The following is a 72,089-nucleotide window of genomic DNA, read 5'->3' on the forward strand; positions in this document are numbered from 1 at the left end:
ATAGGTTTAATTTTATAAATGAAAGGTAGTTCTGAAAAGAACTTTTTTTTATTCTTTTTGTTGTTTTATTTTTTGTAATGTTTTTTGAGCATTTTGTACTTTTTTTGGCTTTTCAAAACAGTTTTATATTTTTTTTGTATTTTTTATGGGAAGAAACAAAGAGAAAGGGAATTGAAAATGGCTCAACTGGAGCAAAAAACTAAAAACGAAAAAAATTACTTCTTTTGTTTGGGGCAAATGTGATTCTGACCAGGAAGGACAATCAGCTTTACGCTCTTTTCACCAAAGACAATGAGCTTGCCACATTCAGTACAAGTGATTCTAAAAGTACCAAATTGTTGCTGAATGCAAGGCATCGTCTCCGTTGTTTCTGGGTCTCTCTGTAGATGAAACAGGTCTTCCTCAGTCAAAAGACAAAGTCAGAGTGAGGAAGAAAGGTGGGGTTTTTTATCATTTGGAAAAAAAACTGTGCTGAACCAATCAGAAGTGTTATTTTCAGGTCACAAGACCCAGGCTTTACTCATTTGGCAAACAAAACTGTTCTGTACCAATAGAAAGTGTTATTTTCAGGTCACAAGACCCAGGCTGGTCACAAGACCCAGGCTTTACTCATTTGGAAACCAAAACTGTTCTGCACCAATAGAAAGTGTTATTTTCAGGTCACATGACCCGACGCGCTTACGCTACGCGCACCGGGGCGCGCCCGTAGTTGCACTCCGGGGCGCGCCCGCGGGTGCGTAGCGTAAGCGCGTCAGGATGTTTCGCGATCATATGCGATCGCGTGCTTTCGGTTGCGATTACGCTGTGCGTCATATGACGCATCACGCGGTTACGCGAAACGTGACGATGTTTTTTTCGTTCGCGAGAATAGCGCTGATGGGACGCTCCCCGGTACGCGCCCGGGGCGCGCCGTAACATTGCGCTTACCCGTGCATTCACCGGTACGCGCCCCGGGATCGCCCCCGGGTTACAAATAAAAATAAAAATATTTTTTTTTTTACATGTTTATACAATATAAAATTCGTTTTAAAATGTTTCACTTTCTATACCTATTAAGATTTGCTATTAAAAAAACATTGAAATTCACTGAAGAAACCATAGGTTTCACACTATGGTTTTTTCAGTGAATATATATATATATATATATATTACCTACTGGCGGTCGCCAGTAGGTATATATAGTTAGGATTTTTTCTCTATGAGATTTTTGAAAATTCTATGTCTAATAACTTTGGCGTTTGTGGACAGAATTGGCTGAAATTTTCAGGAAAATGGAACATTTTGTTTCTGAGCAGATACTGAAAATTTGGGGGGGGTTTGTCAAGGGGGGGCTGAGAAAAAAGGGGGTCCCAAAACGTGTTTTTCCCATGTTAATTTCCATAGGGCGGTTGGCCTCACTTTTAGCCCGAACGGCTGAATGGATTTGCACGAAACTTGGCAAAATTGTAGGGACTGGTAGCCCGATGTGCCTTTGCTAGGTCTCAATATATGTGATCCAGTGGATTTTGAGAAATTAACGTTCAAAAAAAGATATATATCTGTAAGCGCGCTCCGGGCAGCGCTCCGGTTCGCGTACCTGAAGCGTAACGGAACTTTGCGTAGCGAAGCTGATTGGCTCTCCGGTGTCTGTCAACATTCTAAACAGTCCGGAGCGGCCGCCATATTGTCTCTCGGTAGGATCGAGAGACAAGAGGAGGCAAAAACAAAGGGGGAAATGACCATAAGGGGGCATAGTAGATCCTCCCTGACCCCCTAGGTTTGATGTGGAGGCTTTAAAAGGGCACCGCGGGGCAAAAAGAAAAAAACAATTTTTTTGTTTTTTTTGCGTGGGGAGCGCCCGGTACGCGCACCGGGAAGCGCTCTGGGGAGCGTACTATAAGGAAAAAAGAATGATAGACTTTTCAAATATTGTATGTTAATTGATTGTTTGTTTTGTTGATTTTTTTTATTTCTTTATTTTTTAAGCAATTATTTATTATTGTGATTGTGTTTCAAAATTTAATAAAATGTCTAACATTTCACTGTCTGAAATGTCGTTATTTTCATTGAACATAGCTTGTAATGTTTGAGTGTGTAAAATGTCCTCATTTACTGATTGCACACATTGCAGTAGTTCTTGGTCCCAAGTTTGATCCATAAATTCAATGTCATTTGGATCAATGATTTCTTGGTTGGTCTCTGCAAGGACAATTTCAAATGAAATTTTCTGTTCGCCTTCAATTTTGCCTGAAATTTGCATAAAAAAATATATATTAGTAGAGATAGGGCACTGTTGGGATTTAACATAAGTAAATTCATAATTATACAAGACAAGCCTAACTCCATCCATAACTATAACAGAGAAGTCTATCTAAATGTATAACTACTACAGAGGGATAGTATATAACTATCAGAAAAAGTTTACCATATTAACTTAAAGTGCACAATATACTTCAGTTTTTAAAATAACAACTTACCTTTAAAAAGAAGTTGAAGTTATTAGTGAAAATCCTATTGAAATGTACACCAGGAAGTAGTAGTCAAAATGGCTATGTTTCCTTCTCTTCCTTTATATATATTCAGGTACATAACCAATCAAATGTCAGGTAAAAAAAAAATAGAAAATGAAAGTAACATTTTAATTGGTTGTCAATTCCAACACTTCAGATGTGTTTTGTGAAGTAATTTACCTCAGGGTATTTAGAGAGGTCTACAGGCTAAATGGCTAAATGGAATTCCAACCAAATTCGTGAAAATGGTAGGGATTGGTATGTAGTATGAGCAAATCTATATTTGGTGAAAGTGTCTCCAGAGTTTCTTCTGTAAATTACTTTCCCACCTTTTTTAATGGAGCGCTTCCCGGGGAGCGCCCCGGTACGCGAACCGGCAGCGTTACGGGAGTCCACCATTTTGTGTTTTGGTCGAATTAAAATACAAGATGGAGGGCAAATAATGTTCAGAATGGGTAGAAGGGGGCACGGTAGAAGTATCTTGACCCCCTAGGTTTTCTGAGGGTGGCTGAGGAGGCCCATATGTGCGGAAAAAAAACATTTTTTTTAAAATTTCGCGCGGTTAGCTTCCGGTTCGCGTACTGGGTAGCGCTCCGGGGAGCGTACTTTGTTGAAAATTTGTGAAAAAGGTTAGAGTAAAATAATAATTGTGAGTGATCAGATGTAGGGTAGCTCTGAGAAGAGCTTTTGGGTTTATGGTACATTTAGGTACTTATAAGTATGTACCAATGCACAGTCTTAAATTCAAAATGAAAACTCTGTTGCCCTCATCTGAGAAGTGAACTCCATCTCCTCTGTAGATATCTTGCATGTAGTAACACAAGTTATTGTTGTACATGGAGCCCATTCCATGGTCTCTCATGTAAGCTGAAACAGATTTGTTTACATGCTTCCTCGACTTCTCAATTTGTGGACAAAATTGGTTCGACCACCTCCATTTCTGTCTTTGGCATATATTTGAATATACCAAGGCAGTTTGAGGAAAAAGTGCCATCAATTGCTCAAAGGTGTCCTTTAAAAGCATTTCCAGACCTACACCAGTCAAAGTGCCCAAGTCATTACCTCCACAGTGCAAAATTAACAGGTCAGGTTTAGGCAAATGCTTAAAGGTTTTCACCAATGGTATCAATTGGTGACATTTTAATCCTCTGTGGCCAAACCACTTAATTTCCACATCTTGTAAATTGAGGTTAGGTAAATTTCTGTTCTCAGCATACCTTTGAGCCCAGTAGATGTAACTATGTCCAACAATCCAGACAGAAAACATGGTGAGAGAAGGTTCTGCTGCAGTCAGATGAAGTGTGGCAATGAAATGGGAGTTGGAAAAATAAGAGTTTAAAATGAAAAAAACTGTGGAGTTTCTGTGTTAATGAAGTAGTAGCAGTGATTGGTGGATTTTGATTGCTGAAAACAGAAAGTTAGGGTGCATGGATGAGTTCTTCGAAAGATGTAATTTGAATGGTCAAAAAAAAATCATTTAATGAAAGATTGCACTGGATACGCAGGTGCACTGAGAGTTCAGAGTTCAATTGAAACATTGTTGTGTGAACTTGCAAACATGAGAGGTCTTTCAGGAGGTGGTTTCTATGCAAAAAAGGCAGAAAGGCCAGAGGGGGGAAGGGTGTTGATTTGAAAAAAGTGAGGGAAGAGTTTTGATTGGGTGACATGAGAGATATGTGTGATGAGTTACAGCATTTCTGTGCTTTTCATAGCTGCAGACTCTGGAGTGCATACCTTTTGCTCTGCTAAAGACAATTTGGTGTGTTTCTGAGACTGTTTTGAAACTCATAAAGTATTTGCTAAGGTGAGAAAAGATTCATTTAATTTAGGTAGAGAATAGTATGGTTTAGGGAGAAAATTATGAAGAAAGTTGTGTATTTAAAATGTTGCTTTGTGTCAAGTGTTTTACAAATAGATTTTGTTTCTTTGTGTTACATAGCCATGTTAAAAGTGATGCAAAAAAAGTGCAAGGGTCTTACAAAAATGCTTTCATGTGTCTTAGGGTATTTTAACTCACTTCCCCATGAATGTATGAATAGAATTGCTTTACAAGTTGTGTTTAAAAACGTTTTTTGAAATCAATTAGGTTTCTTGATATGTACTGGTAGAGTTTCATAGGTTGCTTGGGGCATATTTTCAAGGCTTTTGACTTCCTTTGATGTAATTTTTCCCATTTTAATTTAAGACCTTTCCCATGTAGTACAAGGTCCTTGTAAATATGCCCCCATCTGTGCTTGGCAAATTTAGATTTTAATTCTTTGACTAACATAGCCATGTTAAAAGTGACCCAAAAATGTTGCAAGGGCCTTAAAAAAAACGCTTTCATGTGTCTTAGGTCATTTTAAGTCATTTCCCCTTGAATGTAGGTATCTAATTGATTTAGTTGATGTGTTTAAAAACGATTTTTGAAATCAATTAGGTTTCTTGATATGTACTGCTAGAGCTTCATAGGTTGCTTGGGGCATATTTATAAGGCCTTTGTGTCTCTCTGATGTTATTTTTCCCATTTTAATTTAAGACCTTTCCCTGTGGTGCAAGGTCCTTGTAAATACGCCCCCATGTGTGCTTGGCAAATTTAGATCTTGATTATTTGACTTACATAGCCATGTTAAAAGTGATCTAAAAATGGAGCAAGGGCTTAAAAAAAACGCTTTCATGTGTCTTAGGGTATTTTAAGTAACTTCCCCATGAATGTATGAATATAATTGCTTTACAAGTTGTGTTTAAAAACGTTTTTTGAAATCAATTAGGTTTCTTGATATGTAATGCTAGAGGTTCATAGGTTGCTTGGGGCATATTTATAAGGCCTTTGAGTCTCTCTGATGTTATTTTTCCCATTTTAATTTAAGACCTTTCCCTGTGGTGCAAGGTCCTTGTAAATACGCCCCCATCTGTGCTTGGCAAATTTAGATCTTGATTATTTGACTTACATAGCCATGTTAAAAGTGATCTAAAAATGGAGCAAGGGCTTAAAAAAAAACGCTTTCATGTGTCTTAGGGCATTTTAAGTCACTTCATGATGAATGTAGGTATATAATTTATTTAGATGATGTGTTTAAAAATGATTTTTGAAATCAATTAGGTTTCTTGATATGTAATGCTAGAGCTTCATAGGTTGCTTGGGGCATATTTATAAGGCCTTTGAGTCTCTCTGATGTTATTTTTCCCATTTTAATTTAAGACCTTTCCCTGTGGTGCAAGGTCCTTGTAAATACGCCCCCATGTGTGCTTGGCAAATTTAGATTTAGATTTTTTGACTTACATAGCCATGTTCCATACAGTTGTAACCTTCTGCGTAGTCTTTGATATGCTATACTCCATCTGCACTATGAGATACCTAAGCAAAGGAAACACAGGTGATGTGATTGTGAAATGAGGAAAAGAAACTCCACATTTTTCAATTACATCACATGTGTTTCCTAAGTTTAGGAATGACATTGTGCAGATGAGGTTTAGGTCTGTCCACGGACACAGAAAAGGTCTGGCCTTTGTTCAAGAGTGAAGTGGACATGACTTACTTCATTGGTAGGGCTTCACATGTATTATCTCCTCTGTACTCTTCAAAAAGCGTAAATTTCATCTGCAACCCTGAGTAGGCCTCACTTCAAACAAACCTCTGGATAGGGCACACCTTATCGTCATGCTGAATCAATCATTTAAAATGTTAGGGACAGATTTATGATAGGTGTGTGTCTCTTTTGCGCCGCTGTGCGTCACTTTTGTGACGCAGCGGCGGTGCAAAAGATTTGCTATGTGGGACATATTTACAACTTGATGCATCTAGGCAGATGTGTCATGCTGTAAAGTCCTGTGCCACATGAAACCGATGCAGCAGTGATGCAAAAGATGCACCATGTTGCAAGACAGGCCTCATTTCATCTCCAACAAGATAAGAAGCTGAATCTTCTCTAAAAGTCAAAATTGTTGTATTCACTGCTCAACTTATGTGTACTCTTTGGTATGCTAGACTCCATCTGCACTATGAGATACCTAAGCAAAGGAAACACAGGTGATGTGATTGTGAAATGAGGAAAAGAAACTCCACATTTTTCAATTACATCACCTGTGTTTCCTAAGTTTACGAATGACATTGTGCAGATGAAGTTTAGGTCTGTCCATGGACACAGAAGAGGTCTGATCTTTGTTCAAGAATGAAGTGGACATGACTTACTTCATTGGTAGGCCTTTACATACATTATCTCCTCTGTACTCTTCAACAAGTGTAAATCTCATCTGCAACCCTGAGTAGGCCTCACCTCAAACAAACCTCTGGATAGGCCTCACCTTATCGTCATCCTGAATCAATCATTTAAAATGTTAGGGACAGATTTATGATAGGTGTGTGTCTCTTTTGCGCCGCTGTGCGTCACTTTTGTGACGCAGCGGCGGTGCAAAAGCTTTGCTATGTGGTGACATATTTACAACTTGATGCATCTAGGCAGATGTGTCATGCTGTAAAGTCCCGTGCCACATGAACCCGATGCAGCAGTGATGCAAAAGATGCACCATGTTGCAAGACAGGCCTCATTTCATCTCCAACAAGATAAGAAGCTGAACCTTCTCTAAAAGTCAAAATTGTTGTATTTACTGCTCAACTTATGTGTACTCTTTTGTATGCTAGACTCCATCTGCACTATGAGATACCTAAGCAAAGGAAACACAGGTGATGTGATTGTGAAATGAGGAAAAGAAACTCCACATTTTTCAATTACATCACCTGTGTTTCCTAAGTTTACGAATGACATTGTGCAGATGAGGTTTAGGTGTGTCCACGGACACAGAAGAGGTCTGGCCTTTGTTCAAGAGTGAAGTGCACATGACTTACTTCATTGGTAGGCTTTCACATGTATTATCTCCTCTGTACTCTTCAAAAAGCGTAAATTTCATCTGCAACCCTGAGTAGGCCTCACCTCAAACAAATCTCTGGATAGGGCACACCTTATCGTCATCCTGAATCAATCATTTAAAATGTTAGGGACAGATTTATGATAGGTGTATGCCTCTTTTGCGTCACTGTGCATCACTTTTGTGACGCAGCGGCGGTGCAAAAGATTTGCTATGTGGCGACATATTTACAACTTGATGCATCTAGGCAGATGTGTCATGCTGTAAAGTCCCGTGCCACATGAAACCGATGCAGGAGTGATGCAAAAGATGCACCATGTTGCAAGACAGGCCTCATTTCATCTCCAACAAGATAAGAAGCTGAATCTTCTGTAAATGTCAAATTTGTTGAATACACTGCTCAACTTATGAATACTCTTTGATATGCTAGAGTCCATCTGCACTATGAGATACCTAAGCAAAGGAAACACAGGTGATGTGATTGTGAAATGAGGAAAAGAAACTCCACATTTTTCAATTACATCACCTGTGTTTCTTAAGTTTACGAATGACATTGTGCAGATGAGGTTTAGGTCTGTCCACGGACACAGAAGAGGTCTGGCCTTTGTTCAAGAGTGAAGTGGACATGACTTACTTCATTGGTAGGTCTTCACATGTATTATCTCCTCTATACTCTTCAACAAGCGTAAATTTAATCTGCAACCCTGAGTAGGCCTCACCTTAAAGAAACCTCTGGATAGGCCACACCTTAATGTCATCCTGAATCAATCATTTAACATGTTAGGGACAGATTTATGATAGGTGTATGTCTCTTTTGCGCCACTGTGCGTCACTTTTGTGACGCAGCGGCGGTGCAAAAGATTTGCTATGTGGCGACATATTTACAACTTGATGCATCTAGGCAGATGTGTCATGCTGTAAAGTCCTGTGCCACATGAAACCTGCGTCAGTTTTCATATAGGTGTTTTGTTATAAGGTATGCATTAATTTGCATGAAAGCCCTGTAAAACTAACACAGTGAAATTTAGAAGATTTCACTGAGTCAGCTTTATAGCATTGCTGAATCAAATCCTTACGCCTGTTTGAAACAGGCATGAGAAGTGATGCACCATGCAATGTGAGGGTTCCTCCTGTGCATTGCAGTAGACATGTCGCGCTTATGTCGTGATTACTGCAATGTGCTGCTTTTGCGGCACAGATGCGTGACGCATCTGTGCTGTTTTTGCTCAATGGTGCTCCACATTGTAAATGCGGCACACTATGGGTGGCAGAGCAGCGGTGCACATTAACTGGTGCATCCGTGGGGATGCGCCACTTAGCATAAATCTGCCCCTGTACATTTAAGTATGAGCAGGGGACACAGAGTCGGTGAGGCTTATCCAATGTTAAGAAGAGATGAGTCCTGTTCAATGAAAACCTGGACATAGGCCTCACCTCCTCAGCATCGCTGGACATGGCTAAATAATAGCTGCAAAATGTTACTCTTGTTAAACACTTTTACTATTATAATCTCTGAGATTTGTCTCTTACTCTGCAACATCTCATTGTTATCTTTCTTTAAAGATAACGACAACATCAACATTAGCGACAATCAGCAATCAGTTGATCTTGACCTCATCATTGAACTCGTAATTGAAACGTCAGTGGAAGTAGATCCCTTGGATGACTTAAATCCTGAGGATGAAGAAGAACATGATGAGGATGCAGATTTGTCAGAATTGTATGACATAGGGTGGGAAGCTGACCTGCTTGAGCCTATGGAACTATAAACATTTATTTTTAAAATTTACAATAAATGAAAAGTAAAAATGTAAACTGTTTAATTTTAAATTAAACACACCTTCAAAAACAGGTTATGTGTAGTGTCTTCAATAAAATATTAAAATATGCTCATAAAATTAGATCAGATTCACATATAAAACAGGACAGGTAAATGAAGAAGAATTCCATTTCTTTTCTGCTATTTCTGTATTCTAAATTTGCCAAAGCACTAAAAAATATTATATGTAAAAATGTTAAGTAGTGTGTTAAGTTTTTGATGACTGTTATTGATTTACTGTTTGGTAATAGTGGTTAATAACATTTTTTATTATATTTTACCACAGATTCAACTGCAGATAATTTCAAATTTTGAGAATGCCAACTAAGGAGAGAATGAGAAAGGCTACAAAACGTCAAAGACAGCAGGTCCATCATTTACAGCAGCAGTCCTCTACAAAAAAAAATCGTCAAGTCACCAAGAAAGCACCGGGTAAGACCACGAAAACATTCATAAGAAACATTTCTAGAAAAAAAAGTAGTACTACAGAAAATGTTTTTGTCCAGAAAAAGAGAAACAATTTAAACGGAAAGGAAAGGCCAATCAAAAATGTTACTGCTAGAGCAAGAGATAACTCTGTGCATGATAGTAGAAGGAAACAACAGTTTAGGGACATTCGTAAACGAATGTTCCGCAACAGGATAATTGGCAATTTGTTAAAAAATATTAAGAAAGGTCAACAGAAAGTGGTTTTTTATAAGAGAAAAAAAAAATTGAGAAAGTTATTGATCAGGCATTTGAAATAAAGCGAAGGTTATTTATTTTGATAATCAATAGAATTAGGAAGCTAAACAAGGCAATTTATGATTTCAAAAGAAATAGTAGATGGAAGAGAATAGTTAATCGTAGTAATTTTTGTGAAGTTTTTTCCGGAGAATGGATGCATAGTTCAAGTTGTGAGGCATTTTTCAATGAGGAGAGTTATTTCCAGGATAATGATTTGGTGCATGCAGTTGACACCAGCGGTCGAGCTTATGAGGTGAAAGATGGTTGTCCAGTTGAAAAAGAAAAACTTGTGACAACAGAGGCAGAAGAGATGTTAGGTAATGAGGTTTTAGGAAGACGTCCTAAGGGACCTGTGTACACCTGGAAGTGTAGTAGTATTTGCAGTGTGCGACAGGATTCCATCAATTTGCTTTGTGATTTTGTACGGACATTTAATAAGAAAAGTTTGAAGCAGAAAATGAAGTTGTTGCAAGAATTAGATCCTTGCAGAGTGAGAGAAGTGACAGGTTTGCATGGTCATTCACTGGCTTGTCTTTCCAGGAGAGTATGCCAGAGTGTTTTTCATCATTTCAGGATGCTAGCAGTGCATCATAATAAAGTGAGGAAATTAGTTAGAATGTTGTATTATGCTAAGAGTCCAGCAGTTATGCTTAAACAATTATGCGCTGCTCTTTTGCATGGTTCTGAAATAGATGTGAAGAATATGTGTGAAGAAATTGAGTTTTGTTACTTTGGAAGTAAAGAGGAGAATGTTGAAATTGACCCAGAAGAAAAGGGTAATGTGGAAGACAGTGTACAGGTTTCCAGTACAGATAATTTTCAGAAGGAAATTGCCACGTTTCAGGTTAAATCAAGTGAGAGGCCTAATTTCACTTGTGTGTGTTGTCGACGCACTTATTATAAGAATCAGACTAAGTTAGTGGATTTATATGCAAAAAGTGAAAGGGAAAATAATAGTGAATGGAAGGATTTCGCAACATACTTGATGGTAGAAAATTGTTTTGATTCGGGATCGGATCAACGTGTGTGTACTTATTGTTGTAACAAATTAAATCAAAACCAGATGCCTGCTAGAGCGGTTCATAATAATCTGGAATTGGTTGAGATTCCTTCTGAATTGAAGGATTTAAATACTTATGAATCTATTTTGATTCAAAGTATCCATCCCTTTCAGGCTATTGCAAGAATGGAGCCAAAGACAGGGAAATTGCCTCCATCAGATTTACAGAGAGGATTAAAGGGAAGAGTTGTTTATTTGCCTCTAGATTTGAAGAAAAACATTAACACAATTGGAGTAGAAAAAATGGAAGAGGAACCTCTGGTTATCTTAGTTAATGGGGTTCCGACAAAGAATAAAAAAATATGGCAAGATTTAGTGGATGTTAGGAAAGTCAAAAAGGCAACATTGTATTTGAAAAAAAATAATAAGTACTATAAGAATGTATATGTTGCAGAAGAGGAAGTAAGTGAGGAAGAGGATAGCGATTTGTGTGCTGGTCAAATTGAGAAAGTAGAACCCTCTAAAAGTGAAGAAATATTTGAACATTATAGTGTTCCTCCTTTGCATTCCAAGGAAGTCATGGGGAATGCTATTGAGTTGTTTCAAATGAAACAAGCCAAAGGGAGTCCCATTAGTGTTTGGGGGGAAAGTTTGGAAGCTCGGTGTTTCCCATAGCTATTTCCAACAGGTCAGGGAGGAAGATATGATGAGCGACCTCATCAAATTCCTGCTTCTGAATACCGGACTTTACGATTGTATGCAGGAGATGCTAGGTTTCGACAATGCATTCCCTATTTGTTTCATCTTCTGTTTGAAAGCGATCTGTCTGGACTGTCATATGCAGTGAACCACATCTTGAAAAGTGGTATACACATGCAAAACATCTCGGCAACTGACTTTATGGATAAAGTCAATGTCCAAGACAGTATTTTGGATTGTCACCTGATTAATCTCATGGCGTGTCAGCGTGGTACTAATGAGTACTGGTACCGTCGTCATGGTGATTTAAAATGTATGCTGAGGAACTTAGGAACTCCCACATGGTTCCTCACTCTGAGCTGTGCCGAGTATGGCTGGGAAGACTTTCTTGAATTTCTACGAGAGGCAAATGGAAACATTGAAAACATCGAATTCAAGACACCCGGAGAACTGTGCTCTTTGGATCCAGTCAATGTATGCAGGTACTTCAATCATAGATTTGAAGCTATGATGTCTTTCATCATGAATAAGAAGAATCCACCTCTTGGAGAGGTGTTGGATTTCTTCTGGAGAAAGGAGTACCAAGCAAGAGGTGCTCCTCATATACATATGCTGCTGTGGATCAAGGATGCACCTAAATTTGGAACGGATCCAGAAGACTCAGTGATGAGTTTTATACAACAGTATTCTACGTGTGCTGTTCCAAACGCAAAGGAGAAGAAAAGCCTAAGAGAACAAGTTCTACGTTTCCAAAGCCATCGTTGTGGAAAGTACTGTCGTCGTAAATTCCGAAACAAGGACAAGTTCTACACCAAATGTCGTTTCGGCTTTCCACGACCGGTGATTTCTAAAGGAAGAGTAAACAGTTTGATGTCTTCGCTGCGACATTATGTGATGAAGAAATCACCTAAAAACACATACAATTTGAAGAGGAACGAAGAGTCCAAGTACATCAACGACTACAACCCAGTGATTTTGTCCATGTGGAATGCTAACATGGATATACAGTTTGTGGCTGATAACTGTATGGCTGTGGCTCGGTATGTGACATCTTACATCACCAAAAAAGAAAAGACAGAATTGAAGGATATGTGGGAGGACATTTCCCATGAAAAGAGCCTCAGCAAGAAGTTGTACAGTTTCAGTCTGAAGATGTTGTCACATCGAGAAATCGGAGCTTACGAATGTTCTGACCGGTTGTCTTCAGCAAGTCTCTATGCCAAATCCAGGAGTATCGTTTGGGTGAGTCTTGGTCTTGCTGCAACGCGTAATCGAGTTCTGAAACCTGTGCGGGAAATTGAGTATTTGGCGGAAAAGGAGCCAAACAGTACAGATATTTTGAAGACCAACATGTTGGATACATATTATCCAAATCGAAGCAGTCACCTCGAGAATGTTTGTCTGTATGAGGTTCTACAAAATTACATATTCAAGAGGAACATCAAAGAAGATATTGATAAAGGAGTGTATGCTGTAATTGGAAGTGAGGGATGTCTGGTCAAGCAAAGAAAATGCCACTTGGTAAACCATCGAAAATTGAGTGGCGAATCTCTTGAAAAAAAGAAGTTTTTCTATTTAGCACTTTTGCAACTTTTCAAGCCTTGGCGTGCAGAAGAGTAACTGCTTGGAGATTTCCTCTGTTACGAAGACTCTTTCACTGCCGCCAAGGAGACCATAGAATGTCCTGCTTTTCCCAAATATGTAGAAATGTTGAATGCGGAAATCGAGCAGGAAGCAACGATTGCAGCCGAGATTGCCAGAGACAGTTCTCAGGACAGTCAGAGTTCTGTTTCATTGAGTCAGGATCCACTAGGAGGACCTGTTATCGAAAATGAAGCTGCCACTGCCATGAATGAAGTGGAAAGAGCCATGGCACATGCTCGGGAGGATGCGGTTAACTTAGACTTGGAAAGACAACTCAACGTTGAGCAGAGGAAAATATATGACAAAGTTACCAACCAAATTGATCATGGATTAAGTCATGAGAAGAAAGAGTGCTCATGCACGTCGTGGAAGCCTGTCCGACTGTACGTGAGTGGAGAAGCGGGAACTGGAAAAAGTTTCCTCATTAAAGCAATTTCATGTTATTTGAAGTAAAGGACTGAGTCATCGCTGTCTTGTGTTGTCACCGCTCCAACTGGACTGGCAGCACATAACATTAAAGGTATTACTTTGCATCGTTTACTGATGCTGCCAGTGGAGCATGACAACAAATTACAATACCACAAGTTATCTGGAGATGATTGTTGTGAAGTTTCAAGAGTCTTGAGGAAAATGAAACTTCTTATCATTGACGAAGTAAGCATGGTTTCCAATGTCATGCTTGCCTTTGTGCATTTGAGAATGCAAGAAGTTCTCAAAACAGAGTATGATGTGTTATTTGGTGGCAAACACATCATTGTTTTCGGAGATCTTCTGCAGCTGACACCAGTGAAAGGACAACCTGTGTTCAAAATGCTCACGCATGAAGATACCAGGAAGTGCCATGGGAGCATTGGCAACGTCAATATATGGTTAAACTTCAATTATGCTGAACTGCATGAAAATATGCGTCAGGCGAAGGATGAAGTTTACAAGAATATTCTACAAGATGTTAGAATTAGAAAAGTGACCGAGCATGGGAAACAAGCTTTACATGCACGATTACTGTCAAATTTATATCCAGAACAAGACGTTGTGCCTGAGAATATTTTTCAGAAAATTACTGAGAAGAAATCTGGAATATGTTTGATGCCAACTCTTGCAGAATGTGCCATCTTCAACAACAAAATGTTGTATTTAGAAAACCAAGAGATTGTGAAACTGGAAGCTATTGACAGAGTAGAGCATATGGGATCAACAATTATTTTGTCTGAGAATTTGAAAACAAAATTGGATTCATTAGAGAAGACTATATCTAAAACTGCAGGTTTTGAAAAGACTCTGAATGTGTGCTTAAATTGCCGTATAATTTTAAGAAGGAATTTACATGTTGAAAGAGGTCTGGTAAATGGATCAATGGGTAATTTTGTTGATTTTGTGAAATACAGAAATAGAGATGGAATTGAATTTTAAAAAATTTAATTTGATGGCATTGAGGAAGTACAGCTAATTGGTCGTTGTTCTGCTAGATTTTTGCTTGTAAAAGACTTATATGTTCGCCGTAAGCAGTTTCCTGTTTGCTTGGCATATGCGGTGACAATCCATAAATCACAAGGTTTAAGTGTAGACAGTGCATTGGTGAATATTGGCAGTTCTGTGTTCAAGGAGGGTATGGCATATGTGGCATTGTCACGAGTTAGAACTTTATCGGGATTGTACTTGATTGAGTGTGATGTCACAAACATTTGTGCGGATCTAGATTGTGTTAAGGAATACAGGGGCATATTACCAACAACTAGCGATAATTTTTGTCTCTAACTTGTTTAGAGACAAAAATTATCGCCGCACATCGGCGATTTTTATCGCAGATAAACCTTGCTATTAGCAAGGTTTATCGCAAATGCGATAAAAAACGGCCGCAATGCATGAATATCGCTGAAAAGTCAGCGATATTCATGCATTATCGAGCAAATGCTCTTAGCCATGTTATCCACCTCCCATTGGATAACATGGCTAAGAACTGCTCAGGGCAGGTGTTAGCTTTTGGAGATATTCGCGCTTAGCGCGAATATCTCCAAAAGTTGGTAATAGGAGATAGCGATGTTAGCGACTGTTTCCAGTCACTAGCATCTTGGCACGCCCACTTTGCATGTCATTAGTGATAAATATCACTGACATGCAAAGCGGGGCCCAAGATGGTCGCTATCTCCAATTAGCTGTCGCTAACTGGTGTTAGCGACAGCTTGGTAATAGGGAGATAATTTTATCTCTGCTTTCTTGGCTTTTAAAGCCAAAAAAGCGGAGATAAACCCCCTTGATAATATGCCCCACAATAGGTTAAGAAGAGAGTATGCGCCACATTTGCCTCAATATCCTTTGTTTGAGAAACGTGTGGTAGGCCGGAAACGAAGAAATGTGACCAATACTAGGGAGGTTGTACCAAAAAGACGAAAAGTTGATGAACCTGAAATTATAAGCAGAAAGAAAAAGGATTCTGTTGAAGATGTTGTTGGTTTTCAATTTGAAAACAGTTCTGGTGTCAACTGCTATGCTAATGTAGTGGTTAATGTTTTGTTTTCTCTAGAAAATGTAAAAGAAGAGAATGTGGTCAATTCGGATCACAGATTTTGCAGTTTGTTAAATTCTGTGTTAGAGAAATGTAACACTGATGGAACAAAAATAGAAAGTGTGTCTGAAATTCGAAATCTGTTAGATGTTCAGGTCAAACACAATTCTCTCAAAATATTCAGCAAGATTGTCAGGAGTTTTTAATGTATATGCTTGATGTATTGCATGCTGAAGGTGTAGATGTAGATCACCTGTTTGGGCTTTCTTATCAATGGCAGCATGACTGCGAGAACTGTAGGGTATCAAGTACTACTAGTGTAGACTCAGAAAGATTTATATATTTAACTTTGCCAGACAGTAAATCAGTGTCCTTTAATAAGCTAGTAAAAGCAGCTGATCACAACATGGAGTGTAGCCAATGTAAATCTGAATTGATGTCAACATTATTTATACGAACATATGGCCAGTATGTCATTTTAATGTTCAAACGATGTAGGGCTGATGGAACAAAATTGACAACTTTAATTAAAAATGTTGTAGCTTCGCAGTTGTCAATATCAGGAAGGACTTTTGTAACTGCAGCAATTATATATCATGACGGTCCTTCAATAACATCAGGACATTACACAGCTTATTTAAAGTCTAGAAACGGCTGGTCATTCTGCAACGATTCTGTTTTAACTTTCAAAAAAAATTTGCCGTATGACCTTAAAAATTCTTACCTGGTGTTTTGAAAACCAAAATTTTAGGGAAAGAATCTCGGGATGTGCTCTGAGGAATTTCAAGAGGTTCTAATGGCTCCTACACGATTTGGCCTTGAGGATAAGTGTAGTACCGAGACAATAGTTCCTGGAAAAAAAGAAGATTTTCTTACAGAAAGTGGTGGGCACGGATTAGTTGAAGGACAACAGAGTATTTCCCAAAGCGAACGGTCTTCTTACCATAACACTTGACGTCATGGAAAAATAACTGCACTTTGTATGAGTTCAGAAAAACTGTTTCTTTTTATAAGCTAATTCAAGCAGCCAATCAAAACATGGAGTAGAGGGAATGTAAGTCTGCAATGCTGTCTAGATTATTGGTCCAAACTTTTGATTATAATGTCATTTTGAAAATCCAACTATATAAACCTGATGAAAGTAAGTCTTCAACTTTAATTACAAATGTTGTGGCTACACAGTCGTTGATTTTAGGAAGAAGATTTGTAACTGCAGCTATTATATTGCATGATGGTTATTTGACAAGATCCGCTTATTACACAGGTTATTGAAAATGTAAAAAAATTTGCTGTTTCGGAAATTATTGCCATTTGACTACGATACAATGTTGCCTTTTTACAAAAAAATTTTCTTACTTTCTGTTTTCAGAAAAGAGAATTTAGGGTAGGTAACTGGCGTATAATGATTCTAGGGGTTGATATAAATTTATCTACTGTTTTATATTGCTTTGTGATTAAAAGTGATGTAGAGAATTAAATAATTGTAGTAGTCATAGAGGTAGTGTAAGTCTGCTTCATAGTAAGCAGTATCAGTGTCATAGGAAATGTAGAACATGAGTGAGCAAAAAGGGTAAGATATTACTAGTCTAGGATTGTGAAAGTGATCCTGAACGTTTTCTTTCTGAAAGTTGCGGAAATACAAAATGACGGGATTTGCTTACAAGAATTCCAAGAGTTATAAATGGCTCTTACACGATTTGGCCTTGAGGAAACGTGTGGTAGAGAGCGAGAAGTCATTTATTGTATGTAACATATTTTTCAAAACGATGGAGCTTTTCTTTCAGAAAGTGGCGGGCTGAAAAAACAGCACAACCGAGTGTAAGCTCTTCATAGGACATCCTTCTACGTCATGGAAAGTAAGTTACTTTTGAGGAGTTTTGATTTCTGATTGGTTATGTTATATGGGTTTTTTAAACACAATCATTTTGATTGTGTTTTTTTGTCCCCGCTGTTATATGATGAATACCTTCAAGTCACTGTTTTTAGTGAAATTTGATACATTCTGAAAACAGCAAAAATAAACCATTTAACATGTATAGTTAATTCTGTACTGTTTGTATTTATGATGTACATTTAGAACTGTGTAGGAGGCATGGAGAAGGTGAGGCTTCTGTAAGTGTCAAATTTGTTGCATTCAGTGCGTACTCTTTCATATGCTGGACTACATCTGCATAATGAGATACCTAACCAAAGGAAACACAAGTGATGTGATTGTGAAATGAGCAAAAGAAATTGCATATTTTTCAAATACATTACCTGTGTTTCGTAACATTACGAATCAAATTGTGCAGATGAAGTTTAGGCCTCTCCAGGGAAACAGAGGAAGTCTGAACTTTATTGGTTGCCCTGCACATGTATTATCTCCTCTGTACTCTTCAACAAGGCTAAATTTGATCTGCAACCCTGAGTAGGCCTCACCTGAAACAAACGTCTGGATAGGACACACCTTATTGCCATCCTGAAACAATCATTTAAAATGTTAGGAACAGTTTTATGATGATTGTGCACCTCTTTTGCGCTGCGATTGCGTCACTTTTGTGAGACAACAGCAGTGCAAAAGATGCACCATGTTCCAAGATAGGCCTCAGTTCATCTGCATCAAGATACTGTTAGTTTAAAATGTATATCTTTAGGACTGTGTAGGGGGCCTGGAGAAGCAGAAGCTTCTGTAAGTGTCAAAGTTGTTGAAAAACTGTTTGTCCTTCAATCTTTTCCCTTGTCTTTTCTAATTTTTAAATACATGTTTTAATATTTTTCAAATGTTTGTTCTCTCTTTCCCAGATTGAAAGTATAAAAATAACAAGTGACTAAGTTAACGACAATTATAAGGTAAATGTTTTGTACTCTTTTCGTTACATTTCTATCACATTTAACTACTATTAGTTCCACTGCTTCATTTCTTTAACCCTAACTTTCCTGCCTTTGCTACTTCCCTCATTCCTTTCTCTATTACTTACTTACTTACTCTACTCCTTCCACTCCTTTTCTCAGTCCCTCTCCTCATAGTTCCTCACTCTTGTTCACTCACTCCGTCTCTATTACTCTTAGTGTCTCTGACTGATCACTCTTTCACTACTTGTTCATTATGCTTTCTCTGTGTAGTTGAAGCACACTAAGGGGCATATTATGAACACAGCCAATAAAATTATTGCTGCTTTTATCGGCAGAAAACTGCTGCAAAAGCAGCTGTAGCGGCAGTTTTCTGCTGCAAAAGCGGCTTTAGCGACACATTTCTGCCAATAAAAGCTGCAAAACTTTTATTGCCTATGTTGATAATATGCCCCTATGTTATTTACATTTCTTTGCTGTTTCAATTATTCCTTTTCTGTTACTTCTTCTTTTCTGCTTTCTGTTTTTTCTCTCTGTTATTCCACATGTTTTAATCTTATTTTGAACATTCACTCACATTCTCTAAGAAACTCTTCTTTGTTATTCTTCTACTCTCCCTTTTTTCTTTCACTTCCTTATCTATTTTCTTTTTCACAATTATACCCTCTTCCATCTTTTCTTCGGTAAATAAATCTATTAAACAGTATCTCTGGTTTAGTCCCTATAGCTGTCTTTGTTTTAACATTACTCTCTGATTACTTCCCTTATACTTACTCTTCTTTTTTTTTAAAAAATGTTTTTGGTTCGCTCCCAGTTCGCGTACCGGCGAGCGAACCGGGAAGCGAACCAAAAGAAATAGAGCTTGCCAGAGTGCTAAACATTCTAGCAATTTTTTTATAAAGGGGAGGTAGTTCTGAAAAGAACTTTTTTTTAATGTTTTTGTTGTTTTATATATATTTTTTTTTTCTGAACATTTTTTTTATTTTTTTATTTTTTGAACAGTTTTATGTTTTTTTTGGGGGGGAAACAACAAAAAACAGGCATTGGAAAGGGCTCAACAGGAGCAAAAAAATAATTTCCTTTTTGGGGCGTTTAGAGCACTTGTGGTTTTCGAATGCTCTGTTTATTAAGTTAATGCTCATATTGGCACATGAGAGCAATGTACCACAATATAAACAGGTAATCTTCATATGGACAAAGTTGTCCTGAATGTTTGGCACGGTTTCCCGTGCCTCTGGCCGCGACAGAGATACCTGTGACGATGTCCTGGCCACAGGAGTTGGTGGATTGTCCTGAAGGTCACGCATCTCTGCCCGGCTGTAGTTTAGTGGATGCCACCTCACCATGTGACGGTGCATAGTATAGTTGCCGTAACTATACTTCTTTTCTGTGCCTCTCGATAAGTCCTCTTTACATATCAGGCACGTCACATATCGAGCATTAACTTTTTTCTGTCCTTCAGGAAATGAAAAAAACTGCCAAATGAAACTAGTTTTATGATGAGATACCCGGGGCTCCTCTTGTAAAAATGGTGTTTCCTGTATCTCCTGTTCCTCTTCTTCATCCTCTTCCTCCTCTGTGTTGGTAATGAACTGTGGAGGTGGTCCTCTCTTCCTATGAGGAGGTGGTGGTGGTGGTGGGGGTGCACCAGCTGAAGCTACTAATGACGCCATTGCTCAGTGATCACAAAGGGTCTTCCTCTCACAAAGATGAAAGTCAGAGTGAAGAAAGAAGGAGGGGTTTTCATCATTTTGGAAAAAAAATAGTTCTAAACCAATGAAAAGTGTTATTTTTAGGTCACATGACCTAGCCTTACATCATTAGGAAACCTAAAGTGAAATGAACCAATGAAAAGTTTTATTAACAAGTCACATGACCTGTTACGCTTAAGTTACGCGCTGCGGAACGCGCCCCGGATCGCTTCCGGGGAGCTGCGCTTCGCGCCTCGGTTCGCGCTCCGGAGCACTTCCGGGTGCGCTAACGCGGCGCGTCATAAGACGCATTACGCCGCAACGCGATATGTCGCGCTTTCGCGACGCGCCCCGGATCGCTTCCGGGGAGCTGCGCTTCGCGCCGCGGTTCGCGTACCGGAGCACTTCCGGGTGCGCTAACGCGGCGCGTCATAAGACGCATTACGCGACAACGCGATACATCGCGCTTCAGCGACGCGTCACGATGTTGATTTCTAACGCGGCAGTTGCGCAAACGGAACGTTTACTGGTTCGCGGACCGGGTCGCGGCACCACATTAAGCTAATGGAAAGCTTCCCGGTTCGCGAACCGGGAGCGAACCAAAACATAATAATAAAAAAAAAAATAATAAACATATAAAATAAATTTTTTGATTTAAAGAAGAATACATTTTACAGCTATAGATATTAGCTTTTAAAAAACCAATGAAATTCACTGAAAAAACCATAGGTTATAGACCATATATAGTTAGGAATTAGCATTTACAAAACCTTGAAAATTCACTGAAAAAACCATAGGTTATAGACCATATATAGTTAGGAATTAGCATTTAAAAAACCTTTTTTTACTGACACAAAACCATTGAAATTCCATATATAGTTAGTTGTACTAACTATATATCTCGCACCCGCAATCCACTGCTGATCATGTCACATATTACATCATTCATGACATGGTCAGTGACATCACTGATGACATCACTGATGACATCTCAAATGACATCACTGATGACATCACTGATAACAACATGCAGTGATTTTATGTTTCTGTAAAGTTTAAATATGTCTTACATATTGAAGAATGAGTGGATGTATAAGTGTCTGGATGAAGGATTTAGTAGGTGCATGACTGACTGTATGAGTGAGTGATTAAATATGTCTCACTGAGTGCATGGGTTAGTGACTAAACTGTCTTAATTTGTGCATCATTATGTCTGTTGTTCAGTAAACTGCCGCATGTGTTGATCAGTAGCTATATGAGTAACTATATGGGTTATTGATTGGTTGCCCAAGTATTTGTATGGGAGACTGAGTGTGTGTGTTGATGGTTGAGAGGTGTATGACTCTGTGCATAGATGTGTGAGCAGTTGCTTCACTAGATGTATGAGTTCAAAAGTGCATGTGGAAACAGCTCTATGGGTGGTTGACTGTGTGCATGAGTGTATTGGTGAGTGAATGTATATCGCATTGCTACTTGTCAAAGTAAGTACATATGTAAAACACAGTACATGTGAGAGTTGACATATATAAATAACTGTGCATAAGAGGCAGTGAATGTGTGAGTGGCTGTATGGATCATTATGAAATTGTATCAGGGATTGTATAAGAGAGTAAATATGTGTTAGTATCTGTTTGAATACGTAAGGTGTGTATAACTGCATAGTTGAGGAAATGGAGGTGTGATTGATTCTTTGCATGACTGACTAGGTGTGTGAGTAACTCCATGGATGAGTGACAGTCTGTGAGTGTCTATTTACACTGAGTGTATATAAGGTTATTTTAGAGTCTGAAGAAGTTCATCGTATTATCACATGAATGATGTCATCAGTGATGTGATCAGTCATGTCAAATGAGATGTCATCAGGGATGTCATCAGTGATGTCAATTGAGATGTCATCAGTGATGTCATCAGTGATGTCATTTGAGATGTCATCAGTGATGTCATCAGTGATGTCATCAGTGATGTCATTTGAGATGTCATCAGTGATGTCATTTGAGATGTCATCAGTGATGTCATCAGTGATGTCATTTGAGATGTCATCAGTGATGTCATCAGTGATGTCACTGACCATGTCATGAATGATGTAATATGTGACATGATCAGCAGTGGATTGCGGGTGCGAGATATATAGTTAGTACAACTAACTATATATGGAATTTCAATGGTTTTGTGTCAGTAAAAAAGAGGTTTTTTAAATGCTAATTCCTAACTATATATGGTCTATAACCTATGGTTTTTTCAGTGAATTTTCAAGGTTTTGTAAATGCTAATTCCTAACTATATATGGTCTATAACCTATGGTTTTTTCAGTGAATATATATATATATATATATATATATATCCAGTCAAAGCAAAGGTTTCCCCTTGGTTGTCCCCTTGGAAGAATGGTCTGCTCTCCAGTATAGGAGTTGATGTGTTAACCCCTTACAATTTTTTAGTACATTAACCATGTGTTTCAAGCTAAAATGAATGTTTGAAAGTGTAAATTTATAGGTTTTGTACTTTTTTTCAAAAAATTGCTTTTTCACTTGTTATCTAATTGAAGCAGACCGTGCTCTTGTTCTTTTACTTAGAGTGCTAGAGTCACGTTTGAATGTATGGTGAATGTGATATGACTGGATGTTTGAATGGGTGATGTTCTCAGTTGAATATAATATAATGTGTCCGTCCATTTTGGATTTTCTTCCTTGGTTTTTCTCTGATGTATAGTAAAATTTGTATTAAAATTGGTGATTTTTTGTATAAAATAAAATTGCAACTAAACAGCAATACCCTCTCTGGAATTAATCTTCTGTTTGTGGTTGATTAATATTCGTATGGAATAAATGTTTTCAGCACTGGCATCCCCTTTTGTTGCTTAACTTATGGTAAAACGGCATACAAATTATCAAAGTCCAATTGCCGACGCGTTTCGTGCGCGAAGCGCACTTCTTCATGGGCAGGCACTGAAAGGCACCAAGCAGTCCACGGCACCTGAAATACTTTGGACACTCATTAGAATGGGCGGGAACAACCGCACTGCCTTCTGGTCATTCGAGTGCCGTGATGTCAAATTCAAGTGAATTGCTGATGCGCCCTCAGATTAAACATAGTGTTGTCCCCAGTGGGTTGATGCACGTTTTTCATATGGGGAACTGCACCTTATGACTCCCACGCAGCTCCTACCTGCCCCAACAGCTGGCGTCGTTTGGCGCCCTCCGGGACTATGCAGGCACAGCGGGGCTTCTTCCGCGGCAGGACCGGACGCTCAACATCCAGTCAAAGCAAAGGTTTCCCCTTGGTTGTCCCCTTGGAAGAAGGCCACACAGCAGGTAAGTTCGTTCTTAGCTTTAATGTGAGAGCTGCAGTGCCACGTATGGTAAAACGGCATACAAATTATCAAAGTCCAATTGCCGACGCGTTTCGTGCGTGAAGCGCACTTCTTCATGGGCGGACACTGAAAGGCGCCAAGCAGTCCACGGCACCTGAAATACTTTGGACACTCATTAGAATGGGCGGGAACAACCGCGCTGCCTTCTGGTCATTCGAGTGCCGTGATGTCAAATTCAAGTGAATTGCTGATGCGCCCTCAGATTAAACATAGTGTTGTCCCCAGTGGGTTGATGCACGTTTTTCATATGGGGAACTGCACCTTATGACTCCCACGCAGCTCCTACCTGCCCCAACAGCTGGCGTCGTTTGGCGCCCTCCGGGACTATGCAGGCACAGCGGGGCTTCTTCCGCGGCAGGACCGGCCGCTCAACATCCAGTCAAAGCAAAGGTTTCCCCTTGGTTGTCCCCTTGGAAGAAGGCCACACAGCAGGTAAGTTCGTTCTTAGCTTTAATGTGAGAGCTGCAGTGCCACGTATGGTAAAACGGCATACAAATTATCAAAGTCCAATTGCTGACGCGTTTCGTGCGCGAAGCGCACTTCTTCATGGGCGGACACTGAAAGGCGCCAAGCAGTCCACGGCACCTGAAATACTTTGGACACTCATTAGAATGGGCGGGAACAACCACGCTGCCTTCTGGTCATTCGAGTGCCGTGATGTCAAATTCAAGTGAATTGCTGATGCGCCCTCAGATTAAACATAGTGTTGTCCCCAGTGGGTTAATGCACGTTTTTCATATGGGGAACTGCACCTTATGACTCCCACGCAGCTCCTACCTGCCCCAACAGCTGGCGTCGTTTGGCGCCCTCCGGGACTATGCAGGCACAGCGGGGCTTCTTCCGCGGCAGGACCGGCCGCTCAACATCCAGTCAAAGCAAAGGTTTCCCCTTGGTTGTCCCCTTGGAAGAAGGCCACACAGCAGGTAAGTTCGTTCTTAGCTTTAATGTGAGAGCTGCAGTGCCACGTATGGTAAAACAGCATACAAATTATCAAAGTCCAATTGCCGACGCGTTTCGTGCGCGAAGCGCACTTCTTCATGGGCGGACACTGAACGGCGCCAAGCAGTCCACGGCACCTGAAATACTTTGGACGCTCATTAGAATGGGCGGGAACAACCGCGCTGCCTTCTGGTCATTCGAGTGCCGTGATGTCAAATTCAAGTGAATTGCTGATGCGCCCTCAGATTAAACATAGTGTTGTCCCCAGTGGGTTGATGCACGTTTTTCATATGGGGAACTGCACCTTATGACTCCCACGCAGCTCCTACCTGCCCCAACAGCTGGCGTCGTTTGGCGCCCTCCGGGACTATGCAGGCACAGCGGGGCTTCTTCCGCGGCAGGACCGGCCGCTCAACATCCAGTCAAAGCAAAGGTTTCCCCTTGGTTGTCCCCTTGGAAGAAGGCCACACAGCAGGTAAGTTCGTTCCTAGCTTTAATGTGAGAGCTGCAGTGCCACGTATGGTAAAACGGCATACAAATTATCAAAGTCCAATTGCCGATGCGTTTCGTGCGCGAAGCGCACTTCTTCATGGGCGGACACTGAAAGGCGCCAAGCAGTCCACGGCACCTGAAATACTTTGGACACTCATTAGAATGGGCGGGAACAACCGCGCTGCCTTCTGGTCATTCGAGTGCCGTGATGTCAAATTCAAGTGAATTGCTGATGCGCCCTCAGATTAAACATAGTGTTGTCCCCAGGGGGTTGATGCACGTTTTTCATATGGGGAACTGCACCTTATGACTCCCACGCAGCTCCTACCTGCCCCAACAGCTGGCGTCGTTTGGCGCCCTCCGGGACTATGCAGGCACAGCGGGGCTTCTTCCGTGGCAGGACCGGCCGCTCAACATCCAGTCAAAGCAAAGGTTTCCCCTTTGTTGTCCCCTTGGAAGAAGGCCACACAGCAGGTAAGTTCGTTCTTAGCTTTAATGTGAGAGCTGCAGTGCCACGTATGGTAAAACGGCATACAAATTATCAAAGTCCAATTGCCGATGCGTTTCGTGCGCGAAGCGCACTTCTTCATGGGCGGACACTGAAAGGCGCCAAGCAGTCCACGGCACCTGAAATACTTTGGACACTCATTAGAATGGGCGGGAACAACCGTGCTGCCTTCTGGTCATTCGAGTGCCGTGATGTCAAATTCAAGTGAATTGCTGATGCGCCCTCAGATTAAACATAGTGTTGTCCCCAGTGGGTTGATGCACGTTTTTCATATGGGGAACTGCACCTTATGACTCCCATGCAGCTCCTACCTGCCCCAACAGCTGGCGTCGTTTGGCGCCCTCCGGGACTATGCAGGCACAGCGGGGCTTCTTCCGCGGCAGGACCGGCCGCTCAACATCCAGTCAAAGCAAAAGTTTCCCCTTGGTTGTCCCCTTGGAAGAAGGACACACAGCAGGTAAGTTCGTTCTTAGCTTTAATGTGAGAGCTGCAGTGCCACGTATGGTAAAACGGCATACAAATTATCAAAGTCCAATTGCCGACGCGTTTCGTGCGCGAAGCGCACTTCTTCATGGGCGGACACTGAAAGGCGCCAAGCAGTCCACGGCACCTGAAATACTTTGGACACTCATTAGAATGGGCGGGAACAACCGCGCTGCCTTCTGGTCATTCGAGTGCCGTGATGTCAAATTCAAGTGAATTGCTGATGCGCCCTCAGATTAAACATAGTGTTGTCCCCAGTGGGTTGATGCACGTTTTTCATATGGGGAACTGCACCTCATGACTCCCACGCAGCTCCTACCTGCCCCAACAGCTGGTGTCGTTTGGCGCCCTCCGGGACTATGCAGGCACAGCGGGGCTTCTTCCGCGGCAGGACCAGCCGCTCAACATCCAGTCAAAGCAAAGGTTTCCCCTTGGTTGTCCCCTTGGAAGAAGGCCACACAGCAGGTAAGTTCGTTCTTAGCTTTAATGTGAGAGCTGCAGTGCCACGTATGGTAAAACGGCATACAAATTATCAAAGTCCAATTGCCGACGCGTTTCGTGCGCGAAGCGCACTTCTTCATGGGCGGACACTGAAAGGCGCCAAGCAGTCCACGGCACCTGAAATACTTTGGACACTCATTAGAATGGGCGGGAACAACCGCGCTGCCTTCTGGTCATTCGAGTGCCGTGATGTCAAATTCAAGTGAATTGCTGATGCTCCCTCAGATTAAACATAGTGTTGTCCCCAGTGGGTTGATGCACGTTTTTCATATGGGGAACTGCACCTTATGACTCCCACGCAGCTCCTACCTGCCCCAACAGCTGGCGTCGTTTGGCGCCCTCCGGGACTATGCAGGCACAGCGGGGCTTCTTCCGCGGCAGGACCGGCCGCTCAACATCCAGTCAAAGCAAAGGTTTCCCCTTGGTTGTCCCCTTGGAAGAAGGCCACACAGCAGGTAAGTTCGTTCTTAGCTTTAATGTGAGAGCTGCAGTGCCACGTATGGTAAAACGGCATACAAATTATCAAAGTCCAATTGCCGACGCGTTTCGTGCGCGAAGCGCACTTCTTCATGGGCGGACACTGAAAGGCGCCAAGCAGTCCACGGCACCTGAAATACTTTGGACACTCATTAGAACGGGCGGGAACAACCGCGCTGCCTTCTGGTCATTCGAGTGCCGTGATATCAAATTCAAGTGAATTGCTGATGCGCCCTCAGATTAAACATAGTGTTGTCCCCAGTGGGTTGATGCACGTTTTTCATATGGGGAACTGCATCTTATGACTCCCACGCAGCTCCTACCTGCCCCAACAGCTGGCGTCGTTTGGCGCCCTCCGGGACTATGCAGGCACAGCGGGGCTTCTTCCGCGGCAGGACCGGCCGCTTAACATCCAGTCAAAGCAAAGGTTTCCCCTTGGTTGTCCCCTTGGAAGAAGGCCACACAGCAGGTAAGTTCGTTCTTAGCTTTAATGTGAGAGCTGCAGTGCCACGTATTGTAAAACGGCATACAAATTATCAAAGTCCAATTGCCGACGCGTTTCGTGCGCGAAGCGCACTTCTTCATGGGCGGACACTGAAAGGCGCCAAGTAGTCCGCGGCACCTGAAATACTTTGGACACTCATTAGAATGGGCGGGAACAACCGCGCTGCCTTCTGGTCATTCGAGTGCCGTGATGTCAAATTCAAGTGAATTGCTGATGCGCCCTCAGATTAAACATAGTGTTGTCCCCAGTGGGGGGATGCACGTTTTTCATATGGGGAACTGCACCTTATGACTCCCACGCAGCTCCTACCTGCTCCAACAGCTGGCGTCGTTTGGCGCCCTCCGGGACTATGCAGGCACAGCGGGGCTTCTTCGGCGGCAGGAACGGCCGCTCAACATCCAGTCAAAGCAAAGGTTTCCCCTTGGTTGTCCCCTTGGAAGAAGGCCACACAGCAGGTAAGTTCGTTCTTAGCTTTAATGTGAGAGCTGCAGTGCCACGTATGGTAAAACGGCATACAAATTATCAAAGTCCAATTGCCGACGCATTTTGTGCGCGAAGCGCACTTCTTCATGGGCGGACACTGAAAGGCGCCAAGCAGTCCACGGCACCTGAAATACTTTGGACACTCATTAGAATGGGCGGGAACAACCGCGCTGCTTTCTGGTCATTCGAGTGCCGTGATGTCAAATTCAAGTGAATTGCTGATGCGCCCTCAGATTAAACATAGTGTTGTCCCCAGTGGGTTGATGCACGTTTTTCATATGGGGAACTGCTCCTTATGACTCCCACGCAGCTCCTACCTGCCCTAACAGCTGGCGTCGAATGGCGCCCTCCGGGACTATGCAGGCACAGCGGGGCTTCTTCCGCGGCAGGACCGGACGCTCAACATCCAGTCAAAGCAAAGGTTTCCCCTTGGTTGTCCCCTTGGAAGAAGGCCACACAGCAGGTAAGTTCGTTTTTAGCTTTAATGTGAGAGCTGCAGTGCCACGTATGGTAAAACGGCATACAAATTATCAAAGTCCAATTGCCGACGCGTTTCGTGCGCGAAGCGCACTTCTTCATGGGCGGACACTGAAAGGCGCCAAGCAGTCCACGGCACCTGAAATACTTTGGACACTCATTAGAATGGGCGGGAACAACCGCGCTGCCTTCTGGTCATTCGAGTGCCGTGATGTCAAATTCAAGTGAATTGCTGATGCGCCCTCAGATTAAACATAGTGTTGTCCCCAGTGGGTTGATGCACGTTTTTCATATGGGGAACTGCACCTTATGACTCCCACGCAGCTCCTACCTGCCCCAACAGCTGGCGTCGTTTGGCGCCCTCCGGGACTATGCAGGCACAGCGGGGCTTCTTCCGCGGCAGGACCGGCCGCTCAACATCCAGTCAAAGCAAAGGTTTCCCCTTGGTTGTCCCCTTGGAAGAAGGCCACACAGCAGGTAAGTTCGTTCTTAGCTTTAATGTGAGAGCTGCAGTGCCACGTATGGTAAAACGGCATACAAATTATCAAAGTCCAATTGCCGACGCGTTTCGTGCGCGAAGCGCACTTCTTCATGGGCGGACACTGAAAGGCGCCAAGCAGTCCACGGCACCTGAAATACTTTGGACACTCATTAGATGGGCGGGAACAACCGCGCTGCCTTCTGGTCATTCGAGTGCCGTGATGTCAAATTCAAGTGAATTGCTGATGCGCCCTCAGATTAAACATAGTGTTGTCCCCAGTGGGTTGATGCACGTTTTTCATATGGGGAACTGCACCTTATGACTCCCACGCAGCTCCTACCTGCCCCAACAGCTGGCGTCGTTTGGCGCCCTCCGGGACTATGCAGGCACAGCGGGGCTTCTTCCGCGGCAGGACCGGCCGCTCAACATCCAGTCAAAGCAAAGGTTTCCCCTTGGTTGTCCCCTTGGAAGAAGGCCACACAGCAGGTAAGTTCGTTCTTAGCTTTAATGTGAGAGCTGCAGTGCCACGTATGGTAAAACGGCATACAAATTATCAAAGTCCAATTGCCGACGCGTTTCGTGCGCGAAGCTCACTTCTTCATGGGCGGACACTGAAAGGCGCCAAGCAGTCCACGGCACCTGAAATACTTTGGGCACTCATTGGAATGGGCGGGAACAACCGCGCTGCCTTCTGGTCATTCGAGTGCCGTGATGTCAAATTCAAGTGAATTGCTGATGCGCCCTCAGATTAAACATAGTGTTGTCCCCAGTGTGTTGATGCACGTTTTTCATATGGGGAACTGCACCTTATGACTCCCACGCAGCTCCTACCTGCCCCAACAGCTGGCGTCGTTTGGCGCCCTCCGGGACTATGCAGGCACAGCGGGGCTTCTTCCGCGGCAGGACCGGACGCTCAACATCCAGTCAAAGCAAAGGTTTCCCCTTGGTTGTCCCCTTGGAAGAAGGCCACACAGCAGGTAAGTTCGTTCTTAGCTTTAATGTGAGAGCTGCAGTGCCACGTATGGTAAAACGGCATACAAATTATCAAAGTCCAATTGCCGACGCGTTTCGTGCGCGAAGCGCACTTCTTCATGGGCGGACACTGAAAGGCGCCAAGCAGTCCACGGCACCTGAAATACTTTGGACACTCATTAGAATGGGCGGGAACAACCGCGCTGCCTTCTGGTCATTCGAGTGCCGTGATGTCAAATTCAAGTGAATTGCTGATGCGCCCTCAGATTAAACATAGTGTTGTCCCCAGTGGGTTGATGCACGTTTTTCATATGGGGAACTGCACCTTATGACTCCCACGCAGCTCCTACCTGCCCCAACAGCTGGCGTCGTTTGGCGCCCTCCGGGACTATGCAGGCACAGCGGGGCTTCTTCCGCGGCAGGACCGGCCGCTCAACATCCAGTCAAAGCAAAGGTTTCCCCTTGGTTGTCCCCTTGGAAGAAGGCCACACAGCAGGTAAGTTCGTTCTTAGCTTTAATGTGAGAGCTGCAGTGCCACGTATGGTAAAACGGCATACAAATTATCAAAGTCCAATTGCCGACGCGTTTCGTGCGCGAAGCGCACTTCTTCATGGGCGGACACTGAAAGGCGCCAAGCAGTCCACGGCACCTGAAATACTTTGGACACTCATTAGAATGGGCGGGAACAACCGCGCTGCCTTCTGGTCATTCGAGTGCCGTGATGTCAAATTCAAGTGAATTGCTGATGCGCCCTCAGATTAAACATAGTGTTGTCCCCAGTGGGTTGATGCACGTTTTTCATATGGGGAACTGCACCTTATGACTCCCACGCAGCTCCTACCTGCCCCAACAGCTGGCGTCGTTTGGCGCCCTCCGGGACTATGCAGGCACAGCGGGGCTTCTTCCGCGGCAGGACCGGCCGCTCAACATCCAGTCAAAGCAAAGGTTTCCCCTTGGTTGTCCCCTTGGAAGAAGGCCACACAGCAGGTAAGTTCGTTCTTAGCTTTAATGTGAGAGCTGCAGTGCCACGTATGGTAAAACGGCATACAAATTATCAAAGTCCAATTGCCGACGCAAGTGAATTGCTGATGCGCCCTCAGATTAAACATAGCGTCTGCCAGGTGTTTTTTAATTGTTTGGGCCCTCCAACTTGGCAGCAATAAATCTTACCTGGTAAAGCCTCAATGCATGTGTCGGACCCTTCTTTTGGGAAGAGGCGGGGACTGGTGGTATGTGTTAAATGCAGTGGTCGGCTCTGCATTCCCGACACGCCTTTCGTTCAGGTGCTCCACTGATGGCCGGCAACTCTTCTTTTGATTTGCGTGCTGAATGCACACAGTGGCGCCCCCCCGCCCAGGATTTGCTTCGTGGAATCGGGGAGAGAGCGGCAATACTTTGCTGGTTGAGGCGATGCTGGGAGACGTTTGCTGCCATGTGTCCCGTGGTGAAAAGCGGGCGAACTCACTTGCTGGTGTATGCTGGGGCATTATCGTATGCCCGGACCGGTCACTGTACCAGAGTCCGCAAGATGGAGAACGTCAGCTTTTACAAACAGCGGGAAGTGTACGGAGGACTTGCTAGCGTGGGAACTTCAACTACCAGAAAGCAACAGCAAACACTGCAACTGAGGTGGCAAGAGCAGTGCCTCTAAATCGGAACGACCAAGCTCCAATGGGGGTTTTTTAGGCAGTGAACAGCCCACGCAAAATACAACGCAAAAAACATAATGCTGGCAATGATTAAGGCCAACGCCGAAACGCGTCTGCCAGGTGTTTTTTAATTGTTTGGGCCCTCCAACTTGGCAGCAATAAATCTTACCTGGTAAAGCCTCAATGCATGTGTCGGACCCTTCTTTTGGGAAGAGGCGGGGACTGGTGGTATGTGTTAAATGCAGTGGTCGGCTCTGCATTCCCGACACGCCTTTCGTTCAGGTGCTCCACTGATGGCCGGCAACTCTTCTTTTGATTTGCGTGCTGAATGCACACAGTGGCGCCCCCCCGCCCAGGATTTGCTTCGTGGAATCGGGGAGAGAGCGGCAATACTTTGCTGGTTGAGGCGATGCTGGGAGACGTTTGCTGCCATGTGTCCCGTGGTGAAAAGCGGGCGAACTCACTTGCTGGTGTATGCTGGGGCATTATCGTATGCCCGGACCGGTCACTGTACCAGAGTCCGCAAGATGGAGAACGTCAGCTTTTACAAACAGCGGGAAGTGTACGGAGGACTTGCTAGCGTGGGAACTTCAACTACCAGAAAGCAACAGCAAACACTGCAACTGAGGTGGCAAGAGCAGTGCCTCTAAATCGGAACGACCAAGCTCCAATGGGGGTTTTTTAGGCAGTGAACAGCCCACGCAAAATACAACGCAAAAAACATAATGCTGGCAATGATTAAGGCCAACGCCGAAACGCGTCTGCCAGGTGTTTTTTAATTGTTTGGGCCCTCCAACTTGGCAGCAATAAATCTTACCTGGTAAAGCCTCAATGCATGTGTCGGACCCTTCTTTTGGGAAGAGGCGGGGACTGGTGGTATGTGTTAAATGCAGTGGTCGGCTCTGCATTCCCGACACGCCTTTCGTTCAGGTGCTCCACTGATGGCCGGCAACTCTTCTTTTGATTTGCGTGCTGAATGCACACAGTGGCGCCCCCCCGCCAGGATTTGCTTCGTGGAATCGGGGAGAGAGCGGCAATACTTTGCTGGTTGAGGCGATGCTGGGAGACGTTTGCTGCCATGTGTCCCGTGGTGAAAAGCGGGCGAACTCACTTGCTGGTGTATGCTGGGGCATTATCGTATGCCCGGACCGGTCACTGTACCAGAGTCCGCAAGATGGAGAACGTCAGCTTTTACAAACAGCGGGAAGTGTACGGAGGACTTGCTAGCGTGGGAACTTCAACTACCAGAAAGCAACAGCAAACACTGCAACTGAGGTGGCAAGAGCAGTGCCTCTAAATCGGAACGACCAAGCTCCAATGGGGGTTTTTTAGGCAGTGAACAGCCCACGCAAAATACAACGCAAAAAACATAATGCTGGCAATGATTAAGGCCAACGCCGAAACGCGTCTGCCAGGTGTTTTTTAATTGTTTGGGCCCTCCAACTTGGCAGCAATAAATCTTACCTGGTAAAGCCTCAATGCATGTGTCGGACCCTTCTTTTGGGAAGAGGCGGGGACTGGTGGTATATATATATATATATATATATATATATATATAATGCAATGACCCATGTACTAACTCATGCACTGCTGCAATACACCAAAACACAAGCACTTATAAATTCACCATGCACTCTCCATGCAGTACTGTAATCATCCAGTCACTACCCATGTACTCATGCATTGACCCAGGCACTAACACATGCACTGCTACAATCCCCTGAGCACTACTGATGCAGTCCAGCCATCTTCATATCACTACCCATGCACTCCTCCAATCACAAAGCCAGTTCGATGTCCTTATCTAATCACTGCGCCACAACACAAGTACTTATAAATTCACCATGCACTCTCCTTGCAGTACTCTAATCATCCAGTCACTACCCATGTACTCATGCAATAACCAAGGGACTAACACATGCACTGCTACAATCCGTGAAGCACTACTGATGCAGTCCAGCCATCTCCTTGTCACTACCCATGCACTCCTCCAATCACCCAGCCAGTTCTATGTCCTTATCTACTCACTGTGCTAAAACACAACCACTTATAAATTTGCAATGCACTCTCCTTGCAGTACTCTAATCATCCAGTCACTACCCAGTTACTCATGGAATGACCCAGGCGCTAACACATGCACTGCTACAATCCCCTGAGCACAACTGATGCAGTCCAGCCATCTCCTTGTCACTACCCTTGCACTCCTCCAATCACCCAGCCAGTTTCATGTCCTTATCTAATCACTGCACCAAAACATAAGCACTTATAAATTCACCATGCACTCTCCTTGAAGTACTCTAATCATCCAGTCACTACCCATGTACTCATGCAATGACCCAGGCACTATCACATGCACTGCTACAATCCCCTGAGCACTACTGATGCAGTCCAGCCTTCTCCTTGTCCCTACCCATGCACCCCTCTAATCACCCAGCCAATTCCATGTCCTTATCTAATCACTGCGTCAAAACACAAGCACTTACAAACTCACCATGCACTCTCCTTGCAGTACTCTAATCATCCAGACACTACCAAAGTTCTCATGCAAAGACTCTGGCACTAATACATGCACTGCTACAATCCCCTGAGCACTACTGATGCAGTACAGACATCTCCTTGTCACTACCCAGGCACTCCTCCAATCACCCAGCCTGCACATTGTCCTTATCCAACCACTCCGCCAAAAACCAAGCACTTATAAATTCACCATGCACTCTCCTTGAAGTACTCTAATCATCCAGTCAGTACCCATGTACTCATGTAATGACCCAGACACTAACTCATGGCAAAACCAGAGGAGGTCATGCTAATCAGAGGGGTACCCCAACGCATAGTGTTCCCTAGTGTATTTAGGTGTTTTCACAGTATTCTAAGTGTTTTTTAGCATAGCACTGGCTCTAGGCCTGGTTAGTCAGAGTCAGTTACCACCAGTACCCGTCAGCAAAAAGTTCAGGGCACCGAAGGACTTTCTGCTCCTCTGTTGGTTCTTTCTGCACATCTCTTGCTTCTTCCTGCACTTTCCTACATCTTTCTGGACTTCTGTTGCCTCTTTTTGCATTTGTCTTGCTTCTTTCTGCTATTTTCTTCCTCTTTTTTCACATGTCCTACCTTTGTAGGCATAGTTAGAAATTAGAATTTGAAAAACCTTTGAAATTCACTGAAAAAAACCATAGGTTTCAGGGACGTTATAGTTAGAAATTCGCTTTTAAAAACCTTAGAAATTCACTGAAAAAATTATAGGTTTCAGGGACATTATAGTTTGAAATGAGCATATAAAAAACACAAGAAATTCACTAAAAAAACATAGGTTTCAGGGACGTTATAGTTAGTTGGACATTTCACTCATACTAAACCAGAGAAATTCCGCCTTTATAGTTAGTTCAGCAGACTATAACTCACGCCCTCGCAATGCACTGCTGATGACGTCACATATTACATCATTCATGACATGGTCAATGGCATCATTGATGACATTACAGATGACATCTCAAATGACATCACTGATGACATCATCCAGTGAGTGTGTGTTTCTTAAAAATTTAAATATGTTTTATATATATGTCAAGGTGTTTTGAAGAATGAGTGTGTGTATAGTGTCTGGGTGGAGGATTTAGTAGGTGTGTGACTGAGTGAGTGATTAAATGTGTCTTACTGAATGCATAGGTTAGTGACTAAACTGTGTGAATGTCTGTCTCAGTCTGCCTGTTGTTGTGTAAGCTGCTGCATGGGTTGGTCAGTAGCCACATGAGTGTCTATAAGAGTTATTGGTTGGTTGCCTGAGTATTTGTATGGGAGACTGAGTGTGTGTGTGGGTGGGAGGTATGTTACTCTGCGGATAGATGTGTGAGCGGTTGATTCACTGGGTGTATGGGTTCAATAGTGTATTTGGAAATAGCTGTATGGGTGGGTGAGTATGTGTATGGGGGTGTTGGTGAGTAAACGGATGTCTCAGTGGTACATGTCCAAGTAACTACATATGTAAAAGGCAGCGTATGTGAGAGATGGAGTATATAAATGACTATCCGTGAGAGTCAGTGATTGTGACTGTGGCTGTATGGATGAGTGTGTACTTGTATCTGTGATTGTATAAGATAGTAAGTATGTGTTAGTATCTGTATGAATAAGTGAGGTGGTGTGTGTATAAATGTATAGGTGAGTAAATGGGTGTGTGATTGATTCTTTGCAAGACTGACTTGGTGTGTGAGTAACTCTATGGATGAGTGATGATGTGTGAGTGTCCATATAGGTGTATGAGTGCAAATGATAGTGCTGTATCGATAAGTGACTGCATGTATGAGTGACTGTATGGGTTAGTCAGTAGATGTGTGTGTAGACCTATGAATCAGTGAGTAGGTATGTACTTATTGGTATTTGTGTGTCTATGGTTTCTAGAATGGTAATCTGTATTTTAGTTTGGTATATGGAAGGTTATATTAGGGTGTGAGGAGGTGCATCAGATTATCACGTGTATATGTCATCAGTGATGTCATTTGAGATGTCATCAGTGATGTCATCAGGGATGTCACTGACCATGTCATGAGTGATATAATATGTGATGTCATCAGCAGTGCATTGCAGGGGCGCGAGGTATAGTTAGCTAAGCTAACTATAACGGCTACATTTCTCTGGTTCTGACCAAGTGAAATGTCAGCCTAACAATAATGTCCCTTAAGCCTGTAGTTCTTTCAGAGAATATATAAGTTTTTTAAAATACTAATTCCTAACTATAAAGTCCCTGAAACCTGTAGTTTTTCTGTGAATTTCTAATGTATTTTAAATGCTTATTTCTAACTATGTCTACATAGGTAGTACATGTACTGAACTTGGAAGAAAGGTTCAGGAAAAAGCAAGAGAAGTGTAGAAAGATGCAAGAGAGGTACAGAAAGAGAAAGAAAGATGCAGAAAGAAGCAAGAGAAGTGCAGAAAGTAGCAACAGAGGTGCAGAAAGAGCGCAACGCCGACTGATCCTTTCCACAGACTCATACAAAGTAGCTGTGACCAGGTGGCGGCGGGCACCGCCTCTTTTCCTTCTCCCCCTAGATGCCTGTCCCCCTCTTTGTCATCCTTACAGCAGCCTGACTTCGGGGACGGGACACCGCCATGGCAGGCATACTACTCCAGGGACGAGGGAGAGAGCTGTTACTTTAATTGGGCGGAGTTGGAGTCCGGCCGCGCCCCCTGGTCAGCGGAGACACCGGAAACAAAAGCTGACTCTACAGGAAGGACGGGGTGTTCATCACCCGGAGGAGTCGGAGAGTCGAGGAGAGAGGAAGAAGGATGGTGCAGAGAAAGCAGAGACGGGGATGAGAACGAGTGGAAGGAAGGAGAAACGGAGGAGGCGAGCCCAGCTGTTACAGAGCCAGGAGGCCAACGACAAGGCGCTTCGCCCAGCCGTACTTCAAGGGAAGTGTGGCTCTCCCAGGTACGGGACCGTATCGTGGGCTGGGTGGGTAGGAGAGGTCTTAAACCTCCGTAGTGCACCCGCCACCGTATCCCTTCACGAAACCCTCCCTTCATCACTTTCGCCACGTCGCTGAAACCTGTGTGCACGAGTGTATCTTCCCACACACCCTTCCCTTAAGCACTAACAGAACGCAGAACACTTCGCTGAGTCCGTTTTTCTTTCGTTACATGCACCCTGGGACCGGCTGACAACACGGACGCGCCTACATCTCCCAGAAGCCCACGGGAGAGAGGAAAACCGGGAGGAGAGCAGCGGAAGGAGAGGAGCTCGCCTGCACGACGAGGATCCGAACCACCTCTTCCCTACTACAGAAATCAACCCCATCGCAAACGTGTTTTGAGAAAAACAATAAAACCTGCTTTGCCTAGACCGCCTGAGTTTGCGTTTCCATCGATCCCGCCACAGTAGCCTAATCACTAATCCTTCTCCCAAGATGTCTTAAACCTCACTTTTCTCTTGAAGATTCTTTATTCATCGACTGCTCGGAATGTTAGGCCTATCAAATGTAAAACAGCAATCCTAACCATATCACTGTTGTAAGTCTCACCAAGTGTGTGAAGGTGTGCATGCTTGTGTCTCTGCTTTTACCTAGTGACAAATTACATAAAAATAAACATACACATACTTGAATACCTGTGTTTTAAATAGCATATTCTGTAAATGTGTGTACAGGTAGATGTATGTATTTCTTTCTGCTCATAATACAGGGCACATGGGTATTCAATAGTATATTTGAGGGGCTCTGGAACACCTATATACATAAGAAATGTCTGTCTGTGCAACCAAATGACAGAGCAGAATTGAGAAGATTTAACCACCTCTAGGAGAAGCTACCTACTTTTTAAGCTACTATCTTCAGATACATAACATATGTGAGAATACATAAACAAGTAAACATATACCTGAGTCATGAGAGCACACAGACCTTTAAACTTAACAGCTTGCACTTTCCATTTGAGTACAGAGAGAGGGTAGAGAAGTACAGAAAGAAGCAAGAGAAGGTCAGAAAAAAATAAGAGAAGTGCAGAAAGAGTAACAAATGTTCAGAAAGAGGCAAGAAAAGTGCAGAAAGAGGCAAGAGGGGTGCAGAAAGAGGCAAGTGAAGTGCAGAAAGAAGCAAAAGAGGTGCAGAAAGAGGCAAGAGAACTACAGAAAGAGGCAAGAGAGGTACTGAAAGAGGCAAGAGAGTTGCAGAAAAAGGGAAGAAGAGTGAAGAAAGAGGCACAAGGGGTGCAGAAAGAGGCAAGAGAGGCGCTGAAAGAGGGAAGAGGGGTGCAAAAAGCGGTCAGAATGGTGCAGAAAGAAGCAAGAGAAGTACAGAAAGAAGCAGGAGATGTGTAGAAAGAAGCAACGGAGTTGCAGAAAGAGGCTACAGGGGTACAGAAAGAGGCAATAGAAGTGCAGAGAGAAGCAACAAAGGTGCAGAAGGAGGCAACAGAACTGCACAAACAGACAAGAGATTTTCATAAACAGGCAAAAGAGGTGCAAGAGCAGTGCAGAAAGAAGCAACAGAGGTACAGAAAGAAGCAAGAGAAGTGCAGAAAGATGCAAGAGCGGTAACTGCAAACACAACAATGATGGACAGAATGTGGATCAATGTCACACATTCACCCCAGTCAAAAGATCTGGGCCCAAATCCATCGTTTTTCCACTCCACACCACCCTGGGTTAGACAATGGTGATATGCAAATCAGCGCTGACCCTGTTGCCCCATGGGAACAGTCCAGTCCGAACTACAAAAGCCATGTCCTTCCCAGAACGGAAACAAGCATCCGAGGACCGGCCCGGTTTCGAGGTAACACCTCTCATCAGCCCGGCTAGCTTGATTCCAGTGGTGTGGAGTGTCTGGGACTCACGTCTGAGCATCCCCAGTACACTTAGAGCGGTAACTGCAAACACAACAATGATGGACAGAATGTGGATCAATGTCACACATTCACCCCAGTCAAAAGATCTGGGCCCAAATCCATTGTTTTTCCACTCCACACCACCCTGGGTTAGACAATGGCGATATGCAAATCAGCGCTGACCCTGTTGCCCCATGGGAACAGTCCAGTCCGAACTACAAAAGCCATGTCCTTCCCAGAACGGAAACAAGCATCCGAGGACCGGCCCGGTTTCGAGGTAACACCTCTCATCAGCCCGGCTAGCTTGATTGCAGTGGTGTGGAGTGTCTGGGACTCACGTCTGAGCATCCCCAGTACACTTAGAGCGGTAACTGCAAACACAACAATGATGGACAGAATGTGGATCAATGTCACACATTCACCCCAGTCAAAAGATCTGGGCCCAAATCCATCGTTTTTCCACTCCACACCACCCTGGGTTAGACAATGGCGATATGCAAATCAGCGCTGACCCTGTTGCCCCATGGGAACAGTCCAGTCCGAACTACAAAAGCCATGTCCTTCCCAGAACGGAAACAAGCATCCGAGGACCGGCCCGGTTTCGAGGTAACACCTCTCATCAGCCCGGCTAGCTTGATTCCAGTGGTGTGGAGTGTCTGGGACTCACGTCTGAGCATCCCCAGTACACTTAGAGCGGTAACTGCAAACACAACAATGATGGACAGAATGTGGATCAATGTCACACATTCACCCCAGTCAAAAATCTGGGCCCAAATCCATCGTTTTTCCACTCCACACCACCCTGGGTTAGACAATGGCGATATGCAAATCAGCGCTGACCCTGTTGCCCCATGGGAACAGTCCAGTCCGAACTACAAAAGCCATGTCCTTCCCAGAACGGAAACAAGCATCCGAGGACCGGCCCGGTTTCGAGGTAACACCTCTCATCAGCCCGGCTAGCTTGATTCCAGTGGTGTGGAGTGTCTGGGACTCACGTCTGAGCATCCCCAGTACACTTAGAGCGGTAACTGCAAACACAACAATGATGGACAGAATGTGGATCAATGTCACACATTCACCCCAGTCAAAAGATCTGGGCCCAAATCCATCGTTTTTCCACTCCACACCACCCTGGGTTAGACAATGGCGATATGCAAATCAGCGCTGACCCTGTTGCCCCATGGGAACAGTCCAGTCCGAACTACAAAAGCCATGTCCTTCCCAGAACGGAAACAAGCATCCGAGGACCGGCCCGGTTTCGAGGTTTCGCTGACCCTGTTGCCCCATGGGAAAGATGCAAGAGCAGTATAGAAAAAGGCAAGAAAAGTAAAGAAAGAAGCAAAATAGGTGGTGCCGAAAGAGGTAAGAGAAAAGCAGAACAAAGCAAGAGAGGTGCAGAAAGAAGCAGTAAAGGTGCACACAGAGCCAAGAGTGTATAGAAAGATACCCAAAGACATATAGGAGGTGCAGAAAGAGGCACAAGGGGTGCAGAAAGAGGAAGTGAAGTGCAAAAAACAGCAACAGAGGTGTAGAAGGAGGTAAGAGAAGTGCAGAAAGAGGCAAGAGAGTTGTAGAAACAGGCACAAGAGGTGCAGAAAGAAGCAAGAGCAGTGCTGAAAGAATCAGCAGAGGTACAGAAGGAGGCAAGAGAGGTGATGATAGTGGCAAGAGGGGTGCAGACAGAAGCAAGAGCAGTGCAGTAAGAAACAACAGAGGTATGAAAGGAGGCAACAGGTGTGCAGAAAGAAGCAAGAGCAGTGCAGAAAGAAGCAACAGAGGTCCAGAAAGAAGAAAGAGATATGGAGAAAGATGCAACAGGGGTGCAGAAAGAGGCTAGAGGGGAGCAGAAAGAGGCAAGAGAAGTGCAGAAAGAGGCAACAGAGGTGCAGAAGGAGGCAAGAGAACTGCAGAAAGCGGCAAGAGATTTTCATAAACAGGCAAAAACAGGGAACAAGCATGCAGACAGTGGCAAGAGAGATACAGAAAGAGTGAAGAGGGGTGCAAGAAGAGGCAAGAGGGGTGTAAAAAGTTGCAAAAGAGGTACAGAAAGAAGCAAGAGCAGTGAAGAAAAGAGCCGACAGAGGTGCAGAAAGAGGCTAGAGAGGTGCAGAGAATGACAAGAGAACAGCGGATAGAGGCAAGAGGGATGCAAAAAAAGGAAGAAGGGTACTGAAAGAAGCAAGAGAGGTGCAGAAAGAAGCAGGTGCAGAAAGAAACAAAAGAAGTGCAGAAAGTAGCAACAGAGGTGCAGAAAGAGACAAGAGGGTTGCAGAAAAAGGAACAGAGGTGCAGAAAGAGGCAAGACAAGTGCAGAAAGAACCAACAGAGATGCAGAAAGGGGGAGGAGGTATAGAGAAAGAGACAAGAGGGGTGCAGAAAGAAGCAAGAGAGGTACAGAATAAAACACAGGACTGATACGGAGACCCCGGGTGAAGGGGGCCTGGTATAGGCCCCAAAAGACAAATGCCGGCAGTCAATTCATTCCGTAGAAACTAAATCAGAATGGCTGTCTGAATCGGCCATCGTACTTGATCGCTCAGAAACCGAGTCCATAGAGCTGTACGATTTGACTCCAAAAGAGCAACCTATCCAAATGCCTTTCGCAGGCAATTCAGCCACCCCCAATGCCTTCCAGGCATCATAATGGGTCGTTGGGAAGTGTGTACGATTCAGTCAGAATCAAGGGATGTGGATCAGATTCGGCAATTCCGAATCCGATTCAGAGCCCTTTTGAACTACATCGGAATTGATCCCATGTTGTGAGACTAAAAGACTACTTGCAGGCAACAAAAGGACTCACACATAAAGAACTCTCATACTCTTAATGCAAATATTCATACATACATACATACATACATTCATGCATACATATTGGGCAGCTGTATTGTTACCACTGTTTGAACAGATCTCAGGAGGAGAAACCATACTAGCTTCTAGGAGGGGGTTGATTATATCCCTAATATACCAAGGAGGCAACAAGAATGAAGCTTCAGGCTGTTAGCATTAATAAATAATGATGCTAAATGCTATGCTGTCCTTCTCCTGGATGGTCTTACAGACTGAGCAACTGAAAAATCAGTCATCCCTATCAACCAGATGGGTTTCTGCAAGGGCATGGTAACCACTGCGGACATACTTACCCTCTCCCTTCAAATAGGCACTGTAAAAGATGCATATTTACCACTGTACATGTGTTTCATCGACTACTCATTGGTGATCGATAATATAGACAGGAAGAAACTTTGGGCTAAACTCAATAAAAGAAACATACCACGTGCTCGCTTAAATGAGCTGTTCCTCTTACATACTGACACCTATGTCCAATTGAAGCTTGGGGTTGGTAACTGCCTGTCCAGATAAATACCAACTACAAAGGGCCTGTAACAAGGGTGCATTTTGGCCCCAACTCTGTTCAATCTTTCTTTGGCAGATTTATCCACAAAGCTGGATAACTGCAAATCACATGCTCCAAGGATGGGGGGGGGGGGGCTGTCACTTTCCAATTTACTGTATGCTGACAACCTTTTTTTGATCACTTGAGCTCCAATCTGACTCCAACATTTATTTGAAATCACCAAAAGTTTATCTGCTAATAATGGTCTAAGCATTAACTTAGACAAGTCAAAAGCGATGTGATTAAACCAAAAAAAGAATGCATCGACTCCTTATTGGCATTTTGCTTGTCAAGCAATAGAAGTAGTCGAGTCATACGAGTACCATGGGGTTATCTTATATAACAAAGGGACTTTCAAGTCACAAAAAGACGCCATCAGGAGAAGAGAAAACTCAATTGCGGTGGCACTAAAAACCATCAGACACAAAACTGCTGGCCCGAGCCTAATGCCACTGCTCCAGGTGTTCTAAGCAAAACTCATTCAAACCATCACTTATGGGAGTGAGTGTCTGAGGGGAAGGAATGAAGGTACCTTGGACAGTGTAGTCATAAGAACATTAGGAATGATATTCACTCTACCTAAATACACCTCGTCTGACCAAATCAGGTTGGAATTCAGACTGCAGAGCCAAGAAATCACCCATAAAGGTGCCTATGTCAAATGATGTGCAAACAAATGATGGACAGATTGCTGAATAAATCACACATCCACCCCAGTCAAGAGATCTGGGTTAAATCCATTGTTTCTTTGCTCACCATGCCACCCCAGTTTAGACCCAGCCATATGCAAATCAGTCTTGACCCTGTGCCTCATGGGAACAGTCCAGACCAAACTGCCAAGCCAGGTCCTCCCTAGACCAGAAACAAGCATCCTGGGACCGATTTCTGGGTATTACCCTTCATCAGCCAGGCTAGCTTAAATCCAGTGGCACAGTGAGCAAGGCACCCACGTCTGGGCATACCCATACCACTTAGGGGGAAAAGTGGTAGGCAAACAAATGATGGACGGAATGCTGAATAAATCTTACATTCACCCCCAGTCAAGAGATCTGGCTTAAATCCATTGTTCTTTTGCTCACCATGCCACCCCAGTTTAGACCCAGCCATACATAAAACAGGCTTGACCCTGTGCCTCATGGGAACAGTCCAGACCGAACTGCCAAGCCAGGTCCTTCCTGGACCTGCAACAAGCATCCTGGGACCAGATCTTGTTATTACCCTTCATCAGCCAGGCTAGCTTGAATCAAGTGGAACAGTGAGCTAGGGACCCACATCTGGGCATACCCATCCCACTTAGGGTTAAAAGTGCTACGCAAACAAATGATGGACAGAATGCTGAATAAATCAGACATTCACTTCCAGTCAGAAGATCTGGGTTAAATCCATTGTTCTTTTGCTCACCATCCACCCCAGTTTACCCCCCAGCCATATGCAAATCAATTTTGACCCTGTGCCTCATGAGAACAGTCCAGACCGAACTGCCAAGCCAATTTTATGTTTAATGCTGGCATAACATTAAAAGGGCCGAGCCAGGATCGCTGAATGGCCATCTACAGAAGGAAATACAGTCAAAAAAGGAAAGGGCAGCTATGACCTATTTGTCAGCTTCAATAGATCGCTTGGGCCTAGGGGAACTTCAGGAGGCCTCAGGGACACATAATTGCTTCAAACATCTTGTAAAGAAGACAGTGAAAAGGGTGTCCATGATAGAAGACAAGCCAGTGCACAAAGAAAGGGCTCATGGATGGTTCATCGTGTAGAGCTACATCAATTCTTCCTCCCAACCTTATTTAGGTCTTGGATGTACGACGTCACCCAAGAAAAATTAAATGTCTTCATTTCTGAATGGGCATTCTTCTGACTCTGCTGCACCTGCCTCCCAGGAAACAAATACAAACTTCGACCATTTATCGCCTATGCAAGAAAGCAGAAGAGAATATTCTCCACCTACTGTGCAATTGAGGAAAAGCTGCAACTTGAACAAAGATTTTTACTACAACCCATCTTCAAGATTAAAGGGATAAGATCTTGAAAGCAAGCAGTGTAAGCGTGTTTTGTAGGTGGAGACGTCCAGTTGATCTGCCGTTTTGTACGATTCCTGGAGCCAGTGGGAAAAAAATTCTAAAATGCAGCAACTAAGATTGCTTGCATAACCCTTTCTGCTAAATTCACCTATAGAACAGCGGAAAAATTGACCTTCCTTACCACACAGCCCCCTTTCTCCCGCTGTTCTAATACTTATGCTCAGATTTCCCATCATGAACATCGGAACCTACTGGTTCGGGAGCCTAAGACTATTTGCATTTTGGTCGCCAGTGAAATATAATCTTGGCTGACTGGAGAACAATCTTACTCATTGTAGGCCCTGCTCCTTTTTTACTGTGACGATTATTGACTTTACCATTATTGAGTTTTAAAATCCATGTATGTGTCCCTTTTTATTTCTTTTCAATAGAAATCACAATTCTAAATATAAAACAGTTTCTGAACAAATATTTTTTATACAGGGTGCAAATCTAGTATAACTGCTCTATATTTTGTTATATATATATATATATATTACCTACTGGCGGTCGCCAGTAGGTATATATAGTTAGGATTTTTTCTCTATGGGATTTTTGAAAATTCTATGTCTAATAACTTTGGCGTTTGTGGACGGAATTGGCTGAAATTTTCAGGAAAATGGCACATTTTGTTTCTGAGTAGCCCTTGAAAATTTGGGGGGGGTTCGTCAAGGGGGGGCCGAGAAAAAAGGGGGGTCCCAAAACGTGTTTTTAACATTGAGTTTTCCATAGGGCGGTTGGCCTCACTTTTAGCCCGAACGGCTGAATGGATTTGCACAAAACTTGGCAAAATTGTAGGGACTGGTAGCCCGATGTGCCTTTTGTAGGTCTCAATATATGTGCTACAGTGGATTTTGAGAAATTAACGTTTAAAAAAAGATATATATCTGTAACAGCGGACCGGGCAGCGCTCCGCTACGCGTACTTTTCGCGCAACGGAGCTTTGTGAAGCGAAGCTGATTGGTTCTCCGGCGTCTGTCAACATTCCAAACAGTCCGTAGCGGCCGCCATCTTGTCTCTCGGTAGGATCGAGAGACAAGAGGAGGCCAAAGCGAAGGGGCAAATGACCATAAGGGGGCATAGTACATTGTCGCTCACCCCCTAGGTTTGATGTGGAGGTTTTAAAAGGGCCCAGCGGGGCAAAAAAAAATAAAATAATAATAATCGAACAGCTGAATGGATTTGCACGAAACTTGGCAAAATTGTAGGGACTGGTAGCCCGATGTGCCTTTGCTAGATCTCAATATATGTGCTCCAGTGGATTTTGAGAAATTAACGTTCAAAAAAAGGTATATATCTGTAACAGCGCACCGCTTCGCGTACTTTTCGCGTTACGGAGCTTTGCGAAGCGAAGCTGATTGGCTCTCCGGTGTCTGTAAACATTCCAAACAGTCCGTAGCGGCCGCCATCTTGTCTCTCGGTAGGATCGAACAGCTGAATGGATTTGCACGAAACTTGGCAAAATTGTAGGGACTGGTAGCCCGATGTGCCTTTGCTAGGTCTCAATATATGTGCTTCAGTGCATTTTGAGAAATTAACGTTCAGAAACAAGATATATATCTGTAACAGCGCTCCGCTTCGCGGAGATAAAATTATATGTGTATTACCTAGCTGTTGCTAACACCAGTTAGCGACGGCTAGTAGAAGATAGCGACCATCTTGGGCCCCACTTTGCATGTGAGTGATATTTATCACTAATGACATGCAAAGTGGGCATGCCAAGACATCGCTATCTCCTATTATCAACTTTTGGAAATATTCGAGATAAGGGCGAATATCTCCAAAAGCTACCACCTGCCCTGAGCAGTTCTTAGCCATGTTATCCAATGGGAGGTGGATAACATGGCTAAGAGCATTAGCTCGGTAATGCATGAATATCGCTGAGTTTTCAGCGATATTAATGCATTGCGGTCGTTTTTTATCGTATTTCCGATAAACCTTGATAATAGCAAGGTTTATCTGCGATAATTTCTGACGGTAAAAAAATCGTTGCTAAGCATCGTTAGGGATAAATATCGCTTAACTTTGGTAATATGCCCCAACGTCTGTTAACGTTCGATTCGAAGGAAATCAGGAAGTGTTGAAAAACATTGTCTGCGCCATCTTGTCTTTTTTCAAATGCCACACTTTTGTCGTGCACGGCAGCCATTTTAGATGCCTTGACCAGACCCACTCTGTGCACGCTGTCGATCCTTAGCATGGCTCCCCACCCTCGCAAGCATCTCCCCCAGGCAGTGGTCACCCCCGCTCTCTGTCTTATGCATGGGTAATAAACCTCCCCCATCTGCGCTGCTGTTCCCTGAGAATCACACCCTGTGCCCGCCCGACACCTCCCTTTCGCCCTGTTCACTACCGCACCCTCTGACACTCCTTTTCCTCTGTGTCCGATTGTCCAGGCTGGTCCTAGGGTATCAGCTAGCCCTGCAGATGTAGTTTATGGCCACAGCTGTAAAGAATCACCCCTCTTCAAAGGAGTTATAGTAGATCAAGGCCCACACTCGATGAGATCCGTCACAGCAGAAGCGTTGCTATTATCTGAAAACCATCCTGTATTGTGATTGGGGAGGGGACCGAGCCTGAAGCGGAAGATTCCAGGGATGACTGTTTGTACATCAAAGTTTTTACAATTATGTGTCACATTAAAAATATATAGCACTCCGACAAAGTAGTAAGATTATAAAACTTTAATAATTTATAAATATATACAAGAAAACAAAAATAGTAATAACATATAAACATTTTTAGGGAAAAACAACGAAGTAGCGGTCGGCTGTGCGAATAGTCCCAACGCAGCACAACGTCCAGATTTCCGGCGTGGGGCGTCGCGGGGGGTGGGTCATCAGTACCAAACTGTTGTGCGAATAGTTCCAAGGCAGCAGAACGCGCCGAAATCTAGATGACACGAAAGTGATGTCTAGTAAGTTGCCACCCAGCAAATAACGGCATGGGGCGTCGCGGGGGGTGGGTCATCAGTAGCAAACTGTTGCGCGAATAGTTCCAAGGCAGCAGAACGATGGCACCAAGGTGATGTCCAGTAAGTTGCCGCACTGGTTTTGGTATCCTACAATGCTGCTCCGAATAACGGCGTGGAGCGCCCTGGGGGGGGCGGCGTGAACGGGCCTCTCCAGGTGGAGTGTCATCTGTTGTAGTGGGGCGCCCCTTTACCGTTTCAGTTGCCATTCCGTCCGTTTTTGGTCCACTGTGTCAAAAGCCGCAATTCAGCTGAGTTGCGCCCACTCTTGCGGTGCAGCGATAGGCGGCTGTCACAGGACTCTCAAAATGGCGGCAGGCTGTTTCCTTTTTGGGCCTGGTCCACTGAAATGGCCCTGGGACACCTTGGAAATCGGACGCTTGTCTGCTAGGTCTTGGACCCCATTCTCGAAAGCGTCCCCTCCGCCTTGAGAATTCATCAAAAGTTTTGGGGGCTCCGACTCCTGCAGGCTTCTGGTGGGGAGCGGCTGCCATGATTGCTCGCGGAATGACCACGACTGAGCTACGAGATGGTGGTGCTTTCATGCTGACGCCAGCTTCAGTCTGAAACATCCAGAAACAAGGTGGGGCTTTCATCGTTTGGGAAAAAAAAAAAGTTTTTATCCTATGAAAAGTGTTGTTTTTAGGTCACATGATCAAGCCTTCCATCATTAGGAAACCAAAAGTAAAATGAACCAATGAAAAGTTTTATAAACAAGTCACATGACCTGTTATGCGGCATAGGGTGTAAAATGCGGAGAAAATACGTTGGCACGTGAGGCGGCGTCAGTAGCGGACCGATGTGCGAATAGGCCGAAGGCAACACAACGCGCCAAGATCCGGATGGCACCGAGGTGGTGTCCAGCAAGTTGCAGCACTGGTGTGGCCATCCTACAATGCTGAAAGTCGGCGTGGGGCGCCCCGTTGGCCTGTGAGTTTGCGTCAGTAGCGGACCGATGTGCGAATAGGCCGAAGGCAGCACAACGCGCCAAGATCCGGATGGCACAGAGGTGGTGTCTAGTAAGTTGCCGCACTGGTGTGGCTATCTAACAATGCTGAAAGTCGGCGTGGGGCGCCCCGTTGGCCTGTGAGTTTGCGTCAGTAGCGGACCGATGTGCGAATAGGCCGAAGGCAGCACAACGCGCCAAGATCCGGATGGCACCGAGGTGGTGTCTAGTAAGTTGCCGCACTGGTGTGGCCATCCTACAATGCTGAAAGTCGGCGTGGGGCGCCCCGTTGGCCTGTGAGATGGCGTCAGTAGCGGACCGATGTGCGAATAGGCCGAAGGCAGCTCAACACGCCAAGATCCGGATGGCACCGAGGTGGTGTCTAGTAAGTTGCCGCACTGGTGTGGGCATCCAACAATGCTGAAAGTCGGCGTGGGGCGCCCCGTTGGCCTGTGAGTTTGCGTCAGTAGCGGACCGATGTGCGAATAGGCCGAAGGCAGCACAACGCGCCAAGATCCGGATGGCACCGAGGTGGTGTCTAGTAAGTTGCCGCACTGGTGTGGCCATCCTACAATGCTGAAAGTCGGCGTGGGGCGCCCCGTTGGCCTGTGAGATGGCGTCAGTAGCGGACCGATGTGCGAATAGGCCGAAGGCAGCTCAACGCGCCAAGATCCGGATGGCACCGAGGTGGTGTCTAGTAAGTTGCCGCACTGGTGTGGCCATCCAACAATGCTGAAAGTCGGCGTTGGGCGCCCCGTTGGCCTGTGAGTTTGCGTCAGTAGCGGACCGATGTGCGAATAGGCCGAAGGCAGCACAACGCGCCAAGATCCGGATGGCACCGAGGTGGTGTCTAGTAAGTTGCCGCACTGGTGTGGCCATCCTACAATGCTGAAAGTCGGCGTGGGGCGCCCCGTTGGCCTGTGAGATGGCGTCAGTAGCGGACCGATGTGCGAATGGGGCCAAAGGCAGCGCAACAATATTTTCTGATTTGAAGACACCACAAGGCGCTGAGATGCCAAGATCCGGATGGCACCGAGGTGGTGTCTAGCAAGTTGTGGCACTGGTGTGGTCATCGTACAATGGTAAAAGTCGGCGTGGGGCGCCCTGTTGGCCTGTGAGATGGTGTCAGTAGCGGACTGATGTGTGAATGGGGCCAAAGGCAGCGCAACAATATTTTCTACTATATTTTCGGAGTAGAAGACACCACAAGGCGCTGAGATGCCAAGATCCGGATGGCACCGAGGTGATGTCTAAGTTGCGGACCGATGTGCGAATGGGGCCAAAGGTAGCGTAACAAGATTTTCTGTATGGAAGATACCACTAGGCGTTGAGATGCCAAGATTCGGATGGCACCGAGGTGATGTCTAGCAAGTTGGTGTGGTCATCCTACAATGCTGAAACTCGGCGTGGGTCACCCCATTAGCCTGTGAGATGGCGTCAGTAGCGGACCGATGTGCGAATGGGGCCAAAGGCAGCGCAACAATATTTTCTGACTGACACCACAAGGCGCTGAGATGCCAAGATCCGGATGGCATCGAGGTGATGTCTAAGTTGCGGACTGATGTGCGAATGGGGCCAAAGGCAGCGTAACAATATTTTCTGACTGACACCACAAGGCGCTGAGATGCCAAGATCCGGATGGCATCGAGGTGATGTCTAAGTTGCGGACTGATGTGCGAATGGGGCCAAAGGCAGCGTAACAATATTTTCTGTATGGAAGATACCACTAGGCGTTGAGATGCCAAGATTCGGATGGCACCGAGGTGATGTCTAGCAAGTTGGTGTGGTCATCCTACAATGCTGAAACTCGGCGTGGGTCACCCCATTAGCCTGTGAGATGGCGTCAGTAGCGGACCGATGTGCGAATAGGCCGAAGGCAGCACAACGCGCCAAGATCCGGATGTCACCGTGGTGGTTTCATAGTTGAGAGGCACTTCATCTGCAGTGGGGCGCCGAGATCCGGATGGCACCGAGGTGATGTCTAGCAAGTTGCTGTACTGGTGTGGTCATCCTACAATGCTGAAATGTAGTGGGGCGCCCATTTACCGTTTCAGTTGCCATTCAGCTGAGTTTCGGCTGCTCTTGATGCTACAGCGACAGGCGGCTGCAAGAGGACTCTCAAAATGGCGGCCTGTTCTTTGGATTTGGGCCTGGTCCACTAAAATTGTCCTGGGACACCATAGAACTCGGACGCTCGATTTTTTTTTCCTTTCCTGTACATGCAAAAAAAGGAAAATGCCCGGTATGTTACACGCTTCATCTGCCACGATGAACTCTCCAGAGGAACCGAAAAAATATATAGTTGTGGTAACTATACCATGCATCGTCATATGGAGAGGTGGCACCAATTAATTATAGTGCTGCATAAAAGAGAGATTTGGAGGAGAACCCCTGACCTGCTAGTACATTCATCAAAGAAGTGGCACTGAGAGCTTCAGAGGCAAGGGAAACGGTCCCAAATATTTAGAAGAACTTTGGAAAGATTAAAATGACATGTTTAGATTGTGGTAAATTAATTTCATGTGGGCAGATGAGTGTTACTCTAATAAATACAGCATATGAACATCATCCTAGTCGATGGTTGGTAGAGACATTTTGACTATATCCTGGACCTGCCCGTCCTCGCCCAAAATGGCGCCGGAATGAATGGGACTCGTAACTCCTTGTTGTGTACTGGTTGCAGAACCTTGAAATCACGAGATACGTATGCAGTTTTGAAGCACATGGCGGGCGGGGACGAGAATTGATTGAATATTTCGACATCCCTATTGATATTAAGTTCTGATGTGTTATTGATTACTGTACTGTTGAAAATTCGAATTAACGTCACCCATGGTACTTGCCCGCAAATGTATATCTAGATAATTTTATTGTAACTGGCCCTGTCGTATTTTAATTATAAAATGTACGTCCACCGATTCCGTAACTGTTAGACACCTTAGTTTTTGCAACCTAATGGCCCGCCCGTTACGTTCCTCTACAGTGTAAATGTCTATTCATCATATACGATTACAGTTTGCTCCGTGGCAGGCCCACGTGGTTATAGGCTCGTATTTGTATAATGAAATTTTCACAATAAAGGTTTTTAAAAGAAAACATGGTAGTAGTGTATACATTGGTAAAGTTTTTAATAATAGTCACTGTTTTAGAATCATTAAAAGGCAAGTGAAATAAAGCAGACCAATTACATGAAGGGTAAAAGGTATAATACGAAGGAACGCAGTAAAGATAAATGGTCAAGGGCTGTTGTGTTTTCTATTCCTGCAACATAAAGTGATCGATAAGAATCTCATATTCAGGCGTATCGGCGACTAAGACAGCAGGTCGACCCTCTTTTGCTCAACGGCTCCGTCATGGGACGAAGAAACGCTCTTTTTCTCGAAAAAAGAATATATTTTACTTGCAGGACAGTTGTAAAATTTCCGGGAAAGTACATTAGCCTGGAACATTATAACATCTATTTAAGAGAAAATAATGTTCGGAAGTAATTAAAAGCGTAATTTTTAGGTCATATGACCAAGCCTTTCATCATTAGAATAAGAAAAGTAAAATGAACCAATGAAAAGTTTTATTAACAAGTCACATGACTTGTTATGCTTACGTTACGTGCTGCGTGCCCCGGATGACTTCCGGATGCGCTAACGCGGCGCGTCATATGACGCATTACGCGACAACGCAGGTCCAGAATATAGTCAAAATGTCTCCACCAACCAGCGGTCGGAACACAACCCCTTTCAGCAGGCTAAATAGTTCTGTTAAATGACAACAGAAGGGACAGGCAACAAGAACCATCAGTCAAAGAGGGGAGGGCTAGTTCTTCTCTACCGGGTTACATTGGGGCGCTACCGGAACTGATCGAATTGGTAGTCTACAGTGTTTCTGGATGTTTCAGACCGAAGCTGGGGTTAGCATGAGAGCAGCACCATTTCGTAGCTCCGTTGTGGCCATTCCGCAACCAATCATGGCAGCCGCTCTTTATCGTTATTTTGGGCGGGGTGGGTGGCGGAGCCGAGCTGTTTTGCAGCCATCATTGTGTGGAGTTCAGTTCATCTCACTAGTTTTGTATTTGTCATGAGGGGTTGTTCCTAATGTTTCTATTTTAGCGAGGTCAAAAAGAGATCCCATTAGTGGCCTACTGATTTTGCTCGATTCTTTTTCTTTTTTTTTACACGATTTTTCGTTATCTGCAAAGACTAAACAGAGTATTGCGACTCTGTGTTTGTTTGTAAATAGAGAATGAACCAAAGAGAACTAATTCTAAAACAGTAAATACTTGGATAACAATCAATCAAATGGAGAGAGAAGCAGGCACGACGGATTACAACGGGGGCAAAGGCCTGCGTTAACTACCTTTCACTATCTGCAAAGAGAGAGTACTCCTAATAGAAATGAGGGGGGGGGGGCACCATTCAAAGCAGATCAGTGTGCATAAACACAAAAATGTTTTCACTTACCACGTACTTGACATTCGACAGCTTATGATATTTGGTATTAAAAAAACCATTGAAATTCACTGAAAAAACCATAGGTTATAGACCATATATAGTTAGGAATTAGCATTTACAAAACCTTGAAAATTCACTGAAAAAACCATAGGTTATAGACCATATATAGTTAGGAATTAGCATTTGAAAAACCTTATTTTACTCACACAAAACCATTGAAATTCCATATATAGTTAGTTGCACTAACTATATATCGCGCACCCGCAATCCACTGCTGATCATGTCACATATTACATCATTCATGACATGGTCAGTGACATCACTGATGACATCACTGATGACATCTCAAATGACATCACTGATGACATCACTGATGACATCTCATTTGACATCAATGACCACATCACTGATGATATCATTCATGTGACAATACAATGCATCTCCTCACATTTTAATATAGCCTCTGTTTCACCCAGTGTTAAATACAGAGTATAATTTTTGAAACCATTGACACACCAATACTAGTTACTACATACGTACTCACTGATTCCTACGTCTACACACACATTCACTCATTCACCCATACAATCATTCATACATACAATCACTCATCTTTACAACACTATCATATGCACTCATACACCTATACAGACACTCACACTCTGCCACTCATCCATGGAGTTACTCACACACCTAGTCAGTCCTGTAAAGAATCAATCACACTTCCATTTTCTTGTCTATACAGTTAAACATAGAGCACCTTACATTTTCAAACATATAGTAACACATACTTACTTTCTTATACAATCATTGATACAAGTACACATTGATCTGCACAGAGTCACACACCTCCCAGCCAGCCACACACACACTCAGTCTCCCATACAAATACTTGGACAATCAATCAATAACCCATATAGTTAATCATATAGCTACTGATCAACACATGCAGTAGTTTACAGAACAACAGACATAATGATGCACAAATTAAGACAGTTTAGTCACTAACCCATGCACTCAGTGAGACACATTTAATCACTCACTCATACATTCAGTCATGCACCTACTAAATCCTTCGTCCAGACAGTTATACATCTACTCATTCTTCAATATCTAAAACATATTTAAACTTTACAGAAACACACAGTCACTGGATGATGTCATCAGTGATGTCATCAGTGATGTCATTTGAGATGTCATCAGTGATGTCATCAGTGATGTCACTGACCATGTCATGAATGATGTAATATGTGACATGATCAGCAGTGGATTGCGGGTGCGCGATATATAGTTAGTGCAACTAACTATATATGGAATTTCAATGGTTTTGTGTGAGTAAAATAAGGTTTTTCAAATGCTAATTCCTAACTATATATGGTCTATAACCTATGGTTTTTACAGTGAATATATATATATATATATATATATATGAGAAGCAGTTGTTGCCCAATTCGGTGTCGGCGCTCATTTCTATCAAGCGTGGTGCAGCTTTTTACGACTGGGCACGTCGTTTCAATATTGCATCGGAATATGCAATATATATATATATTTTTTTTTTTTATATATATATATATATTCACTGAAAAAACCATAGGTTTCACACCAGTTATAGTTAGCTGGAAATTTTACTCGCATAAAACCATTGAAATTCCCACGTTATAGTTAGTTGGACTCACTATAACTTGCGCGTGCAATGCACTGCTGATGACGTCACATATTACATCACTCATGACATGGTGAGTGACATCACTCATGACATCACTGATGACACCATCCAGTGAATGTGTGTCTTTCCGAGAAATACATATGTGTTATATATGTATATATAAAAGTTGATGGAAGAATAAATTAGTGTTTAGATGTATTAAAAAAAAAATGTGATTGGTTAACTGGCTTATTAAGTGTATCTTAGGCAATACATATATTAGTGAGTAATGTTTAAATATTTAAATATAAGGATTAGTGTTTCACTTTCTGTATAAGTGGCTGCATGGGTTGGTGAGTAGCTACATGTGTATGTATATGGGTTATTAGATGTTTGTTTTAGTATCAATATGAGTGTTTGTATGGTTTGGTGGGGGTATTACTTAGCACATAGATGCATGAATAACTGACTCTCTGTATGTGTTTTGAAGACAGCATATGTGCAGGACTGTATGGGTGGATGAGTGTGTATATGTGTGTGTTAGTGAGTGAATGACTGTCTCACTAGTGTCTTTATCAGTAACTACATATGTTTTAATCTAGTATATGTGAATATTGATGTATGTAAGTGAGTATATGTGAGAGTATGAGATTGTAAGAGTTCCTGTTTAAATAAGTATGTGTTTCTATAAGTGATTGTTTAAGAGAATAAATATGTGTAAATTTCCTTAGAAGTATGGTGGTAGTGTGTGTATAGCTCTATATGCAAATAAATGGATGTTCAATAGTTATTTGCATGTGTGAGTATGTGTGTGAGTAACTTTTGGATGACTGTCGGTGTGTAACAGGATGTATAGGTGTATCACTACATATGATGAGTGAGTATATGTATGAATGACTATATAGAACTGTTGATGAATGAGTGGATGTGTATATAGATGGTGGAATTATTGAATTGGTTGTTGTAACTGATATGGGTATCTCCATTTTTTTGAAAATTTTAGTTTCTATTTTTGAATATGTGTTTAAAGGGTTACATTACAGTGAAAGGAGGTCTGTCACTGTGTCACAAGGATGGTGTCATCAGTGATGTCATGAGTGATGTCACTGACCATGTCATGAGTGATGTAATATGTGACGTCATCAGCAGTGCATTGCACACGCAAGTTATAGTGAGTCCAACTAACTATAACGTGGGAATTTCAATGGTTTTATGCGAGTAAAATTTCCAGCTAACTATAACTGGTGTGAAACCTATGGTTTTTTCAGTGAATTTAATAGGTTTTTTAAATGCTAATTCCTAACTATAACTGGTGTGAAACCTATGGTTTTTTCAGTGAATTTCATAGGTTTTTTAATAGCAAATCTCTATAGGTATGAAATGTAATATTTTTTATAACGAATTTTTTATTGTATAATTATGTAATAGTTTTTTTGTTTTTTTTTCGGAGCGCTCCCGGGGCGCGTACCGATGCGCTCACCGGTAAGCGCCTTGCTACGGCGCGCCCCTAGGCGCGTACCGGTGAGCGTCCCGTTAGCCCCATTCCCGCGAACGAAAACAACATCGAGACGTATCGCGTAGCCGCGTGATGCGTCATTTCACGCACAGCGTAAGCGCACCCGGAAGCACGCGAGCGCATACGATCGCGCAAAATCCTGATGAGCTTACGCAACGCACCCCTGGGCGCGCCCCGGGCGCGACTACGGGCGCGTCTCGGGCTGCGTAGCGTAAGCGCGTCGGGTCATGTGATCTGAAAATAACACTTTTCATTGGTGCAGATCAGTTTTGTTTTCCAAATGATGAAAGCCCGGATCATGTGACTTGAAAATAACACTTTTCATTGGTCCAGAACAGTTTTGTTTTCCAAATGATTAAAGCCCCCACCTTTTTTCCTTATTCTGACTTTGTCCGTTGACTGAGGAAGACCTGTTTGGAGATCTGTCTCTAATCTTTTGTACTTTAAAATGGCTACAGTAGCAGCAGCAGCTGGAGCATCTGCACCACCACCACCACCAAGAGGACCACCACAACATCACATTGGTGGTCAAGAAGAAGAAGAGGAGGAGGAGGACGAGGAGGGGAGAAGGACCTTCCTCCCAGAAGACAATACCCCATATATGCCAAAGGAGCACATTGTATGGGAGTTTTTTTCCATCCCAGAGGGCAAGAAGAAAGTGAATGCGCCCAAGGTAACTTGCCGAATCTGTGGCATGGAACTTTCAAGGGGCAACCCTAATAAAAAATATTCATTTGGTAATTACACCATGATTCGGCATATGCAGCGCAAGCATCCCAACAACTATGCAGCTGCAGAGGTGAGAGAACTGGCCAGTAACTCTCCCCAATCTTTACCCCGCACCTCCAAAAGAAAGCAACCCACTCCATCGGGACCAGACACAAGGGAGACGATGCCAATCATACAACCACGGTTTGGTGAATTCAGGGTGACATGTATTTTTTGTGGTAAGACCATCAGCTATGGTGAGCAGAGCGTAAAGCTCATCGTCCTTGCTGGTGACAACCACAATTGCCCCAAAAAACCCTAATTTTTTCCTGATTTTTTTTTGCTCCAGTTGAGCCGTTTACAATTCCCTGTTTTTTGTTTCTCCCCATAAAAAATACAAAAAATATATAAAACTGTTCTGAAAAACCAAAAAAAGTAGAAAATGTTCAAAAAACCTACCTCAAATTTATAAAAAAATGCTACATTTTTTAAAAACTCTGTCATTCTTTTTTCTCCAGGGTACGCGCACCGGGGCGCGCACCCAAAAAAAAAAAAATAATGAAGGAGTAAGCATGAGGGAAGGGGACAGAAGGAGTGATGTTAAGAGAAAGAGAGCTAGAGGGAGCAACACAGATGGACTGTGTATTACATAGTAAGACAGAGAGAAGGTATAATAGAGTGTAAGTGAGAAAAAAAAATGATTAAGGGAGCGAAAGAAGGGAAGAGAGAGGAAGAAAACTAAAGCAGAGGTACTGGGAGAATGTGAGTGGGTGTTGAAAGTAAAGGGAAGGACAGTGAAGGATGGGGAATGAGGGGTAGTGACGGAACCGGAGTAAAGGAACAACGGTGATGGAGGGTTAGAAAAGAGCAGTGACTGTAAGGATAGAGGGGTTAAAGAGGGTGGATAAAAGTGAATAAAGGTAAGACATGGGGAGTGACAGAGAGAAAAGTGAGAGAGAGTAAAGGAAGGAGTGACTGAAAGGTAGTGAGTGAAGCAGCAAAGAAAGGTAAGTGAGGGAGTGTGGGTGAGTTGTAGGGAGTGAGCATGACGAAAGAGTATTGACAGAATGAGGGGACAGAAACAGCAACGATAAGAGAGACAGAGTGAGGGAACGGAAATGAGGAACTGTGAGAACAGACGGACTGAGAGAAGGAGTGACAGGAGTAAAGTAAATGATTAAGGTAAAGGGAATGAGTGAGGGAGCAAAGGAAGGGAACAGAGGGTAAGGGTAGTAAAGCAGGGGGACTGAAAGAAGTTGAATGTGGGAGTGGAGTTAGGGAAAGGGGAGTAACCATGGAGGATAAGAATAAGTGAGGGAAGCAGAGTAAAGAAAGAGGAGTGAGGTAGGGTGAGAAAATAGTAGTGAGGTTAAAGCAAAGGGTGATGACAAACTACATTTTTTTAGTCACACTTAGCATATCATTAGTGTAACTTTAATTACATTTTTTTACTACATTTTGTATCTGTGAGAGAGAGAAGAAAAAATAAGTTATAATTAGTAAAATATGTATTTTAAAATAAAAGATACAAATGAAGAGTTTAAAAATCATAACAGTGTATTTAGAAATAAAGTAAGAGTGAAGGACACAGAAAGGGAAATAAAGTAAGGTAGAAGGACAAAAAGAGGGAAAAAGAAATAGAAGGAGAGCAAATTACTAAGAGTAAGGCATATAGATTCACTGACAGAGAGGAAGATAAGAAGAGAGAAATGAACTGAAGGTAAGAAAGATACTAAAAGAATGTGAGTTAGCAAAACTAAATCAAGAAACAGGAGTAAGTAAAAAGATAATGACTGAGAGGGAAAGGAGTCTAATTAAGGATGCATTTAGAAGAATGAGGAATGGAAGATAACTGAGAGTAAGTGAAGGAGAGACATAGAGTGAAGGCATGAAGGGAGAGAGGATAATATAGAAGGATTGAGGGAAAAGGAGTGAGGAAGTTAGTGGACAGAGAGACTAAGAGAAGGACTGAGTGAAGTGGAGTGCAAGGAGTGAGGAAAGGAAATGAGAAGGGAGCAAAAAAAGGAAAGAGAGGAGAAGAGGACTAAAACAGTGGTACCGAGAGAAAGTGATTCGGTGATGAAAGTAAAGAGAAGGACACTGAAAGATAGGAAATGAGGGGTAGTAATCGAACCAGAGTAAAAGAAATGGGATGAAGAACGATGAGAGAGGAGCAGTGAAGTTGTTGTAACAGAAATGATAGAAGGTAGATAAACACAAGTGAACATAACACAAGGAGAGTGAGGGACTGAGGACACAGAGGTAGTGAACGAAAAATAGAGAGAAGAGGTCAAAAGAAAGGGGCAAAAAAAGATAAGCGAGGGAGAGTGGGTGAGTTACAGTGATAGAATGCGACAATACTGCTGAGTGAGTAAAGAGGAATTACCAAAAGAGCAAAAGAGGAAAAGACGGAAAAGGGAAGTAAAGCAGAGAGACTGAAAGCTGAAAATTGGTGCAAGGGAGAGAGGGGATGCAGACAGTTGAAATGAAAATGAGGGTTTGTGAAAGAAGTGCAGTAAATGAATGGGTGTGAAACAGAGTGAGAGAAAGACATTATAAATTAGTAAAAAGAGCTGAAAGAGAATGCAAAAAGCAAAGTGAGTGTGAGACAATGGGAATACAATTTAAATTACACAATACAAACTATAGAATAACTTGTACAACATGTTACATAGTTTATTTTTGCTGTTCTCAGAATATATTGAATTTCACTTAAAACAGTGAGTTCAAACTACTCATCATATGACAGCGGGAAAAAAATACACAATCTAAAAGATTGTGTTTAAAAAAAAAACATCCAAACTTTAAAATTCACAAATGTACACTAATCTTTCATTCACTTACTTTTCCTTTAGGCCAAATAGTACATCATGAAGGTCCTTTTCATTGGAAAGTACTCTGCTGTTCTCTAAAAATTCAATTTCATCGACTTTCTAGAAGAAAAGCTCGAAGAACATCTGAAATATGTTTTAATGTTTTCATATACTCCTTTTTTTCAGTCATGACTTTGCTCATTCCTTCACTTTTCCTTAAGGCCAAATGTCAGATGTATCAGTATATTTTCAAATTACTTAAAACAAATTCTAAAATAACCGTTTTCCCGACGTTCTGAAAGAAAGGCTCAAACAACATTTTCACAATATTTAAATATTCATAATTCCATCTCTGGCTCTCTCATGTTCAACATTTCCTATAATACTGATATTACTTAATATGCAATCCACTTACCGTACCTTTATGAGAACTATAATTTTTATATTATCTTCATCACTTTTACTCACAATATAATTTTAAACAGCAGACTCCCGTCTTCATAGGCCAATTACCTTTACTTAATTTTTGGTTCTAAAAACACTAGGTATGAATTTTTTAAGTTAAAAGGCAAACGTTGTTTGAAAGTCAAATGAGTGTCATTACAGTGGGTCCAACTTTTACGACATTTTAAGTAGCATGTGTAATGCCCTGATGTTGTTGAGGGACTGTCATGATAAATAATAGCTACAGTTGCAAAAGTTCTTCCTGAAATTGATAACTGAGAAGCCACAAAATTTTTAATAGAAGTTGACAATTTACTTCCATCAGGTCTACATCGTTGGAACATTAAAATGACATATTTACCATAAGTTTGTAAAAATAATGTGGACAGCATTGCAGACTTACATTGGGTACACACCGTATTGTGTTCAGCTGCTTTAACTAGATTATTAAAAGGCACTGATTTGCAGTCTGGTAAAGTCAAATATATAAATCTTTCAGTGTCTATTCTAGTACTACTTGATAAACTACAGTTGTCGCAGCCATGCTGCCATTGATAAGAAAGGCAAAAAAGATTTTTTATATCTACACCTTCATCTTCCAATACATCAAACATATACATTAAAAATTCCTGACAATCCTGCTGAATATTCTATGAAAATTGATTTTGACCAGAACATATGTCTAGAAGATTGCGAATTTCTGAAACACTTTCCATTTTTGCTCTATCACTGCTACATTTCTCAAACACAGAATTCAATAAGCAGCAGAATGTTTCATCCCGATTTTCAACAATCTGTTCTTGTAAATTTTGAAGAAAAAAAACAACATTAACAACAACATTAGCATAGCAGTTGACACCAGAACTGTTTTCAAACTGAAATCCAACAACATCTTCAACAGAATCCTTTTTCTTTCTGCTTACAGTTACAGTTTCATCTACTTTTTGTCTTTTTGCTACTACCTCACTGCAATTATTCTCATTTCTTCTTTTTCGGCCTACCACACGTTTTTCAAACAGAGGATATTGAGGCAAATGTGGACATACTCTTTTCTTAACCTATTGTATTCTTTAACACAATCTAGATCAGCACAAATCTTTGTTTCATCGCACTCAATCAAGTACAATCCTGATAAAGTCCTGACTCGTGATAATGCCACATATGCCATACCCTCTTTAAACACAGAACTTCCAATGTTCACCAAAGCACTATCTACACTTAAACCTTGAGATTTATGAATTGTCACCGCATATGCCAAACAAACAGGAAACTGTTTTCGGCGAACATATAAGTCTTTCACAAGCAAAAATCTAGCTAACCAACGTCAAATGTGTTCTATTTCGTCAATGCCATCAAATTTAATTTTTAAAATGTCAATTCCATCTCTATTTTTGTAATTCACAAAATCAACAACATGACCCATTGCTCCATTTACCAGACCTCTTTCAACATTTAAATTCCTTCTCAAAATGATACGACAATTGAAACACACATTCAGAGTCTTTTCAAAACCAGCAGTTTTAGATATACTCTTCTCTAATGAATCCAATTTTGATTTCAAATTTTCAGACAAAATAATTGTTGCTCCCATATGCTCTATTTTATCTATAGCTTCCAGTTTTACAATGTCTTCATTTTCTAACTTTAACATTTTGTGGTTGAAGATGGAACATTCTTGCAGAGTTGGCATCAAGCATATCCCAGATTTGTTCTCAGTAATTTTCTTAAAAATATTCTCTGGAAGAATGTTTTCATTTGGATACAAATTTGAAATTAATCGTGCATGTAATGCTTCTTTCCCATGCTCACTTACTTTTCCGATTCTTACATCTTGTAGAATATTTTTATAATCTTCATCCTTTGCCTGACGCATATTTTGAAGCAGTTCCGCATATTTCAAATTTAACCATATATTAACGTTTCCAATGCTTCCTAGGCACTTCCTGGTATCTTCATGCGTGACCATTTTAAACACTGGTTGTCCTTTCACTGGAGTCAACTGCAGTAGATCTCCAAAAACAATAATGTGTTTTCCTCCGAATAAGACATCATAGTCTGTTCTAAGAATTTCTTGCATTCTCAAATGCACAAAAGCAAGCATTAGATTTGAGACCATGCTTACCTCATCAATGATAAGAAGTTTCATTTTCTTTAGGACTCTCGAAACTTCAGAACAAGCATCTCCAGATAGCTTGTGGTATTGTAATTTGTTATCATGCTCAACTGGTAGCATCAGTAAACGATGTAAAGTAATCCCTTTAATGTTATGTGCTGCCAGCCCAGTTGGAGCGGTAACAACACAAGACAGCGGTGATTCAGTCCTTTTCTGCAGATATGTTGCAATTGCTTTAATCAAAAAACCTTTTCCAGTTCCCACTTCTCCACTCACATACAGTCGGACAGGCTTAAATGATGTACATGAGCACTCTTTTTTCTCATGACTGAATCCATGTTTAACCTGTTCTGTGACTTCGTCATATATCTGTTTCTGCTCAAGGTTTAGTTGTTTCACCAAATCTCCTAAGTTAACTACATCCTCTTCAGCTTGTTCCATTGCTCTTCCACCTCATCCATGGCAGTGGCAGCCTCATTTTGAATAATTGGTCCTCCTAGTGGATCCTGACTCAATGATGTAGAACTCTGACTGTCTTGAGAACTGTCTCTCGCAATCTCTGCAGCAATTGTTGCTTCTTGCTCTATTTCTTCGTTCAACATTTGCAGATAATTTGGAAAAAAAGGACATTCTATGGTATCCTTGGTTGCATTAAAAGAGTCTTCGTAACAGAGAAAATCTCCAAGTAGTTCCTCTTCTGTACACCATGGTTTAAAGAGTTGCAAAAGAGCCAAATAGTAAAATTCCCTTTTGTCTGGATTTCCGCAACTTAATTTTCGATGATTAATCAAATGACCTTTTCTTTGTTTCACTAGACATCCTTCACATCCAATGACAGCATATATTCCATTATTTATATCTTCTCTGATGTTCCTCTTATAAATATATCTTTGCAGAACTTCATAGAGACAAGCGTTCTCAAGGGAAGGACTTCTATTTGGATAGTATGTATCCAACATGTTTGTCTTCAAAATATCTGTACTTTCTGGTTCTTTCTCCGCCAAATACTCTATTTCTTGTACAGATTTCAAAACTCGGTTTCGTGTTGCAGCAAGACCTAGACTCACCCAAATGATGGTTCTACATTTGGCATATAGACTTGCTGATGACAATCGATCAGAACATTCATATGCTCCAATTTCTCGATGTGACAATATCTTCAAACTGTAACTGTATAATTTCTTGCTTAGACTCTTTTATGTGAAATATCCTCCCACATTTCCTTCAGTTCTGTCTTTTCTTTTTTTGTGATGTAAGACGTCACATATCGAGCCACAGCAATAGAGTTGTCAGCAACGAATTGAATATCCATGTTAGCATTCCACATGGACAAAATCACTGGGTTGTAGTCGTCGATGTACTTGGATTCTTCATTTCTTTTTAAATTGTATGTATTTTTGGGTGATTTCCTCGTCACAGTATGTCGTAGAGAAGACATCAAATTATTTACTCTTCCTTTAGAAATCACTGGTCGTGGAAAGCTGAAACGACATTTTGTGTAGAACTTTTCCTTGTTTTTGAATTTTCGACAATACTTCCCACAACGATTGGATTGAAATCTTAAAACTTGTTGCCTTAAACTGTTTTCCTTGGTAGTTTTCGGAACAGCACATGTTGAATACTCTTCAAAGAAACTCATCACTGTTTCATCCGAATCTGTTCCAAATTTGGGTGCATCTTTAATCCACAGGAACATATGTATGTGAGGAGCACCTCTCGCTTGATACTCCTTTCTCCAAAAGAAATCCAAAACCTCTCCAAGGGGAGGATTTTTTTTGTTGGTAATGAAAGACATCATAGCTTCAAATCTATGATTAAAATATCTGCATACATTCACTGGATCCAAAGAACACAGTTCTCCAGGTGTTTTGTATTCAATATTTGTAATGTTTTTATTTGCCTCTCGTAGAAATTCAAGTAAGTCTTCCCAAGCATGCTCAGCACAGGTAAGAGTAAGGAACCATGTAGGAGTTCCTAAGTTTCTTAGCATACATTTCAATTCCCCATGACGACGGTACCAATACTCGTTTGTACCACGCTGACATGCCATGAGATTGATTAGATGAAATTCCAAAATATTATCTTGCAGATTGACTTTCTCCATAAAGTCCCTCGCCGAAACATTTTGCAGATGTGCTCCGTTTTTCAGTATATGGTTTACTGCATAAGAAAGCCCAGACAAGTCACTTTCACACAGTAGATAAAACAAATATGGGATGCATTGACGAAACCTTGGGTCTTCAGCATATAATCTTAAAGTCCGGTGTTCAGATGCAGGAATTTGAAGTGGTCGATCGTCATATCGTCCACCTCGACCTGTTGGAAATAGCTATGGAAAACAACGAGCTTCCAAACTTTCTTCCCATACACTAATGGGACTTCCTTTTGCTGATTTCTTTTGAAACAAGTCAATTGCATTCCCCATTACTTCTTTTGAATGCAAAGGATGAACAGTATAATGTTCATATATTTCTTCACTTGTAGACACATCAACTTTTTCAATTTGGCCAGCTGAACAATCACTGTCTTCATCTGCAGCTGTTTCCTCTGCTCCAACACATACATGTTTGTAGTACTCATTGTTTTTGACCAAATACAACGTTGCCTTTTTGACTTTCCTAACATCCACTAAATCTTGCCAGATTTTCTTACTCTTTGTCGGAACCCCATTAACTAGAATAACCAGAGGTTCCTCTTCCACTTTCTCTACACCAATTGTATCAATATTTTTCTTGAAATCTAGAGGCAAATAAACAACTCTTCCCTTTAATCCTCTCTGTAAATCTGAAGGAGGCAATTTCCCTATCTTAGGCTCCATGCGAACAATTGCCTGAAAAGGATGGACACATTGAATCAAAATAGACTCATATGTATTTAAATCCATCAATTCAGGAGGAATGTCTACCAACTCAAGATTATTATGAACAGCTCTAGCAGGCATTCTGTTTTGATTTAATTTATTATAACAATATTTACAAATACGCTGATCAGAACTCAAATCAAAAGAATTCTCCACCCACAAATAAGTTGCAAAATCCTTCCACTCATAATTATTTATCTTTTCACTTTTTACATATAAATCAACTAATCTAGTTTGATGCTTATAATGAGTTTGTCGACAACACACACAAGTAAAATTAGGCCTTTCACTTGATTTCACCATAAACGTGGTAATTTCCTGGTCAAACTTTTCTGTACTTGAAATCTGTACATTGTCTTCTACATTACCTTGTATTACTGTGTCAATTTCTACACTGTCCTCTTTTTCACAAAAATAACAAATCTCAATTTCTTCACAAATCTTCTTCACATCTAATTCAGTTCCATGCAAAAGAGCACTGTTTAATTGTCTAAGCTTAAGTGCTGGACTTTTTGCATAATACAACATTCTCACTAATTTCCTCATTTTGTTATGATGCACTGCTAACATCCTAAAATGATGAAAAACACTCTGACATACTTTTCTAGAAAGACAAGCCAGTGAATGCCCTTGCAAACCCGTGTTTTCTCTCACTCTGCAAGGATCTAAGTCTTGCAACATCTTCATTTTCTGTTTTAGACTTTTCTTACTATATGTACGTAGGAAATTACGAAGCAAATCGATTGATTCCTGTCGCACACTACAAATACTACTACACTTCCAAGTGTACACTGGATCCTTAGTACGTCTCCCTAAAACTTCATCAGCTAACACCTCTTCTGCTTCTCTAGGCACAAGTTTCTCTTTTTCAATCGGACAACCGTCTTTCACCTCATATGCTCGACCACTGGTGTCAACTGCATGCACCAAATCATTCTCCTGGAAGTAACTCTCCTCATAAGAAAATGGCTCACAACTTGAACTATGCATCCATTCTCCAGAAAAAACTTTACAAAAATTAGTCCGATTAATTACTCTTTTGCATCTACTCTTTGATTTGAAAACATCAATTGTCTTGTTAAGTGTCCTAATTCTATTGATTACTAAAATAAAAAAAAAATTCTTAACTTCAAAAGCCTGATCAACAATCTTCTCTACACTTTTCTTTTTCTTATAAAAAGCAGCTCTCTGTTTACCTTTCTTAATATTTTTTAACAAATTTAAAACCACCCTATTGTGAAACATTCGTTTACGAATGTCCCTAAATGGATTTTGCCTTCTATTCCTATACATATTATTGTCTCCTGCTGCAGTAGTAACATTTTTTGGGGATCTCTCCTTCCTCTTCAAATTTACTCTCTCCTTCTGTACATTCACATGTATATTATCATATTTTTTTGGATCTACATATGTTCCGAAAAAAAGACTTAGTTGTCTTACCAGGAGCTTTTTTCGCGTTTTTTGAAGTATTTGTTGTAGGAGACTGCTTTAATTCCGTTGCTGTTTTTGATTTTTTCCGCTTAGCATCTTTCCGTCTCTTCTGCCTTGAGGGCATATTTCCTTACTATTGAAATCTTGATTTCAATCTGTGGTAAACAAATAAAAAAAAACTCATTATAGACCACTATTACCAAACAACAAAGCAATGACAATAAGCAAACGATATAAAAACTATAATGCTTATACATATGACCTTATCTCTGTTTTTTAAATGTTATTCTAAAAAATATTTCGGGCACATAAATTGGTTTTACATTATTGACAAGGATTAGGTAGTATCTGCATGATTAAAAAAATATATTTGCACATTTCACAATCATATCACCTGTGTTTCCTCAGATTAGTAAGCAGAATGTACACATGAGGTAAAGCCTGTCCTGGGGAGCATAGGTGGTGAGACCGGTGTCTAAGAGTGCACTGGACTGGAATACATGAAGCCTATCCCCCACTACACTCTTAGACACAGCTCTCACCTTCTTTCCACCCCTGGACAGACCTGTCTTCCACTACACTCTTCAACACAGGCATCACTTCCTATGCACTCCTGGACAATCCTCACCTCATCTGCAACCCTGAATAGACCTCAAATCATCTGCACCATTAGACAGGCCTCAGTTAATCTACACCCCTGGACACACCTCTTCTCATATGCACCCTGTTACCATCAAATATACTCAATGTATTAAGGTCTGTCCAAGGGGCGCAGATTAGATAATGCTTGTCTAAGGGTCAGAGGAGGTAAGTCCTCTCCATTGCACTCATGGACACAGGCCTCAACTCCTTTGCACCCCTGGACATGCCTCACCTCATCTGCACAATCCACTTCCTAATTTGAGGAAACACAGGTGACATGATTGTGAAAGGTTTAAATATTTTTATGTAATCATGCACACACTATTTATTCCTTCTCAAAAATGTAAAAGCCATTGATTTGCCCCAAAATCGTTTTTTGAATAACATTTTAGAAACAGAACGCAGGTCCTATGTACAAGCATTCCATTTCAGTACTGAAAACTCACTATTTTACAAAATACATTTCCTCTCTATTGGAATCATTCCTACCAAGCATTACCAAAAAAATGACACAAACCAACAGCAAAGAAGCTCAGTCTGCTTCCTAATCTGAGGTAACACAGGAGACAGGATTGTGAAAGGTTCAAATATTTTTATGTAATCATTCATACACTATTTATTCCTTCTAAAAAATGTAAAAGCCATTGATTTGACCCAACATCGTTTTTTGAATAACATTTTAGAAACAGAACGCAGGTCCTATGTACAAGCATTCCATTTCAGTACTGAAAATTCACTATTTCACAAAATACATTTCCTCTCTATTGCAAACATTCCTACCAAGCATTACCAAAAAAATGACACAAACCAACAGCAAAGAAGCTCAGTCTGCTTCCTAATCTGAGGTAACACAGGTGACATGATTGTGAAAAATGTAAATATTTTTATGTAATCATTCACACACTATTTATTCCTTTTCAAACATGTAAATGCCATTGAATTGACCCAAAATCATTTTTTAAATAACATTTTAGAAACAGAGCGCAGGTCCTAGGTACAAGCATTCCATTTCAGTACTGAAAACTCACTATTTTACAAAATAGATTTCCTCTCTGTTGCAAACATTCCTACCAAGCCTTACCAAAAAAATGACACAAACCAACAGCAAAGAAGCTCAGTCTGCTTCATAATCTGAGGTAACACAGGTGACATGATTGTGAAAGGTTCAAATATTTTTATGTAATCATGCACACACTATTTATTCCTTCTCAAAAATGTAAAAGCCATTGATTTGCCCCAAAATCGTTTTTTGAATAACATTTTAGAAACAGAGCGCAGGTCCTATGTACAAGCATTACATTTCAGTACTGAAAATTCACTATTTCACAAAATACATTTCCTCTCTATTGCAAACATTCCTACCAAGCATTACCAAAAAAATGACACAAACCAACAGCAAAGAAGCTCAGTCTGCTTCCTAATCTGAGGTAACACAGGTGACATGATTGTGAAAAATGTAAATATTTTTATGTAATCATTCACACACTATTTATTCCTTTTCAAACATGTAAATGCCATTGAATTGACCCAAAATCATTTTTTAAATAACATTTTAGAAACAGAGCGCAGGTCCTATGTACAAGCATTCCATTTCAGTACTGAAAACTCACTATTTTACAAAATACATTTCCTCTCTATTGCAAACATTCCGACCAAGCATTACCAAAAAAATGACACAAACCAACAGCAAAGAAGCTCAGTCTGCTTCCTAATCTGAGGAAACACAGGTGACATGATTGTGAAAAGTTCAAATATTTTTATGTAATCATGCACACACTATTTATTCCTTCTCAAAAATGTAAAAGCCATTGATTTGCCCCAAAATCGTTTTTTGAATAACATTTTAGAAACAGAACGCAGGTCCTATGTACAAGCATTCCATTTCAGTACTGAAAACTCACTATTTTACAAAATACATTTCCTCTCTCTTGCAAACATTCCTACCAAGCATTACCAAAAAAATGACACAAACCAACAGCAAAGAAGCTCAGTCTGCTTCCTAATCTGAGGTAACAAAGGTGATATGATTGTGAAAGGTTCAAATATTTTTATGTAATCATGCACACACTATTTATTCCTTCTCAAAAATGTAAAAGCCATTGATTTGCCCCAAAATCGTTTTTTGAATAACATTTTAGAAACAGAGCGCAGGTCCTATGTACAAGCATTCCATTTCAGTACTGAAAACTCCCTATTTTACAAAATACATTTCCTCTCTATTGCAAACATTCCTACCAAGCATTACCCAAAAAATGACACAAACCAACAGCAAAGAAGCTCAGTCTGCTTCCTAATCTGAGGTAACACAGGTGACATGATTGTGAAAGGTTCAAATATTTTTATGTAATCATGCACACACTATTTATTCCTTCTCAAAAATGTAAAAGCCATTGATTTGCCCCAAAATCGTTTTTACAATAACATTTTAGAAGCAGAGCACAGGTCCTATGTACAAGCATTCAATTTCACTACTGAAACCCATTGATTTGCCCTAAAAACGTTTTTTAAATAACATTTTAGAAACAGAGCGCAGGTCCTATGTACAAGCATTCAATTTCACTACTAAAACCTCACTATTTCACAAAATACAAATCCTCTATCTTGCAAATATTGATACCATGCATTTTCAAAAAGCATCACACAAACCAAAATCAAAGAAGCGTAATGTGCTTCCTAGTCTGAACTCTTTATCTATATTGAATGAATCATAACTCACCTTTACAAATGCTTTGGGAGATTGAGAACAGTGTCAGATACACACACCAATATTTCTTTAGCAGAGCAAAAGGTATGTACTCCAGGCACTGCAACCATGAATGGAACAGAAAACCTCTAATTCTATACACATATCTCTCATGTTAACCAATTAAAACTCTTCCCTCTCTATTTTCAAACCAACATACTTCCCCCCCTCAGCCCTTTCTGCCTGTTACCATAGCAACTCCCTCCTCACTCACCTCTCAGGGTTAAAAGTGTATTCTATAATGTTGCAAATGAACTCAGCAAGGATGTTTGACCTCTCAATACACCAGCTTATCCAGTGCAATGTTTCTTTAAATGACTTTTTCTTAACCATTCAAATTACTTCTTTCACAGAACAGAACCATGCACCCTAACTTTCAGTTTTCAACTATCTGAATCCACCAATCATTGCTTGTGATTCAAGAGCACTGAAACTCCACAGTTTTTTTGTTTGCAAACTCCTACTGTTCCAACTGCCATTTCATTCCTACACTTCATCTGACTGCACCAGAACCTCCTCTCACCATGTACTCTGTCTGGATTATTGGACATAGCTACATTCACTGGGCTCAAAGGTATGCAGCTATCAGAAATGTTCACAACCTTGATTTACTAAATGTGCACATCAAGTGGATTGGCCAAAGAGGATTGAGATGTCATCAATTGATACAATTAGTGAAAACCTTTTACCATCTGCCACACCCTGACCTCATAATTTTGCACTGTGGTGGAAATGACCTAGGCACTTTGACTGGGGTAGGTCTGGAGATGCTTTTAAAGGACACCTTTGGGCAATTGATGACACTTTTTCCACAAACTACCTTGGTATATTCCAATATATGCCAAAGACAGAAATGGAAGTGGTCCAACCAATTTTGTCCACAATTTGAGAAAGCACGGAAACATGTGAATAAATCTGTTTCTGCTTACATGAGAGACTATGGAATGGGTTCAATATACAACAATAACTTGCGTTACAACATGCAAGATATCTACAGAGGAGATGGTGTGCACTTCTCAGATGAGGGGAATAGAATATTCCTCCTGAATTTAAGACTGTGCATTGGAACCTACTTGTAGGTACCTAAATCAGCCACAGAACCCAAAAGCTCTTTTCAGGGCTACCCTACATCTGATCATTCAAAATGATTATTTTACTCTAACTTTTTTCACTAATTTTCACAAAAGTATGCTCCCCGGTGTGCGTACCGTGCGCTCCCCCCGCGAATTGTTTTTTAAAAATTGTTTTTTTGGGCCTATATGGGCCTCCTAAGCCCCCCTCAGAAAACCTAGGGGGTCAGAGGGTCTCTACCGTGTCCCCTTTTACCCATTCCCAACGTTGTTTGTCCTCCATCTTGTGTCTCAAATCTACCGAAACACAAGATGGAGGACTCCTGTTGCGCTGCCGGTACATTTTTTAAAAGTTAATTTACATAAAAACCACTGGAGACACTTTCACCAAATATAGAATAGGCCCTACTACATACCAGTCCCTACCATTTTCCCAAATTTGGTGGAATTCCATTGAGCCATTTGAACTGTAGCACTGTCTAAATATCCTGAGGTAAATTACATGACAAAAACACATATGAAGTGTTAGAATTTACAACCAATTAAAATGTTACTTTCATTTTCTATTTTTTTTCCTGACATTTGATTGGTTATGTACATGAATATAAATGAAAATGAGAGGGAAACACGGCCATTTTGACTACAACTACCTGAGGTACATATTTAAAGAATTTTCTCCATTTATCTTCATCACCTTTTAATAAGGTAAGTTGTTAATTTGTAAGGGGCACTTTAAGTTAATTTGTAAAAACGTTTTCTGATAGTTATTTACTGTCCCTCTGTTATAGTTATAGATTGAGATAGGCTTCTCTGTTATAGTTATGGATTGAGTTAGGCTTCTGTGGAATAATTATGAAATTACTTAGGCTTCTTCACATACACTTTTTTGATATTTCGACTTCCCACCTGATACCATACACTGCCCAAAGATAACTTCACTGTTAAAAACTCAGAAGTACCTGTCTAAACTTAAACCCAACACTGCCCTAACTCTACTGATATATTTATTTTTAATGCAATTTACAACAAGAAAATGGAAGAAAAACCAAATATTTCTTTCGAAATTGTTCAGGAGAACAATCCTGAGGAAGACTTTCACTTTATGGATCAGTCTCTGGACGAAGAGTTAGTTAATTGTGTGGAAGAAATGGAATCATGGACTGAAAATGAGGACATTCCTGACGATATAATGTTGGAAGTTCTTTTACATTTTGAAAAATCACAGCAATAACTTTTTATTTAATAATTAAAAATTGTTCTAGACATTATTCTTTTTTATATGTGATTCATGAAATAGTACCAACATGAATATAATATAAGGTTAGAATTATAGTATACTGTGCAACTTTTTTGTGTTACATAGTAATTTTGCTCATAGTTACTTCCTTTCTC

This window comes from Lissotriton helveticus, chromosome 4_1 (genome assembly GCF_964261635.1).
Source record: "Lissotriton helveticus chromosome 4_1, aLisHel1.1, whole genome shotgun sequence".
NCBI lineage: Eukaryota > Metazoa > Chordata > Amphibia > Caudata > Salamandridae > Lissotriton > Lissotriton helveticus.